General features: G+C 39.6%; 6 protein-coding genes across 7 annotated transcripts in view; 2 read left to right on the forward strand and 4 right to left on the reverse strand.

The window, feature by feature from the left end:
- Window positions 1-4057, forward strand: part of rbsn (rabenosyn, RAB effector) — a 5579-nt gene extending 1522 nt beyond the window's left edge. The window contains exons 3-12 of the mRNA XM_083920048.1: window positions 187-321; window positions 973-1073; window positions 1195-1240; window positions 1338-1499; window positions 1606-1868; window positions 2076-2146; window positions 2261-2347; window positions 2450-2552; window positions 2746-2850; window positions 2933-4057. Of these exons, the coding sequence (XP_083776174.1) occupies window positions 187-321; window positions 973-1073; window positions 1195-1240; window positions 1338-1499; window positions 1606-1868; window positions 2076-2146; window positions 2261-2347; window positions 2450-2552; window positions 2746-2850; window positions 2933-4039 (2180 nt within the window). The 3' untranslated portion in view covers window positions 4040-4057. The remainder of the gene's footprint in view (window positions 1-186; window positions 322-972; window positions 1074-1194; window positions 1241-1337; window positions 1500-1605; window positions 1869-2075; window positions 2147-2260; window positions 2348-2449; window positions 2553-2745; window positions 2851-2932) is intronic.
- A 2741-nt stretch (window positions 4058-6798) lies between these two features.
- On the reverse strand, window positions 6799-9091 carry mrps25 (mitochondrial ribosomal protein S25). The gene is made up of 4 exons (XM_083920049.1): window positions 8906-9091; window positions 7812-7918; window positions 7620-7707; window positions 6799-6995 (listed from the first exon to the last, which is right to left on the reverse strand). The coding sequence occupies exons 1-4, from the start codon at window positions 9037-9039 to the stop codon at window positions 6806-6808; spliced, it is 519 nt and encodes a 172-aa protein (XP_083776175.1). The 5' UTR covers window positions 9040-9091; the 3' UTR covers window positions 6799-6805.
- Window positions 9092-11704: 2613 nt separating this feature from the next.
- Window positions 11705-24105, reverse strand: nr2c2 (nuclear receptor subfamily 2, group C, member 2). 2 transcript variants are annotated; one of them, XM_083919638.1, is made up of 15 exons: window positions 23965-24105; window positions 21496-21580; window positions 20392-20487; window positions 20040-20240; window positions 19321-19426; window positions 18649-18828; window positions 18245-18401; window positions 18057-18147; window positions 16931-17076; window positions 16547-16724; window positions 15789-15910; window positions 15566-15705; window positions 14965-15102; window positions 14725-14830; window positions 11705-14057 (listed from the first exon to the last, which is right to left on the reverse strand). In XM_083919638.1, exons 2-15 carry the CDS (start codon window positions 21553-21555, stop codon window positions 13883-13885), a joined length of 1896 nt encoding a protein of 631 aa, XP_083775764.1. In that variant the 5' UTR covers window positions 21556-21580; window positions 23965-24105; the 3' UTR covers window positions 11705-13882. The 2 variants fall into 2 exon arrangements, with proteins under 2 accessions (XP_083775764.1, XP_083775765.1); XM_083919639.1 differs by having other exon boundaries at window positions 20392-20468; window positions 23965-24009.
- A 3483-nt stretch (window positions 24106-27588) lies between these two features.
- b3galt4 (UDP-Gal:betaGlcNAc beta 1,3-galactosyltransferase, polypeptide 4) lies at window positions 27589-29566 on the forward strand. Its single transcript, XM_083920430.1, has one exon. It carries the CDS (start codon window positions 27644-27646, stop codon window positions 28763-28765), a length of 1122 nt encoding a protein of 373 aa, XP_083776556.1. The 5' UTR covers window positions 27589-27643; the 3' UTR covers window positions 28766-29566.
- Window positions 29567-30919: 1353 nt separating this feature from the next.
- Window positions 30920-39298, reverse strand: wdr46 (WD repeat domain 46). Its single transcript, XM_083919517.1, has 14 exons — window positions 39230-39298; window positions 38807-38968; window positions 37877-37957; window positions 37052-37164; window positions 36832-36919; window positions 36536-36597; window positions 35396-35500; window positions 35110-35260; window positions 34236-34471; window positions 33561-33714; window positions 32152-32299; window positions 31723-31913; window positions 31437-31550; window positions 30920-31330 (listed from the first exon to the last, which is right to left on the reverse strand). Exons 1-14 carry the CDS (start codon window positions 39284-39286, stop codon window positions 31211-31213), a joined length of 1782 nt encoding a protein of 593 aa, XP_083775643.1. The 5' UTR covers window positions 39287-39298; the 3' UTR covers window positions 30920-31210.
- Window positions 39299-40741: 1443 nt separating this feature from the next.
- Window positions 40742-54113, reverse strand: LOC310952022 (uncharacterized protein). Its single transcript, XM_083920509.1, is given in 17 exon segments — window positions 40742-42212; window positions 42332-42506; window positions 43215-43312; window positions 43398-43524; window positions 43634-43734; window positions 44993-45121; window positions 45259-45397; window positions 46606-46642; window positions 47487-47533; window positions 50615-50721; window positions 50812-50986; window positions 51598-51740; window positions 51743-51905; window positions 52333-52433; window positions 52660-52782; window positions 52908-53046; window positions 54006-54113. Coding segments are annotated over 17 exon segments (1938 nt in total). The 5' UTR covers window positions 54027-54113; the 3' UTR covers window positions 40742-42099.
- Between the last annotated feature and the right edge of the window lie 941 nt (window positions 54114-55054).

A 55054-nucleotide genomic window follows, 5' to 3' on the forward strand; every position in this document is an offset into this window, starting at 1 on the left:
GGGCGGGGCAGTGGGTGAAACAGGAAAATTATGAAATGTAGACAGGAAGAATCTTGGTTGGAAAACAGATCCATACAAGGGATGAGCTCTGTGTTTTGTATGCAGCTGTTCAGATTGATCATAAAAACAGGAAATTAGCAGATGTTATTGTGGAAGTAGTTGTGTCCTAATTTTCTTTGTGCACAGGTTTGGTTCAGAAGGCAAAGAAAGCCAAAGACAAGCTGTTGAAAAGGGATGGAGATGACAGACCGGATACAGGCAGTTATGAGTCCTTCTACTATGGTGGAGTGGACCCCTACATGTGGGAGCCTCAGGAACTGGGTGAGACTAGAAACAGCGTGGAAATAAATATCCACTCCGCCTTTTTGTTTGTTTGTTTGTCATATCATTGGGATAGAAATTGAAAAAGTATTGCTAAGAATGCCTAAGAAACCCTTTTAAATAAACAACCACAACCAGAACTCTTTTGCTTTTAGTTTAGTTTACATATAAACTATTTAAAACACATAGGAATAAAGCATAAAAAGTATACTGTATGTGTGGGTGCGGCAGAAACCCATACAGGCTTGTATGGAAACCACACCAAAAAACTATTGAATATTAGAATACAACACAAAAAAACAATCAAAAAATAGAAACAAATATAAATCAATCAAATAAATCTGTTTAAATCTGTTACAAAACAATCGAAGAGGAGGGCATATATACGTATGGTTAAATTTAAATAGCAAAGAGTCCTCTTGAACTTATGAAAAGGATCTATCTTATTTCTAACTAATGGCTCTTTTTTGTCTCTTTTTGTACACACAGGAGAGACTGATAAATGAATGTTTTCTTTCCTTAAGAGAACTCCACAATATTTAATAACAGCCTGACTGCAGGAAGATTTATACAGTGCAAGATGAAGATTTTCAGCCTGTCTAGTACTGTAATTATGGTATTTTGAGCCTTCTTTTCTTTTTCTTTTTGTAGGGGCAACCAGAAGTCACCTGGACTTCTTTAAAAAACACCGGGCAGCCAGGATAGATCACTATGTCATTGAGGTCAACAAGCTCATCATTAGACTGGAAAAGGTTTGCTTACAAACAAATCGAAACTCATTCATACAGTAAATCTCTGCCTGCTGTTGTTTAAATTACACTTAAGATGGGCGTAACTGTGCCAACTTATTAACCATTAAAACTGCTGTTTCAGTTGACATCGTTTGACAGGATCAACTCAGATGCCGCCAAAATCAGAGGTTTGTCCACATGTGTTTTCATCACAACTCTGACTCCTCTCAGTAAGTGTTAATTATTTTATATTTTAAATTAATGGGGGTTTCTACTCCTTTATAGCCATTGAGAAGTCAGTGGTGTCATGGGTGAATGACTCAGATGTCCCATTCTGTCCTGACTGTGGAAACAAGTTCAACATCCGGAACAGACGGCACCACTGTCGTCTTTGTGGGTCCATCATGTGTAGGAAGTGCATGGAGTTTGTCCCCTTGCCTTTGGCTCGTACGTATGAACAAAACCCTGGAAAACTAGAAGAAGTCCTCAGATATCTTGTTGAAGTTTTGCTATATGTGTCTCAATGCTGGGAAATGTTTTTATCCGTTCACAGAAAAGCTGATCAGTGGGACACGAGAGGCCCTGTGTGTAACCGGAAGCCCCATTCAGTCCCAGTCTCCCCCAGTGGGAGGTGGCGGCAGTGGGATGGGCTCCAGGAGAGGCAGCATCAGCAGCCTGAGCAGCGTGACCTCCATGCTGGAGGAAAAGGACGACGAGAAGATTCGCTGCTGTCACCACTGTATGGACATACTGCTGAAGAGACAGCAAAAGTTGGAAGAGAAGGACCACACGCCGGATGTAGTGAAACTTTACGAGGTTGGCACATCAAACAGTCGCATAGTTATAATGAAAAGGATCTCTACATTTTACAATCTGTCTCTTCATCTGTTCCCATTAGTAGTGCAGTCCAATTCTGTTTCCTTTCAAGCGGTCTTGAGTTTACACTATTGCATCCTTCCCGTCATTCAGTGTTGGTCTTTTGCGGTTTCCTGTTGTTTTGCTTAAAACTTGTCTTCCTGCCAGAGGCTGAGGATGTGCATGGAGAAGGTGGATGAAAAGGCTCCAGAATACATCAGAATGGCCGAATCGCTCAAGTAAGCCCCATTAAAAAGAAGTTAATTAATAAGCATTTCTAATAAGAGAAATAATCTTTGGATTTGTTATTTGAGAGATTGCTTGCTTACCATCATGGCTGTATGCTCTCACAGTGCCGGAGAAACCACATACAACCTTGACACTGCTGGTGGACTGAGACTAGAAGTGCAGAAATACTACGAACTAATTGACGCCCTGAGGTAGATTTCGGTCCTAAATGACTTGTTTCGAAATTGAACAAAAAGTTTTCCTTCATTCTTGTTTTTAAAAAGATCAAATGGAGTTCTGTGTTTTCTTTTCAGTAAGAGGATTTTAACACTAAAAGCAAAAGATGATCCACAGCCGCATCCAAAGGCCCTCCAGCTGCAGAGGATGATCCGCTATACAGCCACACTATTTGTTCAGGTAAAGTTCAGACAATTCTCAGCATGAAAAAACACAAAAGCTCCATCAAATGTGGCGATACAGTGTTTTTACAGTCATTAATCTGTTGCATATCTATAAATGTAGTATGCTGCTATTTCTGCTACACATGTCCTTCCCCTTTGATCCTTTCTTTCCCTTAACTCACTTATTCTTCATGTCCTCCTTGTTGTAGGAGAAACTATTAGGTCTCATGTCCTTGCCCACTAGGGATAAATATGAAGAGCTAAAAGAAAAGAAGAAACAGGAACAAGAAAAAAGACTCCAACAAGAGAGGCTGGTAAGATTTGTACCGATACTTCTGTTGTTCTTTCACACGAGTTTCTAGATGTTTATACTACTTACATTTTTCTGCTCAACAGGTAAACCAGGAGACCTTGAAGAGGAGACAGGAGTCTGAGAAAACCCGTTTACCTCCCAGTACCAACGGAGAGCTGCCACAGGCCCCTAGAGCTCCCCGCATGACCAAAGCTGGTGGTTGGTTGCCATCCGCAGACTCCGTCCATGCAAGCAGCGAGCTGGAGGACCCCCTCCTGCAGCAGATTAAGAACATACAGTCATTCCTTCGTCAGGCACGGGAGGCCCAGAGGACAGATGAGGTGGCCATGTTGGAGGAGAACTTGCGTCAGCTCCAGGATGAATACGACCAGCAGCAGACCAGCCTGGCACTCGTGCTCTCCCAGAAGCTGGCCCAGGAGGAGAGCTTACAGCAGGGGGAGCTAGATCGCCTGGAAGCTCGGGAAAAAGAGGAGAGAGAGCATTGGAGCTCCACTGTGGGCTCCACCCAGACTGCCTTTACCTGGGAAAGGTCTCTAGATATCGATCCGGCAGGGGGCTTCCAAGGAGAGGAAGACACTGAAGCAGAGGATCTGACTCCAAAAGCTGAGAGGAGTCCATCCTCTCTAAGAGCGTTCCCTGCTCTCACAAGCCAGGAGGAGTCACCTCCCAGATTGAGGAGTTTAGGGGGGCATGTCACCCCACCTGGTGGTGAAGGACAGAACACTGCCTGCCTTAATCCTTTCGATGAGGAGGACTCGACTCCCATTGAGGAGGATCCATCCAATCCCTTCTTTGAGGACATAAAGAGGGAGCACAAAGAGGTAAGCAATGGGAAGAAAGAATACAACCCATTTGATGAAAATGAAGAGGTCGAGGTGGACAAACAGGCTGAGACCGTACCTGGGAACCCCTTTGAGGAGGACGACGATACCAACACAGGTAATCCTTTCCTGGAGGTTTCTGGGAATTCTCCTGGAGTCTCAACGAATCCCTTTGACGGGGACAACGATGGCGTTTTGCCCGACGTGGACATGATAGAGGAGGAACTGCTGCTGCAGCAGATTGACAACATTAGGGCCTACATTTTCGACGCCAAGCTCAGCGGCCGTCTTGACGAGGTGGAGCTCCTGTCAGAGAACCTCAAAGAGCTACAGCACACCCTACAAGAACAGAAGAAAAAGAAGCACTGACCCGTCTCCCTTTAAAATCCCTGATTACCTGCTACTTACCAAGTCCTGCAAGGCTAGCTCACTTTACATGACTAATGAACCCACTAATTTTAGTTTGGGTGAGATCTGCTGCACCACAAAAAGAAAAGTAGGTGAGTCCCAATTTTAGATATATGCTTAGGGTTCAGTAGTCTGGTGTTACTAGCTTAATTTCCAAACATCTTTCTAAACCACTTGTACAGGGTCGCGGAGGGCTGGAGCCTATCCCAGCATGCACAGTTTAAAAGCACTGCAAGTAAAAAATCAATTTGTACAGGCATGTTGCTGAAGATATGAACGCTGATGTATCAGGGACAGCACGAACAATGACAAAGACAAAAGAATGCCATTTTTTTTATTGGACACTCGATGGACACAGATAGCGGTTTCAGTTGAGTGTGGCTGTGGCAGTCCGGATGTATAATCTGGCTTTCTGGCAGAAGCTATGAACAAAGTCAAAATGTAATTGTGGCCAAGGGTGAACAAATGGGAGCCATGAAGCAATTGATGCACGTTTTTAAAAATCCATCGTTGAACTAAACGTTCAACTTTTTTTCCCCTTTACGGAAGTACTCCCCCAGACCTGTAAACCGTCTTTGATGTGTTAAGTTGGTGGAGTTTCCCTTTAATTGCATTGAATTTAGTGCCATCTGTTTGTACCTACAAATTTAGTTTATTTGTAGTATTTGAAATTCCTGCTCATCGAACCAAAGAACAAAACCATGCATTACGGTTCTAACTGGGCCTTGAACAACACAAAAGCAAAAGAAATATCTGATAATTTAATTAGAAATGAATCAAATTAAACTTTAATGACCATATATGGGCAGCCTGGTGTTTGAAATAAACTGATCATTAAGTAAGTATATTAAAATTTAATCACAGGCTTAAATTAATAATTCAGTCACACTTTGTGTCTACTGTTTGTAGATTTATAAGGGAAATTAAAGGCACATTACACCGAATCAAGTCGTTGTTGTTCCTCTCATGTAAGTCACTCGTACTGGCTACGATAACATTATCCTAGGGAAAAGCTTAATCCTTAGTCATACTATAAATAATGTACATCTGTGATACAATGCCCACAGCAGGGGTTGAATAAGTGTTTGTTCTAACAGCTGTTCATTTCTGTTTCAGTGAAAGTTGCTTTTTTTGTCTGCATGGTCTTACTCAAGCAGATTTGGTTCAGTAGTGTTTTATTTTGTGCATCTTGTCAATGCATCCTAGACCTTTATTTTTTTTAAAGCATCTTAAATGCCACTTTGAGCCAAGTGAACAAAGCCTTTCCAGCATCCTGCAGTGCGACCCCTAAAGGTTGTGATCCTGTTAATGGTGGCACTACTGATCCAACTGAGCACTTGGGTTGCATGATACATGTCTATGTGTCTATTCTGATAAAATCTCTAAACACATAGCTCCTATTCCATGCTGTCAGCCAAGATCTGTATGTAAAGCATGTGTTAAGTAGTTTCATCTAACAAGTCCATTCAACCAGCATTCACACTAAACACTTATTGCCATGGCACTCATAGGCAACTTCAAGTCAACAAATAAGACACCAGAATTGTGCAGAAGTGTATTTGTAAAGATCCACTTAATTCTTAGGTCAAACGCAACATTTTAGCCACGTTTTTGTTTGTCAGACACTACATGAATGCCAGCAAGTATTATCACTCACAGTGCTGCTAAGTCCTTGCATTAATTCATTTGTGCTTCCCTGTCAAAAACTGTTTTGTGTCGTCTTTCGCACTACTTAGCTGTGAAGACTTTAAGCAAAACGAGACACTGTAAATGTTTTGTGACAGTGTGAATAACCCAAGGAGCTTCTTAATGTGTAATAGCAGTTTATTATATCTAATTTGATGAAACATTTTAGACACAGACATCAATTTATTAACTTTACAGAAACTCCATCTCAGCAGCACCAATAAAAAAAAGTGGTCTCTGAAATGTTTCATGTTCTTGTCATAAATCTGGTGAACATTTACTCCTGCCAGAGTCCTGCCTCTCACATGAAAACATTATGGTTATGCTTACTTAGGATTTAGATTTTTCTAATGTTTCCAGAGAGCGACAACATCAGCCACACAGGAAATTTTTTCAAATTTTTATTTGAAGGTTTACATTGCTTTGTTGACACTGTGCAGGATGTAAATCACATCCAGATGTGTGGATTCTTCAATCGGGTAACATCGTGAAAAAACACCAGGGGCTCTTCTCATTTCTCCATTTTGTGCCTATTGTGTGTCTCCTCTCTTATCCATCATCTTCCCTGTGAAATTGATCTCAACATGCTTTTCTTGAAGGATGTATCAATTTCTAAAATGCATCTCGAGGAGATAAGAGGCTTACCAGAGGAGCTATGAGCAACGATGTACAGGTGTAAAGTCTTTTTGAACCCCTGTGACGTCTAATTAACCATGGCAGCTGTGCCACACACCATATTTACTTGACAGAATTTTAAAATGACCGCTCTGAAGCACATATTTCTCATTTTGTTAAATACCTATTGCCTCTACTGCTTGTGTCTCATCAAGTTAGCCAAAGTATTGCCCAAACAATGTCATGTTCCTGCTGATTAAGGTGGACTGTAGGGGCCTCAGTCCAGCCAGTGACGTTCTCACACGGGGGCCCATTTAGTTACACACGTATACAGCAAAATGTGCAATGCAGTAGTCCTTTTATGTAATCGTATAAAATCAACGGCTCCATAATATTGTCCAGTACTCAGCTCTCCTTCTCATCTTCTTACTCCTGTGATGCAGCCATCTGGACACGATATTTGCCTGTCATCTCCTTGGGCAGCGGCGTGGTGCCAGGACACGGCACCTGGCCCTCCACCTCACAGATACACTCCCTAAGACAGTACTTTTTGGGCCCAAAGTTGGCAGGGTTGGAGGCCTGCATCTTGGCTCGAGCCTCAGCTTGTAACACTTCTCTGTAAAGAGAGAGGGAGTAAAAATCAATGTGTTTTTAGATTATCTGGTTACTGCAGGGAGTGCCTTTCTTAATGGAAAACTTTGACAAGTCATTGTAGGAAAAAACCGGTGTAAACAAACTAATGAGGGCCAAATTATATGTAGCTACTCTTGTAATATGCATGCTGGCTCACCATCACACTGTCGGGACATACTGGGACAGAGCCATCACTGATTTTATTAACACCTGAGCTTTTCCTTCTTTGACAAATCAAAGTATCTGTTTTCCCAAGTACACTCTTTGTTATTTACAGGCAGTGGTCTCGTACCACTCATGAATACATGGATGTTTAAGTGATTTATATGTTACCAATGTGTATTAAAGAGTGGGTTGTGATAGGTCTTACAGGGTGAATTTTAATTACATGATGCAGTTTCATAATGTATTTGATCTTGCCAAGTGAAATTGAAGATTATATCCACATTACTATTATTACAAATATTTGAATTGCAATATATCAACATACAGTATGCATCTAAGATGTATTTAATATAACCCTGCCCTTAATCACAAACCAATATAAAATTGCAGGTGTCATGAAACATGGCCCACACTTAACACACAACAACTCTGAACGTCTTACTCTGATTTGCCCAAAATCTTCTTTACATGTTGTGAAATTAGTTTGTGGTCCTTCCCTTCCACATCCACCAGAACCTGCTCCCCATCATCTGCAAAAGAGACAGAGGATATCAACCAAAACGTGAAACACTGCATCGTAATAATCATGATGGTAATAATAATACAGAGGAAACAACGGGGCAAGTCTACACACCCAGGTAGAACTTCAAGAACGGTGATGGTGTCATATTTTTGAACATCATTATTTGGAGCCACTGGTTTTTGTACTGAATCTGAGGAATATTGAAGAAAACAAACTTTCTGCAAAACACAGAGAGAAAGCACACAGTTTAACAACAGCGTCACATTGACTCTTGCAGCCTGACTTTCTCTGAATAGTGCATCTGTTTAGACACAAACTTCAACACAAGTGACACGTTTTTAAACTTCCAAGGTTCTACTGCTTCACAGTATTTTTATTTGTTTTCACAGCAATGACCTTAAAGTCTGATATGCGAGTTTTCTGCAGTTATTTAATCTAGCCAAGGAAACTGAAAAAATATGTGCACATCGCTCATGATTTTTTTAACGTTGTTTCAAACAGGTGCTAATTATACTACAGGTTGCTTTTGTGCATTGAATAAAAAGTGACAGCAAGTAGCTAGACAAGTGGAGGGCTAACCTGTTGGCAAAATCAAATTAAACAAACTGGAGCTGAAACGATCATTGGATAAATCTATTAGACAATCAACAGAAAATGAACTGGCATCTATTTTGTGATCGACGCTGTATCGCTTGGGCCAAAAGTAATCTAGTTCCACCTTTAATCCAAAACTTTTTCTACTTGTTTGTCGTCTATAATTAGACACTGAATATATTTCTGTGGTTTGGACTGTTTTTCAGACAAAACAAGTAATTTAAAGATGTCGATCTGGGCTTTGGGAAATTGAGCATTTGCATTTTTCACTTTTTTCTGACATGTTCTAGACCAAACAATAAAGCAAGCAAGGGAGGTTAATTTATAAATCAATCAATCAAGTGCTTCGCAGTCAAGGTTTAGCGGACCGATCCATTAACGACAGAATAATTGGCACAATTACAGATTATTGAAAGAATCATTAGTTACAGCAGTGACATTCGAGTCCTAGCCACTTTTCATAGTACTGCCTATGCGCATGCTTTCAATATTATAATGTTAAACTCATACAGAAGTGTGCCTGCAGACTGTCGCCACCTGTTTCTAGTGTGCTGGTACATATGTGAGGCGTTGTAGCTGCCGTTAGCTCGTTAGCTGTTGTTAGCTCTGACCTTGCTCCTTCGCTGAGCTCTCCGTGTGTGTTGTAATTGACCGTCATAATCTTCACTCTGTTTTTAAAGATGATGTCGCCCTTTTGGAGGTATTCCAGTGTCCTCCTGATCGGGAACCTTCCTTTCATAGGCATTTTAACTCCTTTTTTTATTGACAAAATACAATATGAAACAACCTGCGCCTGGAATCGCAGACGGAGAGGCGCCTTTTGATGACGTTCCAGTCGTTGTTAAGCAAGCCCCCCCCCCCCCAGCAAACCATAGCAACCAAAACATTTCAAATTAATTTATATATTTTGATGAATTGATTTCTGTTATTAATGTTTGATCTATTATGAGTTTTATCATATTATTATTATTATTGTGTTATGTTAAATATTGATTTATATAATTATAATAATAACTTAATAATAATATTATTGTGTTAAGTTTGATATTGATTTCTATAATAATAACTTAATAATAATAATTATTATTATTATTGTGTTATGTTAAATGTTGATGTCTATAATAATAATAATAATAATAATGATAATCATCATTATTATTATTGTGTTATGTTAAATATTGATTTCTGTAATAATAACAATACATTAAAAAAAGTTTCAAATTTAAAAAAATGAATGTATTAATGCCTTTTTGTTGTTATTGTTTTTTATCAAAATAATTCAATAAAGATTTACCAAAAAAACCCATAGCAACCATGATCCAGTAACCACCTAGACTTACTTATGCTGCCCTCTCATTACATATCAACAGTAAAACCATTCAGAGCGTAGATTCATCAGATGTTGTTCAACTTTTTATGGAAATATATGTGTAATTGTATCTCCAACAAGTACTGCTGGTTTAGCAATAATATTATTTGGATAATACAGCTATTCAACAGCAATGGTGTTAAATTTTCTTATGATGAGTTTCTTCAATATTTTTCAATTCAATTCAATTCAATTTTATTTATAGTGCCAAATCATAACAGAAGTTATCTCAGGACACTTTACAGACTAGGTAAAGACCACACTCTATGAAAACAGAGACCCAACAATTCCCCCGTAGAGTACGGTGGCAACGAAAACCTTCCCTTTAACAGGCAGGAACGTCAGACAGACCCAGCTCTGTGGAGGACTGACATCTGTCTTGACCGGTTGGGGAGGAAGAAAAGGAGAGAGAAAGAGAGAAAAGACGGACAGATGGACAGAGAAAGACAAAGACACACTTACAGTAACTATAATAATATCTATAGTAGTGTGAATATGACTCATATTTTATGGCAGTTAATACAGCAGAATAGTAGAAACAAGCACAGCTAAGGTTATAGATTATAATAGTAGCAGGAAGCGTCATGCAGGACCACGGCAGCAGGCACCACCACGATCAGCAGAGACCTGCGAGACGACCAAGCACAAACAACTCCGGAGAAAAAGTTGAATTAGTAACATGCATTGATGAGATACCTATACCTCCTATACCTATAACTCCTTAGCGGTTTGCCATAGTAGTGTTATTCAAAAGTAACATGTCTGTTTTCGTACTTAATGCTCCCTTCACTGATGTAACTGACTCACCAGTTGGTAAAGTATGCTTCAGGAAGTAAGAACAATCATAACAGCTGTGCCCTTTCCCGGTGTAATATTATCTCTGTTCCTCAAATAGTTTTTGTAGTTAATAAGGTGAAAGAAGTGTCATTTTAAATCGATGTTATCCTTCTTTATCAAATTCAGAAATGTGGATCTAAATCTGCCTTTTGTGACTCATTGACTGTTATTCATCTGTTTTGGAAATGTGAATATACCCGTAAACAGTGGCAAGATATTTGTAGATTCATTTTAGAGAATATCTTCTGTGATTTTGAGCTTCCTCTTGCAAAATAACCTTTTTGGCTTCGTAATATATTTTAATTAATCTCATTTTGATTCTTGCAAAGTTTTACATCCACCAGTGTGAATTTGCCAAAGTAAAACCCATGTTTTGTGTTTTCAAGAAAGAACTGGAGTATTTCAAGTTAATATCCTCTGCTAATAACAAGAAAGCTATCAAAACTATAAATCTGTGCTCCCACTTTAATTCAATTCAATTCATTTAATGTTTATTGCTCATGTCCCGTGGTGTCCTATTTTTTTTTAATTAACAGTATTATTTTTTATCTTATTGTTATTAATGTGATGCTCATCATATGGTTTGATGCACTGTAAATGTATTATGTAAATCAGTAATAAAGTTGATAAAAAAAAACAAAGGATATTCCAACATAGAAAAGTTATGAAAACAATTGGAATTTGTAAAGCCTTACATATTTTTATATTTTATTTTTTATGTATATGCATATACTTTTATCTTGTTCTATTATTGTATATTTCTGAAAATAATTGTATGGTTTAATCACAATGAAATAAAAAAAAATTAAAACATATGAAAATAATTATAAAATAAAATGACAATATGTTAATACTTTTACTTAAATATATTTGAAGTAGGACTCTTACTTGTAACAGTATTTCTACACTGTTTATTGGCTATTTTGTGATATCTTATGAATGAAGGTTTTGCCAAGAACGAGTTGAAGTCTTAAGGTTGTTCAGAGAGCATATTGACATCTTTGATGTACGTACGGACAGCGGGTTTCTCTGACAGGTAGAGTGACTGAATTACTGGTGTTTTTGTGGAGTGATGTTGTTACCAAAGATTTATTTATATTGAGAGGGTTCCGTCAAAAAACACTGGTCATAGTTTCTCTTTGGTTGTAATATCCAGTTATTGGCAAACATCAGACAGTTGTCAGCATGTACAGACTCATTCCAATTTCATAATTCATTGTTTATTTCTTTTATAGCATGTGGCTTCAGAGAGGCCAGCCTCAGGGACTGGAATGCTGATACAGGAGCTCAATCGTTAATACATTTGTTTTATATCTTCATCGGTGTGAGGTAGAAATGTGGGATTGTGACAAAATTGAGCAAAACATGAATATTGTTTTCTCAATCTAGGTATCTGAAGAAATAAACTTTACATGAGCAGAAAAACAAAAGTACATGTACATAGTATAAATTTTGAACCATAGGATACTCAATCCACAAAACTGAAAGAAAAAATAATCTGTAATCCTCTAATTCGGGAGCTGCTCACGGTAAATATTTTAAAGCCACAACATTTAAATAAATATTTTTCATACAGCATTTGTTAAAATGCACTTAAGCAACTTCTTCATGCACTGCAACGTACTATAAAATGTATAACAATGCTCCTTATTAGGGCAGACAGCGACAAGATTATAAAACCTGGCTTAAAAACAACATGCACTCATTTTAATGAAACTACATGTACAAAGGTCATTTCACACCAGTGCCTTTACAGACAGTCTCTATGGGTTTTAAACCCCAAATATTACAATTGACATTTATTTCACAAGACATAATCCTCGTTGACTTCTTTACATTCCCGTTATCGTTCATGTTGCTGTGGATGTGTATTCTGAACCATTATACAAGGCTCAGCCAATGTGTGTCTCCATAAAGTCTTCAAGACACACTTGAGACTGGCATCCCAAATAAATCTTGATTTGTTTTTTTAAATAAGGGAAACCTGCCCAAAAGTACTTTAAGTACACTTAGTATGCAACAAGCAAGTTTGTTCACAACAAATAAGTTTTTAGAAAACATACAAAACGCAAAGTTTTAGTCAGCATGAACACAGTGGGTCGCCACACAAGCTGATTGATGTGCACTAACGCAAAAACAAAAGTAAAGTACAAAAACAGTAGCATCGCTACACATAAGTCTTTAAGATCATGTCATCTTTTTAAAGAAATAACTGTCACTGATAAATACATATACAAGATGCAGATTGAGAAGGATTCTCATGACACTGATAGGAACAGAAGGAAATAACATATAATTGATTGTCGTAAAGGGAAAAGTGATGAGGTGATTGCACAGGTTATATATTAGCAACATATTCATGTTAATCCAGAAATAAGTACCTAAACATAAAAAACATTCCCAGAGCTAAAATCTCTGAGATGTCATTAAGTATAAAAAAAAGACATATGGTCAGTTCAACCATCTAATTTGGCTAACGTGACTTTGTGAATGCGAGTTAAAAGTGAAACTTAATGAAAACAGACGTTGGTCATGTTGTAATGCACTGTGTGGTAGATAAATGCTATGAAAGTCGGTCCATATGAATACAGATTAAGGATTAATTACTTGAGGTTTAAGTTAGTTTTGTACCTGATTGGAGATCTCATTCCAACTATTATTTAAATGTATTTAAAGTAAATAACTGTACATTGATGACTCACACCTTGGAGGAAATGGTGTCAGTTTTAAAACCAGGAAAAGAGAAAATGATTACAAAGCATGTTTCAATTCCTTGTTTTAGGACATTCAGAGTAGCCATACTTTGTCTTGGTAAAATCTTGAATGCTCAATTTAACAGCATGGCCATGAATGTACCAGTTTTTTAAATAGGTGAAATTTCACTTCCACATATAAAATTACTGTTTGAGCTTGTTGATAAAGCTCATCTGTTATGTGCAAGCTAATGCTAAATTATGTATGTGATCAACATGAGAGCATGGTAAGGCTTAGATAAGACTAAAACAATTTGAAAAGTTTAAGTCTGAAGGTAAAGTACATATGTAATTATCTTGAAGCGCCGTAAAGACATTAAAGGAGATGTGCTCAGCTGCAAAGGATTCATTTTCCATTCAGTTCAGAGCCTAGAGCCTGAAAGTCAAGATTACCACACTGCGTCAACTCAAGAAAACATTCCAAGTGTCATCCTGGTTTTCCAAATCCCCAATTATCTTAATCTGCAATGGATTCCTGAATGACTTCGCACCATGCATCGTTACAAAACAAGGGGCCGCTGCAGGATTTTGAACTGGGGTTCAACAGTTAATCCGACGAGAGACAAAGAAGAGTACCTGAAGTGACTAATCTTTGATTTGACAGTTCTGGGTGCTGAAGTGATGGGGTGTCATTCGGCAGGATCAGAGTCCTGGCTGTTATACTCAGCCGTCTCCATTTTGAGGATGTAGGGAATGATGCTGTCAATAGAGACATTACCTATCAAGCCAGTGAAGAAGAGCTCCTCTGTGATGCCCGAGTTCATGAGGCGCAGGGCTGGGAGACGAGTCAGGATACGGGTCAATCTGCGGAAATAAGCACACCACATTTCCCGCAAAGTCATCTTTGTAAATAGTCAAATGGACGGCATTTATATAATGCTTTACAATTTTAGCCTCTAGTTCACACACACCAATGGCAGCAAGCTACCATGCAAAGTGCTGGCCAATCATCTGGAGCAATTTAGGGTTTAGTGTCTTGCCAAAGGACACTTCGACATGTTGAAATCCAATCTTCAAGAGTCAAATTAATGTCAGTTAGCTAGACAGGTACTTAAATCCTCTACACCAGTGAATCCCAGCCTTTTTTGACTGATGTACTCCCACAGCCCCATCAGAGAGGTGAGATGAACTGTTGTGACTGGTCCACCGAGGGCCCCGTCAGCTGGAAATCTGTCTGAACGTGAAGGTGGATAGATTTTTTTTACCAACTTATAATGTCTTTTTTTTTTAATTAGTTGAGCTATTCCACAATCTTTTCATTAACTACTGGCATATGCAAACGTACCGCCTGGGGTTCACCTACTCCAGGAGTCACTGCTCTGTACCTTAAGCTTTCCAGGAATAGAGGATACTTTTCAGGTTGCACTCAAGTACTATTATATAAGATGTAGCTACAGATCAGATTAAACCTCATTAAAACTTACTTGTATCTTCTGTAACTCACTATGTCTTACTGGAGGTATGAATGTACCTGTAGGTCTCATCTGGGTAGGTTTTTTGCACGTAGTCCTGCAGCTCCATCAAGGCTTTCTCCTGGTACTTCTCAATCTGCCCGCTGCTGTCCACACCTGGGTGATCTGACAAGTCAAACACACAACAGCTGTTTTCCAAATACAGGCAAACATCACTCTCACCCTCCAATTGAATTATAATTGTTTGACTGCTAAAAGCTTGAATGTCTATTAATAAACTAAAAATAGCCGACACTCACCAGGGCTGAACAAAACTATAGCTTTCAGGTAGGCATATTCATAACGGTCAGTCTCCATCCTCGTCATGCTATTACAGAACTCCTGGAACTTCCAAATGTGCTCCATCACCTGCTTCACCCTCTCCCCCGAATGCTTGTCTGAGGGAGAAGAAAAAGATTTATAACTTACTTTAAGTTTTATCTGACCATGAAGGTTACTTCAATGACAAATACCTCATCACCAGCAACGGTTGCATTTCCAAATCACTGATAGATAATGACAGATTCTGGCATGTTTTCACATGCAGTGGCCTTCTTTAAGCCAGCAAGACTGTAGCAGGAAGATCTAAACTGAGCTATCATGTATGACACAAAAACACTGATGTAGCACCATCTGGGGCTCATAACTGTTATACTGGAACGTGTAACAATAGAGTGGTAAAACACCTATTTCAATGGTTGCCTTCTATGCAAGTATTTGAAAAATGAATGAAGCAATGGGAGAGGACATTACCAGTAGTTATTTTATGCTTTAAAGCAACTTAAAGTAAAGTCACATTTATTGACTCCTCTTTATGTGTTTGTCCTACTGAGAAAAGATGATAAGGTCTGTGGTCCATACCATCTTGGATGCTGCTTTGAAGGTGGTTGATGATGGCAGTGAGGATGGTCGAAAGGTTCATTTCATGAGCGCACTGAGCGAGACCCAGAGTAAACAGCTCATTCCAGCAGGCTCGCACCAGACTGGTGTTTGCCTCCTGACTGAGGGAGACAGAGACAGAAATATGGATAAGCGTATAGATGACTGTGTCATTTAAGTCTTCCGGTGTCAAATGCATTCTCACCCAAGAGCTGAGAAGGCAGGGATAGAGCGTGCCCAGTGCATGGAGAGAAAGAGAAGTCTTGATGCTGACTCACAGATGTAGTGTACGTTAAGATACTCAGGCATGGGGCTGGGCATGGTCAGCTAGACAAAGAGGAAAAGGTAGAGAAGAAGAGGACATAGGAGAGAACAAACTTCATTAAAAAAATGATAACTACCTACAAATATATATATATATACCTGTATATACATATGTATATATATATATATATATATATATACACAGTATAATGGTCTTTTTAACAATGTAGCCATGGGAATAAAGGCTTTTTAATATTTTTTTAATTTCATGACACAGTGGACTTTTGTTTTGTAGACTCATGTAGTGTTTCAGAAACCTATTTTAGCATACAATTTAGATGAAAAATTAGGAAATTTGTCCAGCGGTGGAAGGTGCTTGGTTTTGTCTCAACTTGGTCTCATTTTGCAGCTAAACCGTTCACTCCAATATGTTTCTCAAAACACATTTATGAGAGAAATAGAAAATACAGTAAGAGAATATTGATTCATATCATATGATATGTAAGTCGGGTATGGTAGAATCTATCAGATGCCATCAGGAGCAAACGGAGAGCAAAAGATGGAGGTAGGTATTTCATTTTCACAGATTGTCTGTCTCATTGTGCTGTCAGGATAAAGTGAATTTCAGAAAATATGAAAACAAATAACAATGAAAAGTTACCAACCTCAGCTTAAGCTGTATTAGGCAACTGAACCCACCTTAAAGCCTACATGGCTGTCTGTGAGCAGTGGTCCTTCCACCTCAATGATGGGGGTCTCCTGGTCTCGACCAATCAGCTGGATGGTTGTTCCACTTACACACTGAGGCTTATCTGCCAGACTCTGTCCAAACCCTACATCAGGTGGGTTGAAAACTTTGGCCAGGGTGTCGAAGGCACTGTACACAACAAACACAAACACCTTTAAATCAGTTGATTTGACAGAACATTCTCAGCAGCATAAACATTTTTTTTTGTGCCTCAATAGGGAAAAACATGCTGAATTTTAAATAATCTGCTTCCAATGACTGAACAAGAAAAGATGAGAATTCATGGAGGGCCTGTTGAAGTGAACTCCCTTTCTCTCTGTGCACTGCTGACTGACCGTGTTATCTCGCTGGCAGATTGCTCCTCATGCTGGCTGTCTGAGGTATCACCATTGTTCAGATTTTCTCTTAGGGAGTCACTCAGGTTGGCCAGTGATGTCACCACATTGGCTAGTGTCCCCAAGTCCCCCTGCCCAGAATCCATCTGAAGACAAATAAAACAACATGTGTTTCCCATCAAATAGGTCAGTTGAACCGGGATCCACTAAAGACACAAAAGGGCGTTCTAAACTGGAGAAAAGCACAAAAATGTGTTACATGCAACAAAAAGGAATGACAAATCCTCTTTAAAACTATTAAAGGGATAAAAGAAGGTTAAAAAAAAACTATTGTTGTTCTATAGAACAAATTTGTCTTAAACAGAGCAGGCACCGTACAGATTAATCCTGATTTTATCTGTTGTCATTTGACGTGCAGTTTAAGGGGAGCACAATACCTGATTAATAGCCTGAACAATCATATGGCTCTTAGACGGTCAGACTGATTTTGGTCAGCTGTCTTGCAGTTTGAGCAGTTCCATGTTCCGATTTCCCTCATGGCTGTTGACTTAGGATCCATTATAAACTGTATTAAGCTTGTTTATTTTTATTTATTGGAGTTGTATTTTACATGTTGTGACTAAAACTGGAGTCTTGATCGGACTGTCCGCATCTTCCAGCCATCTGCTTTCAGCATCAGCTTTATATATTTTTTCTTCCTACTTTCTGCTCATAGTAGAATTGCAAGTTATGCTGCCTTTCTGAATTTTTTGTCAACATTCAGGACACAGTTGTTTTGTTTAAATAAAGTTTATTGGAACTGTCAACGGACAAAGCCCTCTTGGGGCTCTGTGCTTGCATACAGTGTGAACATAAAAGTTGCCTGTTCTGGCAGATTAAAACATGCACTGTGAGTTAACACACAGTACGAGATGAATAAAAACATCTTTACAGATTATCAAACTTCTTTATTTTGCTAGCCTCATAATTCTAAGCATGTATAACAGCCTCACAATGCAAGAGCAACAAAACCTTCAAACATCTCCACCTGACAGATCGTACTTTTTACAAGGAGCAGGAGGAGAGAGACAGCAGCAGAACAGACAGGCAGATGTTATATTTATGGTGACTGCAGTTGCAGCTGTACCTTTGAGTCAGTGGCCAGCAGTAAAGTTCCATCACTCTGGATGACCGGCTGCTGAATATTAACCAGCATGCCCTGGTCCACCAGGCTGGATCTGCACGTGACACAGAACATCATCAAAATCCAGTTCACATAACAATAAAATCAACAACAGAGCTTGAGGTTTGTCTGTAGGTATGATTCCCACTGACCTGGAGCCATCTGTCTCTGTATCGGAGATAAAGGTTGGCGTGGCGATGAGCGGACTGTTTAGATCCTTGCGAATGTAGATCTTTTGAGTGGAGGCAGCACAGTTGGCATGCTTCTCTCTGGGCACTACATCGATGGGTTTTCTCTCACTCTGGACAGCTGAGGTTGGACAAAAAGAAAAAGTAGTAACAACTGTTACTGTTTATGGCAGGCAAGAAAAACTTTTCCAGACTTTGTAAGTGAAACTTCAGACTACCTGTTAAGGCCTTGTTTTGAAGGAACTGAATGTTGTTGTTTTTTAGGGGTTTTTTTTCAAGGCATGCAGTTAATCTGATAATACCTGATCAGAGTGGTTTTGTCTACATGTTTTCGTATGTATGTGTCCTGAATTTGGATGCAAACTCACAGTCAGTCTTCATCCCCATGTTAAGGCATTTCCTTAACCGACAGAACTGGCAGCGATTGCGGTGGTGTTTGTTGATGACGCAGTCCTGTTTACTGCGGCAGCTGTAGGTCAGGTTCTTCCTCACGCTCCTTTTGAAGAAGCCTTTACATCCTTCACAACTGACTGCACCGTAGTGACGCCCTAAACACAGAGTCAACAAGCTAGTGTCAGTCACTGTACAAGTGGCTGTGACTGCTGACAATGTGCAGCAAAATATATAGTCAGATTTGGCATCATCACACGAGTCACAGCAAGAGACTGTGGCTGCCTTTGAAATCACATACTTCTTTTTACTTTTAGTACATACTACTTTATAAAAATGCACCTTGGCCAATTCTCCAACACGAGAGGCTACAGACTGTTTTGAAAGGAAAAGATGAGTTATTTCTAAGTATTTGGCCACCTGGTGTGTATGGGAGTGACTTCGATACCATGGCTCCACCGCCCGATCACTAGTGCTCAAATTCTGGTTCCAAAATTATCAGATGGCAGCGCCCGTATCCAGATTATTTTGGCTTCATTTTTTTGCAGTGGAAGGAAGTGGCACCGAGCCGTCCATCTTTTTTATACAGTCTATGGCCAAAACACACAAATCCTCACACCACTAAGTATTGCAACTGTAAGTTTTAGTACCTGATGCCTTGTCTCCACACACCACACAGTACTCCACCGGCTGAGGTCGGCTCAAGTCACCTGACTGCCCTAACAACCGCTCCATGGACACTGGATCTGTGACGATCTGAAAAGCAAAGTCGAACACGGACCATTGATTTTGTGTTTCACCTTAACACAATGTCAAAACCATGAAAAGAAATGACATTTCACAGTTATCCTGGCCAAAATAATTGCAATTCACAACATTATCCCAGTAATCATCAAAAAAATATACTTAAAACTCTTGAAATGGCACTAAAACCTTACTGGAATCCCTTCACCTTACATTATGTTAAAAAAACGTATTTGTATTACATCACAGATAGTGACACACATCTTTTTTAGTGAAAAATGATCTTAAAAAAGGTTATACTAAATCATGAGGTCTCCCTAATTAAAAAGTCATATCATAGTATATCAGAGAACTGCAGGGGAATAGACTTGCTGTTTTCTATTAAATTATCCCACTTTCACTACTTGATTTGAACTGCTACTTATGGGTTGTGGCCGAATTAATGTTACAGCTAGAAGAAAAACAATAGTACACCGCAGTGAATTTACCAGTCAATTCAGTCTTGAGCATATTTACCCCGATTATCTCGTTAATGAGACTTCACCATGATAACCGTATTATGAGTGTTTTCATTGATATCTGCAATAAAAACAATTATTGTCAAACCTCTACCAGGGAACAGTACCTGTATCCTTCCTGGCATCAGGCTGTCTGTCGCAGTGAAGATGAGCTGCTTAGTGTTGTGGCTGTCTGGTGAGGCCAGGATAACCTTGCCTGCCCCTGAGCTGTCAGCCGTAGTCAGAATGAACTGCTGTTTGGGAGCGCTGGATGGCTTCATCGCTGTCACTATCTGGATCTTCTGACCTGTCTGCTGGTCAGTTACAATCTGAGGGTGTTGAGATGAAAGACAGAGACAGAGAGAGAGGTGCTGGTGTAACATCAGCTTGTTCATCAAAGCTAACAGAGGACGACATCAACAGGTAGCAGCTGTAGTGTCAGTGTCTGAAGCGAAATAACGTTGAGAGCACAGCAGGTACCTGTATTCGCTGTGGTGTTGTGGCAGGCTCAGTGGAGATGACTTGAAAGCGCTGTGGAGACTCACTCATCACTGAGTCTGAAGGAGAGGATGACACCTACAATTTGAAACATTTCAACAAGCTTAAACTGATTCAATTTATAATCAATAATTCTGCAACACGTATGTTTTACTTAAGTCTGTGTAAGGCATATACATTTTTTTGTACAGCACTTTGAAATGAATACAAGTCTGTACTGTCTAGAGAACCTGTCTACAGTAGGCATGTGTCCATGGCAACGTTTTCTAGGTCAAGGACCCCTGAGCTGAAAGAGAGAGAGCAGGGAACCCTACTACATTTATTGTTTAAAATTGAGTTGCATATTAAACTGGGCCCTGAATAACATGTACAACTGCAACAATTAACCCATTAGTTGTCAACTATTAAATTAATCACAACCTATTTTTATAATTGATTAATTGATATAAGTATTTTTTCTAAAAAAAAAATTAAAAAGTCTAGTTTCTCTGATTTCCGTTAAATTAATCTTGTTTTTTGGTTTATTTCCTCTTCTATCGCAGTAAACTGAATATCTTTGAGGTTGGGACAAATCAAGACATTTGAAGAATTTAAGAAACATTGATCGACCGTTTTTTTCTGACATTTTTTTAGGCCAAAAAACAAATCGATTAATCAAGGAAATAATACACAGATTAATCAACAATGAAAGTAATCTTTAGTTGAAGCCCTACTAACATGCAGGGCGGTCTAAAGTCTAACCACATACCTTTTTATGGTGCATTCAATAAGCTATAAAATAATCCCTATTGACATATTCATATATTGACATAAATGTGGAAGGCACAGTGAATCCTTAAGCTTAACTATCTGGGGATGTCTACCTCAGTGGCTACCTTAACTGTAGGGCCAGTAAGCCTATCATCAATGTTTTTTTCCTCCACAAATAGGCGTATTTATTTTTGCTAATTATATATTGGTTTCATGTTAATACATTTTTTCAGACATATTCTAATTTGTGAAAAAAAGATCAGACAACTATTTGGCTGCCCTCCTGCAGTAACTGTGAGGACCAGCCAAAGTGAAAGTCTCCCTCTGCACGCTTACCTCCGCCTCGTGCTCAGAGTCCACTTTCTGCTGAGAGAGCAGATTCCGGTTGGTCGTCATGATGATGTAAGGTCATTAGTGAGGTCTGTATGGAAAGATGCCACAGACAATCAACCACAAAGGTGCAAACTGTGACAGAAGAGCAGGCCAACGCTACAGCTTTATGCATATAATGTTGGTGCTGGTGGATCATGAAGGACACAAAGACACTGATTGATATAGAAACATAATTAATGTTAAAAGGTATAATATGTAGTATTCCCCTAATAAAACATGGTATAAACTAATACAAAAGTTATCCCTCTCAATCATGACTTATGACATGCTAGAAGGTGGGAGGTGTCTGCCCTCTGCATGTTTTCTTCTGCATTTACTCATAATCCGACAGTGCAGCACCTTCTAGCGGGTTTGTGTGGAGGAACATGTGTATGTTTATTTGCACCTTGAACATAACTGCCGTGAAACGATCAGAAAATACTGTTTTATTCCTCTGATTTACTGCGTTGTCTCCTTCTCTGGCCGTTGAGTTGGAGAGGAGAGGAGCAGCAGACTCAGAATACTGTGCGTTTACTCACAGTAAGCACTTGTTCCATATTATACCTTTAATTTTGGGCGGCACGGTGGAGTGGTGGTTAGCACCATCGGCTCACAGCTAGAGGTTTCCTTGTGCGTGGAGTTTTCAAGTTTTTCTCGTGTCTGCATGGGTTCTCTGCGGGTTCTCTGGCTTCCTCCCACAGTCCAAAGACATGCATGTGTTAGGGTTAATTGATTACTCTAAATTGCCCAAAGTCCAAATTGTCCCTGATCCTGTCCAGGGTCCAGACTCTCTGTTTTATATCGTATTAAACCGAATTTCTTTCGGTTATGGACTTACAAAACAAGACATTTAAAAACATCACCTTGAACTGAGACATTTTATAGACGTTATAAACATGTAATCAATTAATCTAGAAAATAATGAATAGTTGCCTCCCTAGTGCGTCCCTTTACATGCGACTGATTTTAGAGCCAAAAGTGTTGTACCCCTGCATATTCAGTCAGAGAGTGAGCTGACACCGCAGAAAGATTTCACTTCATTAGAAACACGGCCGTAAAATAATGTGGGCAGAAAACTGTGTGTCATTTTTGTTAAATTCATCACTACAGTTGGCAGAAGTGCATCGAATCATTGAGGAAACATTGTAATAAAGCACGATCCACGACCACACATATGGAGGACTAACCATAACTTAAGTCTCAAGAAATTTATAAATAAATGCATAAATAAATGTATAAATAAATACAGGAATAAATTAATACATGTATAAATAAATAAATACAGGACTGAATAAATACATGAGTAAATGCTGAAATAGATGAATAAATAAATGCTGAAATAAATGAATAGATAAATAAATGCCTGAAGAAATCGAACCTCAATAACATATGGATGCAGCATTATATAAATAAATAAATGTAGGTGAACAAAAATGTAGAAATAAATGTAAAGCATTTATGTATTTCTGTATGTATTTACGCAAGTCTGTATTTATGTATTGAGACTTCAGTCATCTTTAGTCCTCCATATACGGATTGACACAATTTAAATGTTATTATACACCAAATGCTACATTGTCTAAAACAGAGCTACGGACTTTTCTCCTACAGTCTATTGGGGCTGGAAAACCGATAAAAGCGTATATCAATTGAGAGTGACCCGTGACTACAATGCATTTGGGCATCTCCTTGGCAGAATAAAGTAATTGCACCTACTCCTACAATCACTTCACAGTTTCGGGATTATAATAAAGAATACATTTCGGATTGATGTGCCTGCAGTGGCTCCATATGCTCAAGAGGGAGGAGCACGCTGCCTCATACACACACTCCCCTCCACAAACGCATCACAACACAGAACAAAATGGACAGTCTGGCAGTCAGCCAATAACACTGGAGACGAATCCTTATGATAAAGTATACTCGAGCATTTTTTCTTTTCCAGACAGCTGAGCAGCCCGACTGTTGTTGCTGTGCTGGTGATGTAATGTAAAAACGCGAACAAAGTAATAGTCATCTCAGCACGTTATGTCCCCGAGATGGCAAAGGTAAAAGGGTCGAGTTCATCTGCAGCAGCTATTAGCTGTTTAAGCTAAACAACGGCTGCAGCAAGAGCCGACTGCACCCGTGTCTGCCACTGCCTGGGTTTGTCATTATGGCATACAGGGGTTAGTTCAGGTTACGTCGACAGTAGTGTCACATATTAATAACTAGTTAAAGTGTCTGTTAAGCATATCAGCGTAGCCAGACTCTGCCCCAGCGTTTCGCGGTTCCCTTTCGCCCGGATCCCGAGCTGCGAGGGTCGGACAGGAAGCGAGATCCGCATCGGCTAGTTAGCTCACAAGCTAACTGGGGGGGATTAGCTGCGCTCTTTTTATCATCCGGTATCCCGGAGAGCTTTCTACGGTTTTCAACCCGGTGACTGAGACTTACCTCCGAGAAACGGTTGTCACAGATTTCGGGGATGTCTTGCTATTTTATAAAAATATTTGTTTTGGTTTTCTTCTGTTAAAGGTCATAGTTCGTGACCCCTCCGCACCGCCAGCGCGTTGATGATGGTTGAGGTTTTTTTTTTTTCTCCTTCCTCCCCCCCCCCCCCCCCCCGGCGCGAGCCAGACAGGAGTGACGTCATCGTGTCTGACTCTCTCCGTGGACTTTATTGTCAAGTTTAATGTGTTATAGAATTAAAAAGAGTAAGGAAGTAAAAAGTGTAACCCACTAACAGACGTATTAGAGACATTAAAGTATTTCTGGTCTGCTCTCTTCAGTTTAATACTGTCAATGAAAAATTGTTCCAACCACTAGACCACTGTATTTTCATATCATGTGCAGTATTTTTCAGTTTTAATACCATGGGCTATATTATGTTTGCATGTGCAATACATCTCTATTACATTATGTTTTATAATTTGCACATTGCTCCTTAGACACTTATTTTCACATTTTTGATGCTCTTTTGTGATCTTATATTATTGTCTGATTTTGTTGATAAGCTGCAATTTTGGAGTAATCTGGTTCACAAATTTTTGTCAGGATTGATAAAGGTCAATCCTATCTATATAACTCAAGGAAGTGTCATATGAGATAATACATATGATTTATCCTCTAAAAATGTTACTTGAAAAGTTTTAAAATGCTTAGTTTATTATTTTGTCATGTCTTCGAATTATATTTTTAGGTTATTCTGACTTTTGAAGAATTACATTCATCTTTTTCTGTATACTCATTGTAGGCTACTACAGTATAGTGTATTTCTATTAAAAAAATTTTTATATATATATATATATATATATATATATATATATATATATAGTCAAAATACGCTATAACCAGGACAAAAAGAAGTTGTGCTACTGGATTTTTTTTGCTACAGAATTAACATTTTTCAGTTCCCTTGCCTGTAATTACATCCTCCAATACAAGGTCATTTCCAACTAATTTGCAAGACGTACCTAAACATAAAATATACAAGATACAGATAAACAACCGTTATGTTTGTGCCATGCAGTTGTTAGAACACAGGCCAGTTTACGTACCTGTAACATAAAGAATAACAAATACACAAAGTAGGCTATCTGATTTTATTTGTACATGTCAGTGATTGTTTTCCACGTCTTTATTGGGGGTTTCACAAAATTGGCAGTACTGTTAACACTGTTCTGTGGTCATGTATTTCAAAACCTCTCCAGTCCATTCCAACCAACACAGTTCTTGGACCCTTCCCCTTGTGGAGGTCCGTCCCTCTCCTCACCCGCCTACCCAGGAGTCTCGTACATACGAGGCCAGGGAGGAGGAGGATACGCCAAGCACAGTGGTTATTTAGACAACTTGGTGGCTTTGGGTGTTGGACATTGAAGGAATTCCAAAAAGGGTAGTGAGGCTGCCTAGTGTTTTATCCAAGACCCCATTTAATGTATCAATAGACTACAGGCCAAAACTCTGTAAGCATGACGTCAGCAGGTAATGGTTTACATCTGTTGCATCATGGATCAGTTCAGTCAGGGAATTTTTTATCTGTATCTTCCACTGGGGGAAATGTTGGGTCTATGTAAATCATAAGTAAATCATAGAGTGTGGTCTATACCTACTCTGTAAAGTGTCCTGAGATAACTTTTGTTATGATTTGGCACTATAAATACAATTGAATTTAATTGATTTGAATTGAATTGAGGTGTAGGCATTTGGTCCCATTGTTCATCTGAGTGGCAGTCCTGAGGTCCTGGTGCCAGATGGAGTCTAACAAAGTTGAGTCTAATCATGTTTCCTTGAAAATGTAATATGATTGCAGTGAGCCCTTTTAGCCCAGAGAATAGAGTGGATCAGAACAGGTGAGTATTTGCAAGGTTAAATCATACATTTACATGTTAAACAAATGCAATCTGGTCATACAAATCAGATATGCAACTTACCTAAGTGTCTTAAGACTACATACACAAAGAACATGTTCCCAGTAACTACACTTGAATAAAAACAAAAATATCTGTGTATTCATAGTTTTTTTTAATGAGTGAAAAAGACTGAGATTTTTTTGTGTAAAAAACACATCACACAAATCAAAGTACAAAGCAAAGGAACTTCCAACATTTCTGAAAGAAGCTGCCTTTGTTTCATTCTTCCATCAATAGTTTTTATCTAGTCTGAATCAATGTCATCTATATATTCTCTGTGTGTGTGTGTGTGTGTGTGTGTGTGTGTGTGTGTGTGTGTGTGTGTGTGTGTGTGTGTGTGTGTGTGTGTGTGTGTGTGTGTGTGTGTGTGTGTGTGTGTGTGTGTTTGTATGAAACCAAGCTTACTTATTGGTCCTAAGATTAGTGACACATTGTTAAGGCCCTTTTTAAAAAATAAATAAATAAATAAGCCTAATGCAGTTGTGTTAACTGTACCCATCAAGTAAACAGCCACCCTAAATACTACATTGAATAAACAAATACGTTTCTTTCCATTGGTGCATCTGTTGTATGGAATCACTTCACATTCAGCCTACATGAGCTATTGTCTGCAGTTGCATGACATTTCTCCCATTATATATATGGAAAGAACTAAGCTCAGCACAAGTACCTCTGAATGACCCCATGATGTCGCCCTGCACCAGCTGGTGTGACAGGACTGGGTGTTGAGAACAATTGGCAGATCACGGCAGAGATTCGTCTATTCAAATAACCGTGATGAAAATAATCTAATCTAGCAACAAAAAGAGCAAATTTCACCTCGGTTATAAACTGACTTGTTTCCATTTGATTTAATGTTGTACTATTGAATAATTGGCTATCTTACAGTTCATTGCTTATCTATCTCATTTTAGATATCCATCCTTGTCGCCAGTAGATGCGTCGCCATTGTTTTTACCCGTATTGCAGATATAAACGGAATCTGAGGTTATTAGTATATGCTTAATAGTAAAGGACTATATCCCCGAGCCAATTAGGACAACTTTTTCTCCTCAGTCCATAGGCTAATATGCATATAGGCTGTAATCAGGTTTATTTTTAATATAGCTCTTTAATGGCCAAACGGTGCCATCTGACACATTGTTCTGTAGGCTATTGGGTCAACAATTGTCGATACAAAAGCCAAATGGATTTGGATGTCCTGTTCGAACTGTGGTGGTTTTCCCACAGCGCAGTAGTATGGGCTAGGCTCCTCAGACTGACGACGGGATAACAAAACTGCTCATCAAACGCAGAAGACATCTATCTCATCACCAAGAGCATCAGGACGCGTTTTGACCACTTAAAGGTCATTTTGATCATTTGCAAATAAGTCAGCTCCACGTTACAGTACAGAATCAGGGCATATAGCTTCAGGGTGCTGCCGAATCGACCGTTTCATTTGCGCAGCTGCATATCCTACTTTTATTAAAACAGACTGGGCTGCAGCATCAACACAAGGGTACCAGCTCCTTTTACCGCACCCCCACCGACACTGGCACTCTCCTCCGGCTGCTGCTGATGCGCGTTACAGCCTGGTGCACCTCTGAACAAACGAGCAAATCTAGAAACGCAATGATCGTAGAGGGATTTTAGTCGCGGAGACAAGGGCAGGAGGGCTGGTCAGAAACCGACGAGTTGGAGCAGCTACAGCGGTCTTCAGAGCTGCGCAGTGGTCGTGGAGGATGGTCATGGTCGGACGGGGAATGTGGGTTTGTAAGCCCCGGTTCGGAAAGCGAGGGAGCAGACTTGGTGTTTTGCCTTATCTGTGCGTGGCGATAGCGAGCGCAGCCTTGCTGGCTCTGCTCTTTGTGGACTTCATCGAGTCATGGGTCACCTCCATGGGCATGAACACGGCTGTGGAGCCGCACGCAGGCATCATCCCCCCGCAGAGCGTCCCTCCGACCAGACCCGAGGAGTTTCTGCTCATGCCCAGCCCGCTCGTGTGCCAGCGTGCCAAGCCTTACCTCATCACCATGGTTACCTCGGCTCCTGCCAACCAGAGGGCCCGCCAAGCCATCAGGGACACCTGGGGAGGGGAGGTGGAGGTGAGGGGCCTGCGGGTCATGACCCTCTTCATGGTGGGTGTGGCGTCTGACCCTGGACTGGCCAAGTTGCTGATAGAGGAGGCCAGAGAGCGAGGAGACCTGATTCAGGGGCGTTTTCTGGACACCTACTCCAACCTCACCCTGAAAACCCTGTCCATGCTGGGCTGGGCCCGGCGGTTCTGCCCCCAGGCTCACTTCATGGCCAAGGTGGATGATGATGTCCTGTTCAACCCCAGCGCCCTTTTGCACTTCCTGAACAAGAGCCGTAACCCCTACGAACAAGGAGACTTGTACCTCGGCAGGGTTCATCTACATGTGGCCCCGAACCGTGACCCGGACAGCAAACAATACCTCCCTTCAGGAGCCTACCCTCCTTCTGTCTTCCCAGACTATTGCAGTGGTACAGCCTATGTTCTGTCCCGCTCTGCATTGCTCAAGATTTCCCTGGCAGCCTCTGCATCACCTTTATCCACACCTCTGCCCCCAGAGGATGTGTTTGTTGGTCTGTGTGCCCGGACAGCTGGAGTGCTGCCCTCTCACTGCCCACTCTTCTCTGGTGGCCCAGGTGTGCCATACGGGCGCTGCTGCTATCAGGCTATGGTGTCCATTCACCACATCCCACCCAGGGAGATGCTGCACTATTGGGCTGATGTCCATACATCACACCCTTGCTCCTGGCTCAGTCTACGTGCTTCCCTAGGCCTCTGCAAGGTCAGGGCGATGCTCGGGTCAGCTCTGGGGCTGGAGCAGGGGTTGTGAGGGTTGACAAGAGGGCAGAACTGGACTCATTGGGGCTGTGCCTCGCTTCAATACTGTGAACAGCACAAGTGCTCTTCAGGCTGTCAAATGTCACTTTATTTTTTATAGCGTTATTTTTTAAACACTTGTATTTGACCGGCTTTTTTTGTTGCAGAAAAGAGGATGATCTGTTGGTTGTATGAAGAATTGTCACAGTAGTCTTTAAGCTATCCTTAAACTGTTACAGCACCCTTCATTGTGACACTGACACATATTGTAGCTGTAGAACAAACAACATTGGCATGCTGATAGTATACAGTGAGGAAATACAGCTGCTTATGTGATGAATGCACATTGGAATAAGTATTTCTATCAACAAACTAAGTCTGACATCTTTAGGCTGCTACCTTTATATATATGTAACACCCGTGTAGTCTATCACCAAGTACTTTAAGAGTTAGTCTGTTAAGATGCTTAAATGCATGGCGCTCCAAACAATAGTACTATAGATATCAAACCACAGGCTTCACATACCCAGTATGAAGTAATACAAAAAAGTATTTATTCTCTAAAAACCTTTTATGTTCAAAACAGGAGAAAGAACATCCTCAGTACATGATGTATCCAATTGATTTTTGTGTTCAGTAATAAAAATGACATGATGATGCGCAACCTGCGATTAATTGGACAGTTGAAATTGGAGACAGTGAGGTGTTTATGGCCAGTTCTGGGAACAGACAGCAGATCGAATCGAATTTCCCGTTGCGGGATTAATAAAGTAATTCTTCTTCTTCTTCTTCAGATGAATTTGATCTTCCCTCTTTGGAGGCTTGGTTATTTTTGCTGCCTAATATCAGCTGGCAATCGAAAAATAAATCCATGGAATTGATGTGATACACAGCTATAATCCCACTGAATTGTACTTTTATTGCCTTCCTCTGTAAAAGTGAGATTAAACACTGAGTGTGACGGAGAGAGTGTCTTGACTGAGTACTTTTTAAAAGATAGATTACAATGTGTCAGGATAACGCCTCAGGCTGTCTGGATCCACCCACAATGTAAACAAATAGAAATTGAGATTGTGTTTACACTCAGGAAACATATGTTAGAATTAAAAACTTTCACCAATAAACCGCTCTGTATTAGATAAGGTTGGCCTGATGTCTTTTTTCAGCAGAGAAACACACGCTTACATTTTTGCACAGGTCAGCTTTGTTCATTTCTGTCATTCCATCACAATTGAAGCAAAGAAGGAAGTCAATAAAATGGATAACCACAAGGTAAAAAATGTTGGCGAACACAAAATACAAGTTCCGGTTTCTCTATTTATGTTAACAGACGATTAGTGATATTTTGCTAGCTATACCTTTTTTTGATATTTCAAGATCCTCCAGTTCTTGTCCTTTTCCATTCATAAACATGTGGTTGCTACTAGTGACTGCACAACAGGCCCAGACACCTGCCAAACAGACACCAAGGAGATCAAAGGTTATTAGAACTTTAATGTCTCTCAAACTGTCTCTGAATTGGAAAGTGTCTCTAATGTTGTTTCTTTACTTATTATTACTTGGCAGACGATTCCAGCAGTGTTTGTTACTGGAAACCTACCCCAGACCAGTTAGTATGAGGAAGCTTTTAAACTGCAGTAAACTATCATCTTGTTTGGTATAACGTTTTTTAAGACAATGAAGAAACAGTTGTTACATTACTTTACTAATTGAGTTATTCCTGTTTAGGCTATTGCCAAGTAGGTTTTCACATACAAAGAATAAAAAAAAATACTTCTCAGAAATGACCATTGTAACGGTTTATACCATATACATCATTTTAAGTGCTTGTCCTTAAAGATTATTTCAAAATTCCCTTCTCATGTTGTGATGGTTTCGAGTGACTGTAGTTCAGACATATCCCAAACACACCCACTGATGCAGCCACTAAGTTTTAAATTCTGAACCAATTGTTAAGGAGCTAAGCAAAGTGCTGACAATATGTGAGAATATTTGAGCATGTTTTACAGTTAGTTGTGATCTCAAATAACACTCTGAATTCAGAGACTTGGAATTATGTTGTTAATTTTTTTCAACATATTTATATAAAACATTTGGCATAAAGTCAACCACCGGAGCACTCCATTCGACAAGGTCAAAAATTACTGAAAAAAATCTGTTTATCAGGATAACACCCATGCGAGCCACAGCACCTCACACTATCCACACATGTAGTCAGGAAGTGCTTCAGGCCACAGGCATGAAATAGAACTGCCCTTTCACTGCACTCAACATTGATTACAGACGGTCTACCACACATGAAAATGACTCTTTATTCGTCGACTACATCCTGAATTCCTCATGTTTTGTTCCCACAGTGGAATAACATGTCTGAAAAAATGTGTCCATTATATGAAGTTCAAAGGTCACTCCCACAGAATGTCAGCGGGTTTTGAGCTGCACAAAGGCTCCTCCTTTTCTATTTCTTGAATCGGTCCAGAGCAGATCTCTGACTAGATAACACTGCCTCCTTCTTCTCCCTTTGCTTTCTCTCTTTTTCAATCTTCATTTTGTCCTCTGCAGTTCTCCTGATTTCATCCTGGGAGGTAAACAAGACAAGAGAAATGAGTTAAATGCTGTAGAAATAGCAGAACGATCTCAACGTCACTTCATCACGCTTAACTCTCATATTCTGGATTACATACCCTCTGGTCTTCATGAGCCACTTGTCTCTTGCGCTTTTCAACACTTCCAGCAGAACTACGACCTTTTTTCTTATGCTTGGGAACAAATTTTTCTGTGGCACGGGGGTCAAAGCCCTGGGAAGACAAAAAATGATTTTAGAAGGCTAACAGTAATATTCCTATTAAGATCATAAGACAGTATGTCAATTCAATTCGATTTTATTTATAGTGCCAAATCATAAATTTACAGATCTGTATCCTAAATTAACATTTGATGTGCGCTGATAAGATGCTTCCAGACACTGACCAGAGCTTGGACCCTGTCTTGGTGCCTCTGCTCAAAGGTGGCGCTGTCAACCTGTCCCAGCTCAGTGGGGTCGAGGCTGATGAGCTCTGGCTGGATCTTCTCCAGCAGGGCTTTAACCTCCCACTCCTGCCTCTGCTTTGCACTTCGGTACGGATTTGCATCCAGACCGTCAAAGTTTGGCTCTCCCGCCCCTGTGAACGGAATTGAAAGAAGTTTTAAAGATACGAAAAAAGTACTGTGTGGATGTTTTTCAATATAAAACAACTGAATATATAGATTTTAGTTACAGTTGGTTTTACCAAACACATCAAGCTGAACCACCAGTTTCCTCACATCAATCTTTGTGTTAATTTTGACCCTGTCTTATTCAGTGCAAGCTCATTATTTAGTCTGCTTTTAAATATGGTATCATGTGAAATTGAGTTGGACCTGGTACGAGCATGCTGGTGAAACCATCACCATGCCCCACACCGAGGACATCCTCAAACGGACAGAAGTTCATCCCCCAAACCGCTCTTTGAACTCTATGCGCCATGTAGGGTTTAGTCACTGGAGTGTTCCACACATCTCTGTACACCTGCAGGGAGACAGATTTCACAGACACAGATTAGTCACTATGAGCGCACACTAACATGTGAAGAGGTTACTTATGTACTGCCGCTTAAAAAAAAAAAAGACAATTGCGATAAAAAAAATGCTTTCCTGAAATTTCATAGGTAGTTCAAAGTGACAACTTGCAAAGTCAGTTGCAGAAGAAGTCACTGCAGTCGTTTTTCACAGCTGACATTTTTGCATCAGAAGCACAGGTGAGAAACACCTGCGTTTTCCTTCTATGAGCAGCAAAACACTTATGCTGTGAAAAGGGTCTATAGCACTGAGTAATGTTATAATTTGATGAAAATGTAAAACATTTTGCACTTAGTATTACCTAAAATGTAATAAAACCCAATAATGTAATACCTGCACCACTACTGTACAGATACTGTAATAACATTTTTACAGATAATGCAATACCTTTAAGTTTTCTTCCAAAACTGATGTCATAATTTTGATGGATAATGTAATAATGTGAAAAGCTTCTTTTTTCTATACAATTTTTATAATACGATATCCACCCGAAAATGTAATAAATTCCCAATATTTTAATAAGGTATTACATAATCAATAAACATGTTTTTACAATATCAGTCAGGACATTTTTATTACATTATAACATTTTCAGTAAGATTAAGTGCAAATCTTAGTACATGTTCAGGCGTTATTATAAAATCAGGAAATTATTAAAGTATTTTGTTGCAAGGAACTCATATGTACGCGTAAATTTAAAAGAAAGGTTCCTGTGAAGAACAATGCTGATTATTAATGGTATTTACTTATCAGAGTTCAGTTTCCCAGCTGGTCGGCCAAACATGCAAAATTGTGAAATCTATCTCCAGCCATGCACGCGATTTAACATGTACAGTTTCCAATGATAAATAAAGAGGAATACATGTTTACTTGCCATGAAATTCCTCTGGAAATCGGCTTTTAAACTGAACACAACATCTGTCTCAGAACCGTGTCTCTAGTGCCCCTATAATTAGTAGCAGATTTCATTGTTTTTTACAGGAAATTTAGAAGATTTTTAGGGATATTTCAGACATGTAAGACAAAGCTAGAGATGTCACCAATACTGTCTGGGGTTCCCACTCTTTCCAATGAACAATAGCGTTTTTGCTGATCATGGTAAATATCCAGCTGTGTTCAATCATGACAAACCATAAATCCATTACTTCCTGTGTGCTACATTGTTTTTCAATGACAAATGATGAATTGTGCAGCGTGGAAGTGATAATAACCTGAACAATGTCCCCTGTGGCTGCAGACAGTAACCCCCTCTGGCTCAGTGACAAACAGGAAGCTCCAGCAGGGAGGAAGTAGGACTTGAGGGGCTTGAAGGTCCTAATGTCATATACCTTCAGTTTTTTATCCATACCAGATGTCACCATGTATCTGCCAAAAGGAGATCATAAAAAAAGATTGCTCTCTGGTGGACACTGAGGAAACTGCAGTTTACTGCTCATAACAGAAAAATGTAGTAGTTACTCAACATGGCTATAAAGCTTTTTTATAACTGATGGATTTCTTCTATAAACTTCTAATGTCTGGGGGACACTACACCAGATCGGGTACCCCATAAAAAAGTTGTGTAACAGGTCACATATATTTATATAAATTCACAGGCAAAGATGCAATATATGCAGGCAGGCGGTGAGTGAGGGAAAAATGTGTTGTTTTCTTTCTGGAGAAATCAGAAATGAAGATAACTATGGCTGCAATTGTTATTATGATTATCAAACAAACTGATACATGACTTGATTAACATTGTTCTTCGAGCCGGCTGAGTATATGCACAGCAGGTTCTGCCCAATCCACACATCATTCCAGGGCTAAAGATGCAGCTGACTGATAGCAACAGGGCAGCTTACTTTGGATTGTAGATAAAAAGTGTAAAGTTGAAAAAGGTGACTTACGTGCCCGTTTTATCTACAGTGACAGAGCGCACGCCGCCCTGGTGACAGAGCATCTTGACAAGGGGTTCTCTCTGATTGGGTGACCAGAGGGTGACCGTGCCGTTGGAGTGGCCGAGGTGGATGATGGCATTATGAGGGTTCTGGCACATGACATCGAGCCGGCCAGCCTTGGTGCAGATGGCTGCCACCTCCTTTCCCACAGACACATCCAGGTACTGCAGGAAGCCGGTTGCACTCTGAAGACGGGAGCGAAAACAGGGTGAAGGTTTATCAGAGCTGATTACTGTCAGTGAATTCAAGTCGGTGTTAAAGGATCTGGAAAATAACATTTGTGGTAAATGCATTTGCTTTAACTGATGTGAGGAGGGAGATACGTGACGCAAAGATACTTTTGCGAGATAAAAGGGGGCCGGTGCACTTAGGTATTGTTATTGAATACCCTCCTTATGACTACAACTTGTCTGAGTGTCAAAAGTAATCCAGTGATAACTCATACTTTTAGCAATTTGCCACAACGTAACCAAATATGGCTAAAAAACACTTTGTTTTGTCTGAAGGGTGCCCCACGGTGTCAAACCCCTCCTCCAGATAGTTTTGGAAAATCTTGTGTGATAAGTGGCCTGTTATTTTCACTATTGTTTTAATGCTGCCCTCTTGGCCAGGGCCCTCTTGAAATATTGATATTTTACACAATACTTTTACCTGGTTAAATAAAGACAAATTAAAATAGTTTATCAATTGAACGTGTGATACATAACATCAGGGATTGTGGAAAATTCAGCATCCATGAGAAGGCAACATTTTGTTATTGTGTGTAAAAAAAAATGCAATACATTGTGTGCAAAACCTATGAGAGCGGTTTTAATGAACTCACTGCTGTTGCTAGCAAAAAGTGGTAGGGGAGGAACTGCATACGAAGGACGTCGTTGAATTTGCGAATGCAGTGAAGCTCTATTCCATTGGAGTCATAGATATACAGCCACTTTTTCTGAGCCACTGCATACATGGCCTCACTATGGAGCCACCTACAGGAAGGAAATATATTGTTTTGATTATTTACAGACAGGATATTCACAGTTGCAGGTAGGTGAAGCATGATTGTAATGTACAAAGTTCTGTGCTATGTGTAGTGCTGCACGATGTTTGGCTGGCCGACTTACTTTACATCATTGACAGACTCCATCACATTTATTTCACACATTAGCTGTTTGGACTGCCAGTCGATACAAGCAATGTGGCCCCTCCTCCCGCCAAGCAGCAGTTGACTGAAGTGAAGAAAACAAACACAATAATAACAAGTCATTTAAATCAATATTTCTTTATAATGTAGAGGGACTCACATACTTTCTCTTGTAGTGAAAGAAAGTTAAAGAATGCAGTTTCCTTCAGCTCTACGGAGCATTTTAGCGTCTTTCAAGTGATGTCAATTTTAGCCCAGTTTCACAAAAAATCTGCCTGAAATGGCTTTACAATGTGTAAAGCATACAACATCCTCTGTCCTTACCCCCAACTGCACAGGAGTTTTTTGTAACAGCTGAGTGTTTTGTGCAACAAGCTCAGGCACAAAGCACACTCCCATTCCTAGCCGCTGTGAAATTAAACAGCCTTCAAGTGCGGTTGGAAATGTCGTGATTAGAAAAAAACAAAAAAACAGTAAACGATAGTTGTGAAATATAAAATTTACTTTGTGCCGCATTGGGGGGCTTAAAGTTCACGACAGCATGACACACAAATGGGCCATTGAAGTGACACTCCCACAGCACCCTGCATTAATTGACGCATCACTGGATTTGGTCTGAACGCAGCCTTAGATCCTTGATTAAGATAACTAACGGTGGGAAAAATATGGAGGACGCCTTAGGAAGAGGAAAAGAGGAGGGACACCCCTCCCAGAACAGAGAGAAATGCAATAGATGTCTTCTTTAAACATTTCATTATTTTGAGTAACCCCAACATTCCTGTTTTGGTTCAGTCTCTAGCCTGTTGGTGCAGCAGGCAGCTGTTTTTAGTGAAAAACCTCTGAGAAACACATTTAGCAGCTAGGCAGTCAGATATTTCCAAAACTGAGCTACAAGAAGTCAACTTCAAATAAATGATAATGTTGCTGTGGTTCACTTCATTCGTACAAAAGCCTGATAAGAGCGGTCCAATCAGGCAACTGAAGTGAAAACACCTCTGTGTGCGTGTGTGTTAATCATTCATTTATTACAACTGTGCATTCCCTGCAATGACAAGCTCAATTCTTTTTTTTTACATTTTAGTTAATAATGTGTGTTGGGTTTATGGAGTGAGGAACTGACCGTCCAGTCTTGCTGTAATCCATTCGATATGGTCCAAACTGAGACAGTTTAAGATTAAAATACTGAGGAGAAAGTGGGAGATGAAAAAACATTAATAAAAGGCAAAAAACCTGAAGAACATCAGACTTGGGAACCTATTTATAAAAGTTATTTTGAAATACATAAAATAAAAAATATGGTTCCCTTTGAAACACATTTTATTTTACTTGTTTTCTACAATTGTGCTTTTTTAAACAAAAAAAAAGAAGAATTAAAAACAGACTGGATTTGTCGAGTTAAGCGTGTGTCAGTCCCACCTTTGACCCAGCTGTTATATCCACAGCATCTGAAATATCTTCCTGAGAGATTGTACACGTGTCCTCGTCTTCATCTCCTTCTAGAAACCTGAGATTACAGAAAAATGTGTCACAACCAAGATTTTAAGCATTTATTTAAACTTATATTTTTCATCCTTTATTCTCCGTCACATCAAACACTTTGATACAAAACAGCCAGACAAGTTTTTGAAGAAATTACCCCGCATCCTCTGGGAGTAGGAGGTCAAACCGTGCAGCCTGTTTCTGGGACATTTCTGAAGCTTCTTCTGAGCGAGCGATCATGTCTGTCAGCTTGTGATGCTGCCGGCGAGGCTACGTCAGGAAGGACAAATGAATGAGATGTTAGTTTGTGGCAAAAGATGAATCATTTCTTTACAAGAAAGTATAAGAGCCTACTCACACTGTCCTTTTGGCCGCGGCCAAAACCGTTTTTTCAGCTAAAGCCTAGTACCTTTAAGCAGTGTGAGTGGACCCGCTCCGCGCTCAACTGCGGCCAGCGGACCGTCCACGGCCCGCTTGAAAGAGGTGGGCTTTAGCGGAGCCGTTTGCACATGTACGAGCACGAGCGTGCGCACGTGTACGAGCACGAGCACGAGCCCTACGGCAGTAGTGTTATGTCCGCCTGTTCGGACATGTAAATAGAAGGACGGACCATGCGCGGACATTTAACAACAACAACAATGGCGGTGAAAGGTTCACGTTGGTGTGGTGCGGAGGTGGAGTGTTTACTGCAGATTTAGTCGGATGAAAATATTCAAAAACAGTCGACAAGACGCACAAAAACTCCGAGGTCTGTGGAAAGATTTGTAAACAAAGCCACACACACGCGATCAATGCGTGTGACGTGTTACGGTGTGATGGCGTATGGACAGCAAGAAGCATTGGCCGGCCCTGGCAGTGTGAGTACAAACGGGGCTGGGGCGCGGGGGGGAGAGGGAGGGGGGACAAGTACCCTAAAGTCCGGGTCTCGGTCCGGGAGGACAGTGTGAGTACGCTCTAAATAAACAGACATTGGAGTGCTTACCTTTTTTGTTTTATTTTGCCTCTTGAACTTCTGCACCCTGTCTTCTGGAATAGGAGCAGGCCCAGGAAAAGGGTCAGATTTCTGAGGGAGTATGAACATTAATCAGAAGAAATATACTGTGCTTAGTTTGTGAAACAATGGTAAGGTAAATTAATGTAGAGCTATCATACTGATACTAGAGTATGAAATAGATATTGTTTGGACTCTTGGCAAGATTGTGGTGTAGCTCAAATAGTGTGTTCTTCTGGACTTAAACGATGCTTCATAGTTAAAGCGACAGATAACTTTTGTGTTTTAACTTTTAATGAAGTAAAGGTTGATTTCACAATGTAATGGCTATAGAATAATGACACAACCGGCGTTTAGATTTGTTTCCTATGAGCCTCATTTTGTTTTCAAAATGTAATAGAATTCACAAGCCTGTTCTTAAACGGACGTCTGTTCTGGTCCAGACACTGCGGACAACGCAAAGCAATGGCATTGATCACGAAACAATTCCCTTGGTATTTACGTGCATTCACGTTCAATGGCTGCTCTCAATTCAGGACTGTTGCGGGTCTCATAGCGTAGACTTTGTCTTTTAGGTATGAGTTATCAGCTGATTAAGTGTATACATTTTTTGGGACACCCTGTATTATGTTGCATTCTCATATACAGTCTACTGTATGTCTCTTCATACATCCATGGTCTATGTATGCAACCCACCAAGACTAGTTATTACCAGCAACCAGTTTATATTCCATGCATATACATACCCTTAACCGTTTTTTGGCATTGTATATATTTTGGATTTGCACCTTTTATACTATTTCCTACTTTGCAGCACAGATATTTCCCTCGGGATAAAAAAAGCTTCTTATTCTCATCAGAATAAAACAGATATTGTGATGTTCTGGAGATATGTTACCCATCTCACTTCAATTGTCTTACCCCTGATATGAACTTCTTTTCATCTCCATGATCCTCTTCTTGCTTTCTTTTCTTTGCTTTTTGTGCCTGTTGCAGAGCCTTTTCGGTCTGTTCTCCGTCTTTCCCCGCTTTGTTTTCATTTCCCCCCTCCTGCTGCGGCTCATCCCAGTAACGAGCTGGGGGCTGTTAAACAGGAGCAAACGGTAGCAGGTTAGCAGCAGCGACTTTGAGAACAAGAAAGAGCATTTAGTGTGTTTGTGTGTGCTCAGAAACTGGGGTTGGCTCGCCTCCTCCAGGACCCCGTACACACGCGCTGCTTGCGTCAGCCGCCTGACACTCGCGGAGCTAATGCTACATTGTATCTGTCAAAAGCACCGCCCTCGTCTCTCTTAGGTGATAATATCAAAAGTTAGACACGCTTACAAAGTGTTTATCCGTGATTACCTTCTTCTTTTTCCCCACGTGTGTATCTTTCATTGCTGCCTCGCCGGGAGACGCCATCTTTGTTGTATACGTTTTTCAATTCCTGTGACATCACTTCTGAATACGTCACTTCCGGCTAAAATTCTGTCTGTTATAGTTTATATGTGAAAGGTTGAATATGTAGAATCTTCATTACAAAAGCTATAGCTATATTTGAGTAAAAAACGATTTAGTCTGAATTAGTATTTTAAAATTGTTTTGACAGGTTTGACAATGACTTTCTGTCACATTCTCTTTACATTGTAGTAGCCAATAAGCGTTTGGCATTGCTGGTTGGCAGGGTTGTCTGTTGTTCGGTGCAGCAACTGTAGGCTGGCACTGGGTGAAATGGAGTTTGCCAATCCTCCAGCTGCTTATTCGTCCCAGCAGAGTGACCAGAGACGGGCAAAAACCAGAGTCAATATAGGCCAAGCATTCACTCGATGGACTTAGATAAAGGAGTTCAAAGGCATTTTAAACACACGCCCAAATGACTATGTTTCTCCTTGGTCGGTAAGCTAACTTTCATGTTTACTTAGTTGTAACGGCTAACGCTAACTGTCAGTCAAACTCCTCTGCAATACTTGTTTTTATGGTGTGATTTGCCAGAGGGGATGGGTTCAAACAGGCTCAGACAGACGCTGGTCTCCTGTAGGCTACTGGGCCGGGTCTGACCAACCTGGCAACCTGAGTGGTGGAATTATTTTCTGTTGTTGCGACTACGACCTCATTCTCCATATTCAACCTTGAATTTATGATTTTATATATTTTTTTATATTTTTTTAAGCTATATTTTCGATATGTATTATTTGCAGACTCTTCTTATTTGTATGAATATCACATTTCTCTGATTGTCTGCTTTTTCTTAATCTTAAATAAAAAAAAAAAAATATATATTAAAAATAAGTATAGACCTTTTCAAAGATGTAAACATAAACATTCTAAATGTGCCCTAGTTTATTTCCTGTTGCAGTGAATGTGAATAACATAAACTGACAGGAAGTCATCAAGGACCAAGGCTCTTGAAAAGGTCTATAGTTTCCTTTCCTCCCGGGAATATTACTTACACAAAATATTTTTGTTTTACATTTATAGTGTTTTTTTTTGTCTTATTTGGTATAACGTATACAGATTGCAGATTCTCTGATTATTGTCTGCTGGTTCATCACAGCATGTGACACCCTGACCTTGCACATTATCTTTTCATACATTACATTACATGATTCGTACATCAATTGCTCACAGGGTTTAGTTCATCTTCCCAAGTGAGTAGTGCGTGAGAATGGTTTTTAAAAGTAAGGTTTTAGCAAAAATGCGTGTTTGGGAAGTAGTCTATTGAGCATATGACTGGATAAACTAGGCTTGGATTATACTGCATGAGTTGTGTCAGAGTTTTCGATAGGGTTTTTTAACAGGATTTTGCTGTTGTTACACAGAGGAGCCAGGTCCACAGGTGTTGGGGACCAAGCAGTGAGGTGATGAGGGCACAGGGGATGTGTATAAAAACCAGATTTATTTTTTTCACCCAAAAAATACAAAAACATTAATATATCAAGAAATTGATAACTAGGCCCATAAAACAGATCCCATAAATTTTCACAGTTTTACTCCTTTGTCCATTTATTTTGAATTTGCTCCATTCTTCCCAAATGCTGTCACCATGATGAACAGTTAATACCCATAGCCCCTACTAAACCACTACAAAGCAATCTGTAACATAAATAATCACACATTTAATGTATTCCAGCACCCTTTGCACTCTGCACCATTGAACTATTGTCGTTATGTTTAGAATTTCATTGTCCTGTGTTCCTCGTTTTTAGCTGTATCTCAATTTCTATTTATTTGTGTGTATATTGAGAGTTAAAAAAGCCAGAGTCAAATTCCTTGAATATGTTCACATTTACGTGGCCATTAAAGCTGGTTCTGATTCTGATTTATATCTTGATATATGCCAAATATATGTCCACTTTTAGCAGGCCATCAAAGAATTTGATCAACTGTATACCACTCACATATTCTGCTTTACTGAGCAATACATCACAGTGCAGATGCTATAGATGCTCAAACGTCCACTGGGACTTTAAAAGTCAAGCCTTTTGTGCACATGGAAGAAGTTGGCCTTAAGGGCTTTCTGACAGAAATCTCTAAAACTACTTTAAGGAAAATATAATGGGTCAGGTTAAAAAAAAACGTTTCTAGTAAGCCCTGAAGGTTAACTTCTCCCATGTGAACAATTTGTTCTACGAAGGAGTCTAAAAAGAGGAGAGAAAAGTCGTGCTGTCATTTCCTGTTACATCATTGGTGTTTAACCGACCAATTTGAATCCCGACTCGCCATCTACGGGAGCTTTGTCGGGACTCCTTGACTCTTGTCAACGCACTGGCAGCCCTGCTTGCATGAAAAACATGAATGCTCCACAACGGTCATTGTTTAAAACACGGTCTCCTGGGTGAAAGTTCTGGGTCTATGTGACCCATCCACAGATTTTGGTGCTTTGATTCTGTAGCACTTTCTCTAAGCATCTAATTATGCCACAGATGGGTTTACGGTTGAAGGCAGTATTTGACACCCTGAAAATACAAACAGGTACAACACGTGCAGGAAAATCTGGTCTGCACTTGCCAAAAGTCATAGGGTCAGAATATAAAATAAAGATATATTTTTTGTCCTCGTAGACACAGTAGCCTACTTATAGGTTAGTGAACATGCATTAGCTTAAAGGTAGTGTGTTTCCGCAATTGTCCCACACTAGAAAATATATATTTTTAATCAAATTCGACATCTACTCAGTAACATCAACATTATTCTCCCATCAGTAGCAGTTCAGGACATTATGCACAGCCGTGCCTCTAAACGTCAGTACGAAACTGCAGTGTACGATTCTCCATTTTCATCTTGTAGTCTTTTTCAAACTTTTCATCCTGGGCCACAGTGAAATGGTTCTTCCAGTCACCAACTTTCCCTGCAGAAACAAAGATAATCATCATTCAGATCATTAAAATCAGTGATAAATAGCAGATCTTGGTGCAAACAGAAAACATCTTAGCAAGGAACCTCTTTCTCAGACATTTTAATCTGTACCTTTTCTCATGAAAGGAGACACCTTGTGATTCATATACTGGACAGTGGAAAAGTTGGCCATCTTATTTTGTTTCATATTGTCAAACATCACTCCAGCTGTGACTCTTTCTATTTCCTCAGCCGAAGGAGACAAACCAAGGAAGGAATAGAGTCGCTCTATCTCTCGTCCTGTGTCCTGCAGAAAATGTAAGAATCTCAGCATCAACCTTTTGACACATACATTAAAGATACATAAGCTTAGTAATGATCTTTTTTGACCAACATCCAGTTTTAGGATGTGTCTTTTGCTACATTTACGCCTTGCATCCACACTATTCTGATGTTTTCAAAACCCTGTTTTATTTATTTTTTTAAACTCTGGGGTTGCATTTTAGTCTTGAAATGAAATTGAGACATTTGAAAACAATGACGAAGACACCCCCATCAGTCAATCTTTTTAGTTAAGTATGATGATTTAAATTTTGTGATTTCATCCTTCTTGTTTGGGTGCTTCTTTCCCTTTTTGCATTGCTCGCTCTGGTGATGGATAATGCTCCTGATAATAATGCTTAAGCAGCATTTGCAACGACTCCCCATCTGTGTTTTCCACTGTCATGACCGACTAATACTCATGTGTTTCTTTCAGTAACATTTCCACCTTGTCGTCTGTCCAACTAAATACATATCTGGTCTTAATTTCCCCCTATTGCATTCAACCTCGGAATTGAAAATATTTACAATCGGCTTTCTGCTTCTTTAAAAAACTACATTTGGCTCCAACAATGAGTGACCAGCAGAGGTCAGATAGAAAACCCTTTATTTTAATGAATAAACACTTCATAAGATCTGTTTTAAATGAGTACAAGACTGATTATGTTACACCTACAAACACACCACAGCTCACCTCAATCAGATCTTCATAGAACATGAAGTGAAGTTTGGAATAAGTCTGTTTCTTCTCCCACCAGCTGCTCACATGGTCATACCATGATCCATACGACACTGACGTCACAGAATAATAGGGGACATTTAGGAAATGACATGAAATTGTGCCTCCTTTTCACTACAAAAACTACTTTGAACACACCCTTTCCCTCCATGAAATCATTTAGAAAGGTGCTCCAGTCTCCTGGTTCTGGCATGTCATTGTTCATGCGGGAAAAGTGGTAATAGGACACTGCATCGTCCTTTGCATTTCGGGCCACATAGACTATCTACAGAAAGTAAAAAAGCACTAAATTATATTCTACTTGCATCATGATAAAGTGCGGTTCATAAATTGCATATTTCACAGGCTACATACTGTGTGTGCATAGATCTTACCCTGCAGTTCTGCTCCCAGAAGGACTTGGGTACAAACTTTACTGGTAGATGAGTTTTAATGAGACGTGGAGTGGTGGGAAGCTGCTCTGCCAAGTCTCGCCCTTTGTGAAAAGACACAATAATTGGTGACTAATTGCATTTAGAGGTAGACTTGTTACAAGAGTCAACAGTCATTTAGTGCCACTGACACATCTTACTTGGCTTCATTAGTTTATACACTGAAAAAGTGGGTTCTCAGGTTTTAAAAAAAAACTACAATTTTAAATGCTATAGGCTAACCAATACTTTTACCAGCCCCAACAGCAACCCTGGAATTATTTTCACCTTCCGAGTCTGTATTTGTCATGGAGGCAACCTACTGAACTACCACAGAGGCGGTTTGCAGTTTTTTACTGGGTGTGGATTGAGCAAGAGCGTGGCCTTAGGGTGTTGTCATATTAGGTTTGATTGATACTGTATGTACTGGGCCTGAGCATGATCGACCTCCTCCCCAGTCCCCAGATACCACCTGTCTCCTAAAGAGGTGGAACACAGATACAGGAATTTACTGCATCATTTCACTTAAAATGTCCCCGTCCCTCCTCTTGCACAGCAGCACTGCCAATCAAATGATTCATTTAAATTTAATTTTGAATTCTAACCCTGCGCTAGAAGACAATCTCAGAACCCAACATCTATCTGTCTGATGACAATTTAGCCTCTGGGAGCAATGGCTAATATTTCTGGCTTTCCAGTGTAGCCAGCAGATATCCGGGCCAAGACGAGCAGCAGTCATGTTTATGGTCCGATTAGCAACTTGAGATGCGAGAATGGAGTTGGAGCTGAGAGACGGTGTCTCTTTAAACAGAGAGCTGCATATGAATGCAGATAAAGAATATTAAAAGGCAAATGAAGAGCTAAATCCTCATCAGACAGTAGCCAATGGGTTCCATGATCGTATTTGGGCCAGTAAATTCAACCTTGTTTGCGCTCAATTTGCACTGTTTAGCTGCATGCAACCAAAGCCTACTCATATATGATCCGTAAATACAGCTCAGTCTACAAACGGAAACCAGACCACTTCCGCTTCCCAAATCTCATCTTGTTTCCAACAGTTTATTCATTCCTGCGCAGAATCTGTTTATAGAGATTACACAACTGAGTGCATGTATGCAAACAAAACTGATCTGAGGCAAAATTGATGGTTGATCTTACAGAGTCCAGCTTTGTATCTGTAAAATCAATCTCAATCGCTGTGATTATAAGAACACATTGATCATAATGAAGAGCTTTTGGAGGTAAAGTGCACCAATTGAGTGACATTTGCATTTATTTTTTTACAGTGAAATTATCTCAGAAATTGTGTTCCCATGATTCCACCTGTGGGTAGAGAAGGTTTGCTGTTCTCTAGAAACGGCACTCTCTCATAAAGAGGGATGGATGCCAGACGCTCTGGACATGTCTGCCCAAAATACAGAAGATCCAGGATGTAAGAAACCCATGTTGTTCCTGAAATTAAAACACATGGATTCATTCTGTTCAGTGGCCTGCACATATGGAACATCAATCCAGGGTATTCATCAACATGATACGACGATGATATTAAAAGTATAACTATGATGCCACATGGTCACACAAAACCCTACCTGATTTAGGATAAGAAGCTACAAGAATATCATCTGGTCTCGCTTTAAAGTTCTGTATCGTGTCCCACTGGTCAGTAAAGTATTTGACCATGGAGACTCCGTGGAAGTCAAACAGTGTTGGCCGAGGACGCAGCTCCATCTGTAAAAATTATTTTATTTATCTAAATGCCAATGTAAATATCATTCATAACACACACACACACACACACACACACACACACACACACACACACACACACACACACACACACACACACACACACACACACACACACACACACACACACACACACACACACATGCAGTATGTCAGAATAATAATTCCATTTGAACCGTTTTTTGCAATGACTTCTAGCTAATGCAATACTGGTTAACTAACAGGACAGTAACTGTATGTACTGTACTGCATTTTAAAGAAACAATTGCAGTGGTGAAAGAAATACTATGGTAATAATGTTACTTAAGTAAAAGTAGAAAGGTATTAGCATATACATGTACTTTAAGTACCAAAGTAATCATTATGCATAATGATCCATTTCATGATAAAGTATACAGTATGATTGGATTATAACTAGTTATGAATTAATGTGGAAACATCACTTTAATGTGGCAGCTGGTAAAGGTGGAGCTAATTTCAATTGAATACTGGGTATCATTAACTATAATAATCATCATAATTTATTTTTCTCAATTATATTTTGTATTAATAATCTGAATCTGCAAAATAGGTCAAATAAATGTAGTTGAGTAATACGTACAATATTTCCCTCTAACATATAGTGGAGTAAAAGTATAAAGTAGCAGAAAATGGACTCAAAATAAAGCTAAAATACTTGAGTAAATGTACTTGTTCCAACAAACCGCTGGTGTTCCTTACTTTTAAACCTGCCAAACCAGTACCTATAGTACAGAGAAGCATGTATTGGTGTTTTGCACAAGGAAACAGAAAACCTACAAAATCTACTTTTTTAGTGTTTCCCACAATAACCAGTTAAAATATGCACGCACAGAAGAATAATGACAGCCCATGGCTGTGTTGCCTCTCTGGTTTGTCTGTGTTTTAATCATTACACCAGTAACAGTTAAAATAGCTGGGGTAGCCAGTGACTCCCACATACAAAGGCTAAAAGTCCTCGCTGCAGCAGCCCAGGGTTTAACTCCAAGCTCAACCAATTTCCTGTCAATCTACAGCTGTTCTATGAATAAAAGCGTAAAAGAGCCAAAAAAAACAAAAAAAAACCTGTTGAAATGGCATGGTAAAATATGTGTCAAGTCTATCAATAATTTGCCAAATAACTTTCAAGTGCAGAACATTTTAAAACATGCAGTTCAAAGTGACACACTCACCCTGTTGCAAAGGTGTTTCTCAAAGAACAGATTGTGTCTGAATCAACTCCAATTAGGAAGTCAGTGTGTTGCATAATACCTGTCATGACATTCTGCATAATGTCCCGAAGGGGTATAGGCACGAACATGTATGTTCGTATGTTCGTTTCTGTGTGTCTGTGGGTGTGTGTGTGTGAGAGAGAGAGAGAGAGAGAGAGAGAGAGAGAGAGAGTCATCGTGATACAATGTGGTCCTGGAGACACTTACCTAGCAGGAATTACCACAGAGGCAGCAGCAATATGACACAATTTTATGCCATATTTGAAGTGACACAACATCTTTGTTAACCACTGAATCATGCATTTAAAATATACATTCTGTTAATTTGTATGGTTTATGTTAGGGTAATATGGAAATATATGGAACTCATTTTCTAAACTAATTTCGCTCAAATGCAAAAATTCAAAGCTGTATTAATGTCACCTGACCCCTAGTTTGACTGCTTTTTTGATCAGAATTATTTAAAATATTGAAATACAGTAGACAGCACTTAAACACAGAAATAATTAACAAGCAGACTACGGTATGTGTTTGTTTAGGTGATGTAAGTCTTTTCTTTGACTTATGAATTGATGTAAAATTAATATCCAGAGCAACTATTTCTGCATAGCATAGTTAATCAGATGATTGTCAGCTGTGATATAAGGGCTGGCACTCAGTTTTTCTTCAGCAAACATATAAGAAACGTGTGTGAAGTGGGGCATCGGTACAGTCTTTGACCTCCTGTTAGACTGTTTTGTTTATTTTGGCTAAAGTGAGAAAAAACAGCCAAATGAAGGCAATGGAATCAGTGACTGCAGTTTAACGTTGGGAACACAACTTGTTGGAAATTGGAAATTAACCCATCAGCCATTTTCTGCACCTTCAGCCCCCAAGAACACTCCTCATCCTCGACACAAAGGTGTGAATTGATGTGACATCACAATGTCTATAAAAAGGCAGGCCCCTGCTTCTATCTCTCTCTCCCTTCTTGGCTTCAACAGAAAGTGGGATTAAAGGCTCCTCCCCTCAGCTCCCAGCAGCTGCAGAATGTTTTCATCTGCTGATGGCTACTGGAAATGGCCATCGTGAAACACTCCTTCAGCAGTCGTCCCGATTGCCTGTTTAGCACCAGCAGTGACAGCACAGGTTGCTTCAAAGCAATGAAAGAAAACAGAAAATAAGTTTTGAGCAAACTACAAGGATCCTCCAACCGCTGCAAAGACTGCAGCATTGGACCTCACGACTGTCCCCTCAATCTGGTAATTGAACTAACTGGGTCTGTAACATTAGCAGCTGCACACAGCTTAGCAGAGCTGTACTGTTTAATGTTGTATTGATTTGGTTCATTGCATCCAGAATCGTATTGTTGTGATGTTGTCACAGTCAAGTTATTGGATAGCCAACTGTTGTGTGTTTTATTTGCTTTTATTCAATTTGTAAATAAATGACTGTGAATATACAACATGCTCTCTCTTTAATGTTGCCCGAGAGTAAACACAGTAATTCTGCCAACCTCTTCTATGACAAGAACTCCAAAATCCTTAACTAGTAGTAATTCATTTAATTATTATTAAGAATTCCAAATTGATAGTTTGGTATATTTTCATGAGATTCAATTAATTTACCTTTTCCTGATATTATCAGGTGGTGCCCCTTGAGGTGAAGGAAGTGACTTAATTCACATTATTTTTTTATATAAAACTTAATAATTAGTATGATAATTCGGGCTTTTTTCCACCAATAAGCCTGAGCAGACTGCGCATTGAGCATTTCCTACCTATGTTATTCTAAGGTTTATTATTATTATTCTGCATAGTTCTTCTGTTCTTTTTCAGTCGCCTCCAAAAACCATTCAACTATCAAAATGTTCAGATTTTTCAGCTCTTTTGTGCTGATTTTGAACTTTTTCCATATTTCTTTTATAATGCAAACCAATGGAGATCAGCTTTAAACCCTTTAAAACATGCTCTCTTTGAAGAAGTCAGTTTGTTGCGTAATACCTCTCATGACATTCTGCATAATGTCCTGAAGGGGTATAGGCACGAACATGTATGTCTGTGTGTGTGTCTGTGGGTGAGAGAGGGAGAGAGAGAGGGAGAGAGAGAGAGAGAGAGAGAGAGAGAGAGAGAGAGAGAGAGAGAGAGAGAGAGAGAGAGAGATGAGAGAGAGAGAGAGAGAGAGAGAGAAGAGAGAGAGAGAGAGAGAGAGAGAGAGAGAGAGAGAGAGACAGACCTCTCTGGTTTGTCTGTGTTTTAATCATTACACCAGTAACAGTTAAAATAGCTGGGGTAGCCAGTGACTCCCACATACAAAGGCTAAAAGTCCTCGCTGCAGCAGCCCAGGGTTTAACTCCAGGCTCAACCAATTTCCTGTCAATCTACAGCTGTTCTATGAATAAAAAGAGCCGTAAAAGAAAAGAGCCAAAAAAAAAAAACTGTTGAAATGGCATGGTAAAATATGTGTCAAGTCTATCAATAATTTGCCAATTAACTTCAAGTGCAGAACATTTTAAAACATGCAGTTCAAAGTGACACACTCACCCTGTTGCAAAGGTGTTTCTCAAAGAACAGATTGTGTCTGAATCAACTCCAATTAAGAAGTCAGTTTGTTGCATAATACCTGTCATGACATTCTGCATAATGTCCCGAAGGGGTATAGGCACGAACATGTATGTTCGTATGTTCGTTTCTGTGTGTCTGTGGGTGTGTGTGTGTGTGTGTGTGTGTGAGAGAGAGAGAGAGAGAGAGAGAGAGAGAGAGAGTCATCGTGATACAATGTGGTCCTGGAGACACTTACCTAGCAGGAATTACCACAGAGGCAGCAGCAATATGACACAATTTTATGCCATATTTGAAGTGACACAACATCTTTGTTAATCACTGAATCATGCATTTAAAATATACATTCTGTTAATTTGTATGGTTTGTGTTAGGGTAATATGGAAATATATGAAACTCTCACAGATCTGGCCTCTGATTGGCTCTCACATATATGGCCTCTGGATGGTTCTCACAGAGCTGGCCTCTAATTGGTAGTTGATTGTGTAGTTTAGATCAACATGAAAGTTGAGTTTGAAAATGGGCGTGGTCCAAGCAAGGGGCTTTCTGCATTCTCCTCCCCTTCTATCTATTTTGCAACAGGGTCACAGTCACTGCATCCGGGGCTTAGCAACGCCTTAGACCATTGTGATTGGTTTAAAGAAATACAAACGAGACGGATCCATTCAATTCAATTCAATTTTATTTATAGTGCCAAATCATAACAAAGGTTATCTCAGGACACTTTACTCTCCTTCTTTCAGCCACTTTCTCACTAATTCCATAGTGTTAAACGTTACACGCTATTAGCCAGATCATTGTTCTCTCTATCCAGAATGGTAACTTGTCCGGACCCGGACAGACTTTTCACCAGCGCTGGAAATAGGTCTGGCAGAGCCAGAGACTACCCACTTTGAGCTTCATCTTTCTTTTCTTTTCTCTTCTTTTAAAACTAACTTTGGGCTTCATTTTGGCTATACAGAAACCTATGGCTGACATCACAGAGACATCATCCATATACATTTAGGATACTGGATGATCTGATATGCCTTGTGACAGTGGTGGAAAAAATATGAATGAAAACAATTAAAACATTTGGATTCATTTTGTCGATAACAATCACCTCTGTCTCGTTTGAGAGTGCAGTCATACAACTGCTCTTTTGTTATACATTCATTTTTCATTCCTCTGAAGAGTCCGACAAATATATGTGGGTAATATGGTGGACATGTTATATACAGTACATACGATTTATTTAAGGATTTTTGGCCCATTATAACATTTATTGCTCCTGAAATTACCAAGAAGATAAGATACACTTCTTCTATACCATTAGAGGCAATAGTAACTTGTTGTTTGTTTCACAGAAGTGCCACATTGCCAGTCAGTCATAGATCCTCATGGATCATGGATCTCCACATAGACAGTACACTGTCCAGACCTGTTCAAACCTCAGTGCGGAACTGAAGTTTGGCATCCTTCATCTTTTTCTTGTAGTCTTCATCAAATTCTTCACTCTGGGCCACAGTGAAATGGTTCTTCCAGTCACCAACTTTCCCTGCAGAGAGAATCACTCAGGCATTTGAGTTAAAAGTGGAGGTCTGATTTAGTTGTTCTTCTCACACGCACAATTTATTTATCAGGTTACCTTTTCTCATGAAAGGAGAAATTTTGAAATCCATTACTGGGTTCGAAGAATAGTTGGCCATGTCGTCCTTTTTCATATTATCAAACTGCACTCCGGTTGTAACTCTTTCCTTCTCCTCAGCTGAAGAAGCCAAGCCAAGAAAGGAGCAGAGTTTGTCTATTTCCCGTCCAGTATCCTGGAAACACAGTGGTCAGTTCATAAATGCATTACCAGCTAGAGGGAGAAAAGTGGCTGACTAGGAAGAGACTGTCAGGAGTATGTGAGAATGTGGTTAAGCCACATACAGCAGGTCTGGGGAGCAGCACTTAGTGAGAGAAACTTGTTTTTTGAAGATGCTATTCAGACCTCACCACATTTCCCACCGTTCCAGCTCATGAAGGCTTTTTTTGGGATCCATCCACCAACAACAGCCTAAACTGAACTGAAGTAACTGGCTAATATTAAAAGTTATTAGTTAACAGTAAAACAATGTTTGCTGGTTACAGACTAACTTGTCTGTTAAGCTAACAGATCAATGAAAAATAAACATCTCACCTACTCTGTACTGATGTGTTGAAAGTAATGCCAGCCTCCCTTGTGTCGTTGGTACTTTTGGCATGAACATATAGTTGCTGCCCATTGGTGGCAATTGTAAACAATACCCCGGTAAGACGGCAGACAGTTATCCCATGAGTAATTATGTAATGTCACACCTATTGTTTCTATCTATGTACTTAGCTTTACCTAGCTTTAAACCCCTAGACTGAACTAGCCTGTAACAGAAAGCCACAAAAACATATAAATCACCTCAATCAGATCTTCGTAGAACATGTAATGGAGTTTTGGATAACTCTGTTTCTTCTTCCACCAGCCGTTCACATGGTCGTACCAGGATCCAAACACCACTGAAGCAACAGAACAAAACATTAAGGTGCGTCGGTAGAAATCTGTGTATTTTTAACTGAAATGTATAATATTTCATCCATACGCTTTCCCTCCATGAATCTGTGGATGTAGTTGCTCCAGTCTCCAGGCGCCGGCTGAACCATGTTCATTTGATCAAAATGAAAATACGACACCAAGTTGTCTTTGGCATTGCGGGCTACGTAGACTATCTACAGAGGGAGAAAACACCAACAAGCATGACACATAATATGCTTATCATAACTTAGTGTTTGTTGCTTGAGATAGATTCAAAATTGACTACTTTGTTATCATTTTCTTTTATGAAATTTGAGTATCTAAGAGATAGTTCTTTCCTAAAAAAATAAAAAAATACCTAAAATACATTCAGCTGCTAAACCCATCTACAGCAGTACATTGCTTAGCTTCCATGCCTGTCCTCCTGTCTGCTTCTCAAAACAGGGGAAATGCTGCCTGCCATTTACTGTAGGTAAGGTACTACACTGACTATAGATAAGTAACTCATATGACCCCACTTCAACAAATCAGAACGATCTCTTTAGTGTTACTGTTAATGTTGCCCTTTTATCTTAGTATCTTGTACACTGATATAATGTAAATAACACACAAACTACTGACCCTGCAGTTTTGCTCCCAAAAGGACTTTGGCACAAACTGAACTGGATAGTGAGTTTTAATAAGTCGAGGAGAGGTAGGGAGGTTGTCCACCATGTCCTTTCCTGTTTGAAGAGGTAAAGGTGGAGTTAGCAAAGCCCTGATCCCGTAAAGTGCTCATGTAGTTTCTTGACTACTACAGTGAGGTAAACATGGTGTCTTGTGATACTAAGAACAGACATACAAACCTTTCAGATAATGTTTACTGACGTTTATGCAAATGGTAGACAAGCATGTTTGTGATGCATGTACGTGAAATATTGTGAGTATGTTTTATTGTCTGAACCCAACCTGAACCAAAAGCCTTGGTGCTGATCTCCAAGAAAGGCACTCTGTCAAAGATGGGAATGGTTGCCTGACGCTCAGTCCGACCAAAATATAGGAGGTCAAGGATGTAGGAGACCCAGGTGGTTCCTAAAAGACAGACAGAGAGAGAAGAAAACATAATAATCCAAACCCCTCACTTCTATACACACATCTTTTATGAGCTATTAAACATTTATAGCAAAATCCCTGGCTGTTCATGTTTATGGACTGACCTGCTTTGGGGTAGGTTGCAATAAGTATATCGTCAGGCCTGGCCTGAAAGTTTTGAACATCCTCCCAGCTGTCTGTGAAAAAGTGACTCATTGAGACTCCACGGAAATCAAACAGTTCTGGCCGAGAGCTTAACTCCATCTTTTAAAAGAAAACCACACAAAGCAGTGTGTGAGAGTAGTTAAACGGCTGTGATTTGATTTTGAGAAAAATAATGCAAACATTATTGCAGACAGTGAAGTTGCATTGTTTTCTACATATCATCTTAAAGATGAGGGAAGCAGTAGAACAGTTACAACCCAGGTGCAAGTGAAAAGATCATTCGCATTGTAAGTTTCTGAAAACAACAAAAACGATGAATCTCAATTATTCATACATTGCATTTCAACTTTTCTGAACCACTACCTGTTCTCATTCCTGACTCGTCACATACAGACACTTTTGACACAGTTTTACACAATTTGGTTAACATTGTGAATTTTAAAGATATAAAAAATGAACGCTACTCATGCTTAGGCATCAAAACAACTCAGTTTAAGGGGCTCTACTTGAAAAACGTATTAAAAATTCTGGGATTTTCTCTCCCCCAATACATGAAATAACACTATACACACATGGTCAGACAGTCTAACACAACAAACAGAGAAGTTCGGATTACATAACACACAAAGGAAGTGTGACGTCACTCTCTGCTGAGGACGCCATTACTCCACTTCATCTTTACACATAGAAAACAGTTGTTTGCTGCTATATTAATGTTCTGAATATTGAGTACAGTGCCCTTACGTTTATAGGCATAAAAACGACACAGTTTTTTTTCTGCCGACCAGGCTGATAGTTAACAGTCCAAAAGGACCATGATGTGCTCAAAAATTCAGTATAACGTTGCACTCATGTTGCACACATGTTGCACACAAAAGAGTGGGGTTAAATATTGAGTGATGTGTGAAAAAAAAACATGAGAATAAAAATATACAACTTTTTCATGCAATACTTCAGTCTATAAATCCATTCTCATTTGTTTGGTATTATTTAACAAGAAAGTTAAGCACAATGTAGATCTTTGAAAAAATGATGTTTACATTCATTTAGAGACATACCTTGTCTGAAAAACACGACATGCTGAACACTGCTGGTTTCTCTGCTGTATTTCTGATTCTTTCCTCTCCAGACAGGCAAACTGATTTTCCTTCCTCTCTCTCTTCTTGCATAACACTTTCCTCGCTTTAATTGGAGGATCAGTCCAAGATGAGATATGTCACTCCAGTCCCTCCCCTGTCCGGATTTCCGGGACATTAACCCTTTTGGCACTGTTCTCTGTACAGCTATATGGAAACATACAGGCCTAACTACTTTGTCATTTGAAAAAAAAAAAAAATTGTAAAAGTTTTACACACTAATGTCCGTACAAAACATACAGATGCATGTATTGCAAGTATTTAAACAGGAAAGATGTATAGTTAACCTCAGCAATATCATATAAAAACTACTACTTCCATGTCCTGATTTGGTCTTTCTAACCATATCAAAGTCAAAATTGTATTTTTTAACATACTGCATGCACATATAAACAAGCACATTCTTTCGCTCTCTTCAAAGTGCCTTTGAGGTCTTACCATATGGAAAGAAAAACAACAAACTCCTCCTTTTTGCAGTTTGCTTCTTACATCTACAGCTCTGTTCTGGCAAATAAAAGGCACAGTGTCCTAAAAAAACACCCTTTCCCTGATATGCATAGATAGAAGAGTCTTGGCCCATTGTTATTCATTTTCAGTGAGCCTCACACAAGCACTTACTTTAAGGGCAATGTACAACACTGGCAGAGTCACAAACACACACACACACACACACACGAGAACACACACACACACACACACAATAATAATTAACCTTACTATTTCTGTCTCCACAACTCATATCAACTTTAACCCTTAAGCCCCAACTCCAATAGATACGTTTTTGTCTTTTTCATTGGGGAATGTTTTTTTTAGGGGGAGATAACAGCTGACACATAGACGTAATATAATCATCTGAATCAACTTTACATTAACCTGAAATAAACATCACCTTAAGTGGTAACGCTTTATAATAAGGGCCACAAAATTTGAGTAGTAAGCGGAGAACTAATGAGGAACTAACTGTAACTGAA

The sequence above is a fragment of the Echiichthys vipera genome (assembly GCF_963691815.1).
Source record: "Echiichthys vipera genome assembly, chromosome: 9".
NCBI classification, from domain to species: domain Eukaryota; kingdom Metazoa; phylum Chordata; class Actinopteri; order Perciformes; family Trachinidae; genus Echiichthys; species Echiichthys vipera.

Bases quoted from the DNA above. Each gene is read 5' to 3' on its own strand.
- b3galt4 (XM_083920430.1), top strand. From the start codon at position 27,644: ATGGTCATGGTCGGACGGGGAATGTGGGTTTGTAAGCCCCGGTTCGGA.
- nr2c2 (XM_083919638.1), bottom strand. From the start codon at position 21,555: ATGACGACCAACCGGAATCTGCTCTCTCAGCAGAAAGTGGACTCTGAG. The intron at 20,488-21,495 runs GTAAGCGTGCAG...TTCAAATTGTAG, and splicing joins ACTCTGAGCACGAGGCGGAG to GTGTCATCCTCTCCTTCAGA. The intron at 14,058-14,724 runs GTACATTCATAC...TTATTTCCGCAG, and splicing joins TACCCAGATGAGACCTACAG to ATTGACCCGTATCCTGACTC.
- wdr46 (XM_083919517.1), bottom strand. From the start codon at position 39,286: ATGGCGTCTCCCGGCGAGGCAGCAATGAAAGATACACACGTGGGGAAA. The intron at 35,501-36,535 runs GTCAGTTCCTCA...TCTTCACTTCAG, and splicing joins GATTACAGCAAGACTGGACG to TCAACTGCTGCTTGGCGGGA. The intron at 32,300-33,560 runs GTTATTATCACT...GTCTCCCTGCAG, and splicing joins CCACAGGGGACATTGTTCAG to GTGTACAGAGATGTGTGGAA.
- mrps25 (XM_083920049.1), bottom strand. From the start codon at position 9,039: ATGCCTATGAAAGGAAGGTTCCCGATCAGGAGGACACTGGAATACCTC. The intron at 7,919-8,905 runs GTCAGAGCTAAC...TGTGTTTTGCAG, and splicing joins GAGCTCAGCGAAGGAGCAAG to AAAGTTTGTTTTCTTCAATA. The intron at 7,708-7,811 runs GTGTGTAGACTT...TCTCTTTTGCAG, and splicing joins GTTCTTGAAGTTCTACCTGG to ATGATGGGGAGCAGGTTCTG.